The following is a 72089-nucleotide window of genomic DNA, read 5'->3' as shown; positions in this document are numbered from 1 at the left end:
CTAGCTGCCAAGAGCAAGCAGGGGGTTTTCTAGGGAAAAAGTAAGGTTAGTGGGATGGTGGCATTAGGTTATTGCTGTTTTGTTTTGTTTCTAACAGAGAACACATTGTTTGCCCTAGGGAAAGAAGTAGAAAAGAGGAAAAGGTTATAGACAAGGGATAGTCATGAAGTAGCATTGATTTAATTATTTCACAAATGTTAAGTATCTCTACTCACCAGTTACTGTGCCAGGCACTGCCATGGTGAGCCAGTAAACATTTTCTTGTTCAAAATTACTGAAAATTTCAAAATGACATGGAGCATTAAACCCCAAACCTGGGGCCCTTCTGAACTCGAGTCACCCACCCATGAAGGGGTCCTGATAGTGAGTGGGGCAGATGGGGCCACACTACGGGACTTATATCCTGGGGTTCAGCAGTCAAGATGGTGAGAAAGGAGTTATAACAAGCACCTTAACCAAGAGGCTAGGGAAAAGAGGAAATGAAGTTATATTTAAGGTTTAAACTTTGATCTTCGGGATTATACAGCCACACTAAAGGAAGGGAAAACTATTTAGATATAAAGATGTTCATACAGATCTGGAAGGAATCAAAAGGCTATGTGTGTCTGAAGAACATGATAAGGAGATTCTTCACAAAATCTTGAAGAATCTTATGGAACTTTGAGTGTTTTTATTCCCTCCTGCAGGCACTGGGAAGCCATGCATAGTTTTCCAGCAGAGAGTGGTAAGATCACACTTGATCCTTAGAAAGACCATTCTGCAGTGACGGGGAACACCAGAGTTGGATAGCCTGGCAGCAAAGAGAGGAGTTGGTGACCTGCTTTCCCCAGGTAGCAGTGTTGTCAGGGGATGAGAGATGGCTTGGCCTCCACGTTTGATTGCCTATTGAGGGTAAAGTACAAACTCCCAGTTTCCTGACTTGGCAGTTCTTGGGAGGTGGGGTGCAAAACTACCTGGACAGAAAGAGATGAATTCATTCAAGACCCTTTAAGTTTGACATCTTGTTGGAGTATAAGAAGGCAGTTTGAAAGGTGGTCTGGAAACCAAAAGTTCAGATGGAGGTATAAATTTTATTATAGTCATTGGCATATAGATTCTGAATATGAGTATCAATGGGATCATCCAAGAAGTGTATATGGCATCAGATCTGGTAGGATTATAGCCAATTCCCTACTGAGTGAGCACCTATATGTTCTCCTGCTTTCCTAGGATCTGAAGGGGTAGTGATGACCAAGGTCAGACAAATATCCCTGCCTTCATGGAGCTGACAGATTCTTAGGAAAGATGCAGAAGGAGCAACAGGAAATAGCAATGCTCTCCCTGCCTGCCTCTTCTTCTTTCATTTCCCAGCTAGGGCATTGCTGGAAGGTCCTCATCTTTCATCTTAAGTGAGAGGAACTTGCTTTCTGTCATTCTCCACGAGTGGAGAATGCATTTTCTCTTTCTATTTGAAAATGCAGTTCCCTCTTACTTGCTGGGCCTGAGATGCAGAAAACCAAAATTAATTCTGCTTTTCTTTTTCCTGAAATGCACATACAATTTCAGAGACCCACACTTTAAAATCAGGGTCCTCAACACAATAAATCATTGTAAATGCTAATGAAAACTGACCTTGCTGTGCTGCAGCCTGGAGAGACTCATTAGCTCTGTGCAGCAGGACGAGTCCTTGTCACATCCGTGTGTCAAACCAGCAAAGCCTACAAGTATTTTGTCACTTCTCTGGGGAGATGCTGTAATGAACAAAAACAAGGTTCCCTGCTTTGCATATACTTAAACCATTTCCACTGCCTTCACTAGAGTTTTTTCTTTCTCCAAGGCCAAAACTGGAATGTCATTTGTTTTGGGTTTGTTTATCTCATTCTTCTCTTGCAAAAAGAAGAGCATTTGTTTATCTGATTACTTCTTATGGTCACTAGTATAAAGTTACTCAGGCAGATTTTTTAAAAAATCCATTCTTAAGTTTTGAAAGAGAATAGATATGGTGACTGAAGTCAGATGGCATTTAAACAGGAACTCTTGAGTTTTCAGTTCACAGTCAGTGGAAATCATTTAACTCTGGTCTGTGATAAAGAAGAAATCATTTGAAGCATGGAAACAGTTTTACTGCTCATAATCACTTTATGAAAAGGGTCACATATATAATAGCAAAGTTATCTAAGTAGATCACTTGAAAGTACATTAAAATCAATCTTTGGATAATTTATTTCAAATAAAAGATTAAACTTCCAAAGAGGTTTCCCTTGCCACCTAGCATATAAATGAAAAAAAAATTAATGTTAATCTAAATCAAACTCAATTACTTAACTCTACTGGTAAAGATATTGTGGGGTAAGATGTACTGCGGGGTAGGAGATGCTATGCATGCAGAAGGTACCTCTACTTGAAGCTATCTGTTGTCTGGAATTATTCACAAAATTGACCACTTTGTTAATATAGTCACTGTGCTCTGCTAGTCAGTGCACAGAACTTCTGCACTAGATAAACCTTAAAATGAACCAAGCAGATGGTTGCTTTCCTTGGTGAAGATGTCAGGCTCCCTGGGTGCTCCCCCAAAATTCTGATAGCTTGGAGTTGAAGCTAGAAACTTTTCCCTTTGGTTTGTGGAGTTGGCCCTGTTCAAAGACAAATCCCTCAAGGAAAAGAAATATTCCCAATAAAAATTATCTTTTGTATGGTCCAACTTGAGAGAGTAGATAAAAGTCATCAATTGGGAATTCTCTATTCAGTACCAAACAGAGAAACCTACATGCAACACACTCAACGCTTCCCTCCCCTTGTCACAGCAAAGAGCTGTCCCTCCTTCCATTGAAGATAGGCCTTCTCTGTCCCTCTATCCCTACCCCACCTCTCTTCTCAGGACCCTCAGGGGCCTTCTGCCTCATTTAACCTCTCACTACTGTCACCACTTCATCTGGATTCTTTCCATTCAACACACTCAGCCTCCTCCCATTAAAATAGAAACTTCAATGTCTCCCTACCTCTAACTCCTATCCCCTTGGAAGCCAGGCTTATGAAAGAGTTCTTCATACTTTCTATGTTCTTTCTCTCACCTCTGTCCTCAGCCCACACCAGTCTGGCTCTTACCCCCACCACCTAAAGTCTCCAGGCAAGGGCATTTATAACCTCCCTGGTGCATTTTCTTTTTAAGATTTATTTTTATTTATACAAGAGCTGGGGTACAGGCCAGAGTCACGGGAGGGTGAGAGGATTCACCAGAGACAGAGCAGGGAGCAGAGCAGACAGATGGACCAAAGGCACTGCTGAGGGGAGCAGCGAGCAAAACAGGAGAGGTCTGCCTCGCCATGTGGGATTCTCCCTGGCCAGCTGGGAATCAAACCGGTGCTGCGGAGGCTGTGGACAACCTCACAGTGTGGCACTCAACCCACGGTGCCACCAGGGAGGGGCCTCCCTGGTGAATTTTTTCCAGCATCTTCTGACCTTTCTTCAGTGCTCAGCACTATTTGTTGGCCATGCCTGTCATCTTACCTTGCTTCTGCAATGTGACATTCTAGTTTTTCTCCTACCTCTATGAACCCTGTCTTTCCTCAGCTGAGCATTAGCATTGCTATTCTGTAAGACTCTACCCTAAACCCTTGCCTTCTGCCTTCCAAAGTCATCTTTATTAAAAACTAGTCACAAATTTCCATCATTGGCCTAGACCTATCCTCTCTACTGAGCTTATTAACATATCCCACTGCCAATTTGACATCACCATTTTGGTGCTGCCAAGGCATTCTGACCCAACAGATCCAAACTCATACTCATGGTTCCCTTCTCTCTTCCTTCATCCTTCACCAAAATCTCCCCTTCCCTTCAATGTTCCCCAACTCAATGGATGTCACTACCATCCAAAGAGTCGCAGTTATGAGACCTATCCTACTCATACAGCTCCTTTCTCCCCTCTGCCCTTAATCTGCAAGTCCACTATCATAGCCTGATCTTAGTGTCCACCATCTTCTTCCAGGCAGTAAAGGCCAAGGCTTCTACTCAAACTGCCACATGCCTCCCACAGTCCATTCTCTGTGCAAGAATCAGTGCAATCTGCAGTAATTGAAAGTGTTCATCCCAATAACACAGCAGTCACACACTAACATTTGAAATCTTCTGAGGCTTTGCATTGTTCCTTGAAAAAGTGTGAAAATCCTAAATACAGCCTACCTGACCCATAGGGCATGGCAGCAGCCTTACTTCCCGCGCTCCCCCTTCCCCCTGCTCTCTCCCCTCCAGCAAACTGGCTTCCTCCATCCTCCATCCTGGGAACATGTCACTTCCTTTGGGCAGCCTTTCCTGACTTCCTCGCTGGGTCAGATACTAGTATCACTGGCCCAGGTGTCTCACCACCGAAGCCCTTACATGCCATTTAAAAGGTTCTACAGATTCTTGTAGCATCTCAGCATGGCCATCAAGAAGGTCAGCTGAAAACAGGTCAGTAGGATGTGGAGGTAGGGCTGGTGGCTCTGTTTTTGCTCATCACTATACCCCAAAACCAGGCACAGATTAGCACTCAATAATTTGTCAAGTGAATGAATGTACTTGACTGTGGCTGAGGATAGAGCACCCACTTTTAAGAACAGGTCTTGACATTGGATGATGACATCAGTCTACGGAGAAAGGAAGAATCTAGTGGAAGAGTCATGACAGTTACCCCACAAAGTCTTCTGCCTTCACAATTTTGATAGGTGCCCAGTCCCATTTCCACATCCTACTGATGTGTCTTTAGCTGACCTTCTTGATGGCCATGCTGGGATGCTACAAGAATCTGCAGTACCTTTTAAATTGCATGGAAGTCTAAATCATGTCCAAATTGTTTACCATTTCAAGGCTGTTTTATTACAACCTAGCTCCTGAAAATCCTTGATCCAGTTTTAACATGGACATTTTAATCCATGCCTCCACTAACATGCACCTCTATCTACGTCATAAATTCCTTAGAAATTGTCACTGCTTTATCCTCAGGGAGCCTCTGTAGCCATGTTACTAGATTGGTGGATGAAAGAAGGGAAACACAAGACAGAACTCATAGGGTTTGATGAGCTCACCCAAGGGTCTCAAACTCAGAAGCCCATAGAAACCAGGAATGACTGGGAAGGAAGGAAAGAAAGAAGGAAGGAGGGAGGGAGGGAGGGAGGGAGGGAGGGAGGGAGGGAGGGAGGGAGGGAGGGAGGAAGGATGGAAGGAAGGAGGGAAGGAAGATGTCACCGGGCTCATGTGTATCACCCAAGTAAGTTCAAGGTACTGGCAAAATAGAACCCACACACCCTCTATAAAGACAGTCGGGTGGGCCTCCCCGGTGGCGCAGCAATTGAGTGTTCAGCTGCAAAGCTGCCCGCAGCCTCTGCAGCACCGGTTCGATCCCTGGCCCCCGGGCCAGGGTCCCACATGGCGCGCAGACCTCTCCTGCTGCCCGCCGCTCCCCTCAGCAGTGTACTTCGTCGGTGTGCCTGTTCTGTTCCCCACTCTGGCTCTGGTGAATTCTCTCACCCTCCCGCGCTTCTGACTGTACCCGGTGCTTGTATAAATAAATAAATCTTTAAAAAAAAAAAAGACAGGTAAAAAATAATTGTAATCCCTGGGCATTTCATAGAAAACTTTTAGAGTCAAATCCATCCATCAGTTTGCAACCTCTGACTAAGATGTCTGTGTCCTAATCCCCAAACCTTGAGATATATAACCTTTCCTGGCAAAAAGCACTTTACAGCTGCCATTAAGTTAAGGATCTTGAGAGAAGGAGATTATCCTGTGTTATTTGGGGGAGCCCTATGTGATCACAGGCTTTCTCACAAGAGGGAGACAAGAGGGTCAAAGCCTGAGAGAGATTGGAAGCTGCTGCACTGCTGACTTTGAAGAGGGAGGAAGGGGCACAGAAAGGGCGGCAGCCTCTAGACGAGGGAAAAGCCAAGGGTATAGATTCTCCTCTCCTTCCAGGAAGAATGCAGTGCTGGTGCCTTGAGTTTAGCCTGCTGCTATATATATTTCAGACTTCTGACCTCCAGAACTGTACGCTAATAAATTTGTATTACTTCAAGCCACTTTATGGTGATGTGCTGCGGCAGCATTAGTAAATGCATGGGCTGGTTAAGAGTATTCTGACTAGAGAGACAGTCTGGGTTTAGGTCTTGGCTCTGTCACTGGCAAGCTGGGTAACCTGGGCTAAGACATACCACTTTCTTTGCCTGTTTGTAAAATGGAAATGATGGTGGTGTTATATCTAAGAGGTGCTATAAATATTAAATGAATTATCACACATATAATTGCTAGAATCATACCTGCATATTATATATTAAATCAGCATTAGTTTATTAAATGACTATTTCTTATTTGCAGAGAAAAGAAATGCCCATCCAAGGTTCAGAGCAGATCTGAGCCAGAGCCCAGATCCCCCAACTCCAGTGCCTTGTCATTACAATTCCTTAATGTCAATTTCCTACCTACTTTCATTTTCAAAGTCAAAACAAGTAATTATGGCATACACCCATCCTGGGGAAGGGTGTCAGCTACATTTCATCACTATAATTATCCTTGATGTTCCCAGGCCCTTTCTAGAGAAATAAAACTTAACCAGAGAGTTTGACCCTCTGTTTGATCAGAAGGCTGCCAGGTGGTTAATAACAAAATTTTCTGTTTATAGTTCACTAATTTTTGTCCTCTCCAAATATGACCCATATGACAAACAACATAAAGGCCAACACAGAACCAGTCAACATGTCTGGTGCTGGAATCAAGGGCTACTAGACACCAGCCAGTGAGTAAGCATTCTGCAGACACTTCTGGACGTGAGACTTCAAAATCTGGCACTGTTTCTGAGGTTCAAACTCCCTTGCACCTGGAGGGCTTATTCAACGTCCTTCCAGGGCTCTAAGTTCATTTAATGTCTGGTTTTTACCAGATGGTCCCATGTGGGTGGCTGTGCATCTCTGTAACAGAAACAAGTATTCTTTGGGAAAATAAAGGGAAAGTTGAGGCAGAGCCTCTAAGAAACAGCTTCCAAATGGAGTAAGTAGCTGCATTCCAGACCAGTGACACCAGTGTGCTGCTTCATGTGACTTCAAGCCTCCTCCTATACTATGAGAATGCTGTTTTAGAGAGGATAAAAATACTGCTGAGCCCAAATGTAGAACCTCCAATATTGTGAATTTCCAAATACTAGCTGTCCCTTGTGAATCATGCCTTAATGAGATGTTTTGAGGGGATAATGAATATTAAATGTGAAAATGTTCTTATAAACTTAAGAACACTTTGGGATACAATTTCCAGTTTCCAGGATCCTATAGATTTTCCAGAACAGGTGTGACTGACCAAAAATCCTTTCTCTGTCCACAGCATGTAAGGTAATGATACAAACAGAATCAATCGTTTTTGCCCCAGGGCAATAAAGAGAAACACAAATGACATTCAGTTGAAAATATTTACACTTGGCAACTCCATGGACTTCTGTGTTCACTCTGGGTTCTCTCTTCAAATTCCATGATGCAGACATCTAGTTGCAGATATTTGGGGAGGGACTATAACTTTTACTGTCAGGAAAGCACCCCTTTCTACCCCTTAGATCCCCCACGGAGGACTTAAAAAGCCTAAAATGCCTTCCCTAATTTTCACACCTCACACACCTCATCCCAGTCACAGAAGGAGAACACTGAATAATTGCAGGGTTCTTTACTAATTTTCAAGAACTTCAAACATCTGTGTGAGGGCTGAGGCTGATCATTTCTGTGACTTTATGAGGCTGCTGTTTGGTGCCTTCTCATTCTCCACCACGATGCGGTGGCCACCTGTTGTCTGCCCCTGCCCTCTCCCGCTGTTGCATCATCTCAAGTTCATACCCTGCTCTGATGTTTCACCTCTTATGGCTGAATTATGTGCCCAGTGACAGGAGGGTCACTTCTGTTCCTGTTCGTTTGTCATTCCATGTCCAGTGAGGTCCTAGTGCTGACGGGTGAGGACAAGAAGAAGAGCAGCTATTGTTCTCCGTGGACAAGACATGCTCTCTCATGTACCCCAGGGCCATGAACCTCTTTATGTTCTGACTGGGTCTGCACCAACTGGGTCTTCAACCTCTAGCCTCAGGGTCAGGAGGGAAAGACAGAGGCCACAGTCCTGAAGTTAAGAGACCACAAGGAAAGAAAGAGACCTCTGTGAAGAGAAGATTCCTAACTATGTTTCTGTCCACTTGCCTGGAGGCACCGGAGGAGCAAGGCTAGGGAGGGGCCAGCAGAGGGAGGAAGGCGGAGGGGCAGCTCCCGTGACGTGTCGGCAGCTCCATGCTCTTCCTGGGGTTGAAATTGAGGAACTGAGGAGGCGGTGGTGGTGAGAGTCAGTCTTTTAAAGCACAGGATGGAGCAAGCACTCCAGCCCCTGACTCTGCCTCATGTCTCCACAAGGGCCAGGGAGATTAATGACCCCCGGAGGATATGAAATGGTCCAAAAACTTTTCCTGGATCTTTTCCGCAGGCGACTGAGCCAGAGGCCAACTGCAGAGGAATTGGAGCAGAGGAACATTTTGAAACGTAAGTGACTGAGCCAGTGGCAATCACTAATGTTTTGTGGTGGCTTTGGTTGTTATTTAATTGTAGGCCCCGGGGATTCTCACTGTGCCTAGGAGGAAATGTGTGGAAATGATTGTGAACCTCTCTGGTGTTGAGGCTTCATCCCTGTATGAGAAGATTCGTGCTAACCTTCCCATAGAGAAGGCAGGGTCTGATCCGCTGGGCTCACTGGAAGCGCACGGGCTGTAACCTTCCCTTTATTAGGTTGAGAGAAGCTGAAAAATTAGAGAGAAAGAACTTGGTATAAAATGATTTTGAGGAAAATTAAGGTCACCTTCAGACCACAATTAGCCTAAAACCTAAATACTTTATTAGTGGCTAAAGTAAGAGAAATAACTATTTGCAAACATGGACCAGAAAATATGCCTTTCTATTACAGCTGTCTGCTGTTGATAAAGTTCCCCCTCCCTTTGAACATTAAAGTGCAAAAGAGCATTTCTAAGTGAACATGTTTCATCTCAGGCCTCCAGCCCTGGCCAGAGGTATCCTGCCTAATGCTCTCATTCTAGAAAAGCTCGTGCCACTGTGGCCGGGACTGAAAAAACAAATGACACAGAGATTCAGAATATAAATATTTAAATAGATACAGCATTCACTTGATATTTACATACAAATATGTAAATATATATACACCCAGAAATCAAGCATCTCATGGACACCCACGTGCCTCAGTTTAGCGGGAGATATTAAATAATTAAGAGAGAGCAGCATTCTGCTCAATTCCCTACTACTGTTCTAACACTTTCCTTAAGATGATCAACGGATATTTTTGGCTTAATTCCTGACTCTTTCCCGACATGTGGACACACCCCTTCTAATTTCTCTCCACAAATGAGAAATGTATTCTCTGCAGAGGGTCATGGGGCTGCTAAGCAGGCATATGCACATCCACACACCGCACGCGCGTGCCTGTCATGTGAGGCCTCCCATTGAGTGACTGGGTATTTCCACTTTCTCTGAACTAACATGTTCTTCAGTTAACTTGTCTACCCCCCTGCTTGGGTTCTTGTGACTTGGTCATCACTAACTGGTTTGCTGGGAGAGGGAGGAGAGAGAGCACCTCCTGCTCACGCCAACTTGATGTTTGCCCACAGCTGCATCCAGTGTTGCTCCAGCCTCACCCCAGCTCTTAGTGCCTAGTATTTTCAGGATTGGCCTTACTCAGTCTTAAGTGACCTCACCTATTTCCTTGGTCTCTTGGAATTCGTGTATCTATTTTCTTCTAACCAAGGAGTGCCCTTATTTGTACTGCTTACTACACTAAGCAGAACTAAAACTTTTCCAGATGGTTGCCATGTTCAGAGAAACATGTGGCCTATATGATATCTCCCTTTCTGCACCAATCTGATACTTCATCCATCATACACTTTCCATTTTGGGAGGGGGGGAAAAAAAAGCAGAAAGCTATTTTCTAAAATCAGAAATTGGGAAACATGCTTCTCCTTGTCCCTCTTCACCCCCACACACATCCCTCACACTTGTGACCACCTACCTGACTTCCAAGCTGAAAGAAGCTAAAAATCTTGGGGTTCTTTCAGGTTTCAAAAAGAATACTCTCGACAAGGGCAAGGGCTCGGGAAAGAAAACACCTCCACTCCCCAGCTCACCTCTGCCTTCCTGAAGGACCTCTTCTTACTTCCCCCGAGCCTGGAAGGCTAGTGGCATCTTCCAGGTGTTGGGTTTTTATTGCCATCCAGCAAGAAACTCTGATCTCAGGGATAGTTACTTGTGCCTGGCAAGTTTGGAGGCTCAGATTCTAGGCATGAAAGTGGCTTTTGAAACTGGTCCCATGTTGCCGTTAGTCCTGTCCCCTTCCTTCTTGTCCTGTTCTAATACTGCAGGATAAAGAAGTGCTTGGCCAGAATAGAACAGCTTAATCATTTCCAGTTACAAAACTCTGTGGAAATAAACTTATTTTTCCCATTGGTTCTTATTTTATCCCTGCATTCTGGAACTTTGGTTTTCCTAAATACCTTTTTGTTCTTCTTCCTATTTTATTTTTTTTTTGGTCTGTTCAGATATTTAAACAAACAAAAAAAAAATGCTGAGGTGTATAAGAAACACCCTCAAACAATTTGTTCTAGAAATTATTTCCAGGCTAAATCATTAAAGGAACCATCTCTCTGGGAGTGCTGGAGACGGGGCGCAGACAGCCAGGCTCAGCCAGCTGTGAGCTTGGAGTCTGGGTCTGACTGCCCATCCCAGCCTGCCCAGCAGCCAGAGCAGCCCATGTGTCACTGTGCGCATCTGAGCACATAATAAGCACACTCTGACAGTGCAGCAGCTGATGACATCATGGTCCCTGCTGGCCTGTCTTCCCAGTTGCCTAGCAGGGTTGTCTTGGTACCCTCTGCCTGAGAAACCCAGGGTTTGTAAATGGCTTTGAACTAAAGGTATAGATTCTACCCCTTGTGGTCCTACCCCTCAGAGGGACCTAAGAGATGCACGTAGGAGATGAGGCTCCATGCTCTGTCCTAGAAAGCCAGCCTTAGCAGGTTGTGGGGGGTTGAAGAGGCCCCTACTAGAGTCTGAAGCCAGTAGTTGGGAATGAAGAGGGGGCTGGCACCAAACATGACAGGGGGAAGATGCAGCAAGTTATAACAAGAAAAAAGAATTTTTTTCTAAAGATTTATTTATTTTTATACAAGAACCGGGATACGGGCCGTATGTGTGGGAGGGTGAGAGGATTCACCAGAGACAGAGAGGGGAACAGAACAGGCAGACTGACTGAAATACGCTGCTGAGGGGAGCAGCGGGAGAGACAGGAGAGGTCTGCTCGCCATGTGGGAATCTCTCTGGCCAACCGGGAATCAAATCCATGCTGCAGAGGCTGCAGACAGCTTCACAGTGCTGTGCTCAACCTGCTGCACCACCAGGGAGGCCCAAGAAAAAAGAATTTATTAGTCATGTAGTGTGTGATCATTCACTTAACTCCCCTGGGCTTTTACATCCCTCACCCTTCATGGCCCTAATATTCTGTGACTCTGTTAACCCACGGTCTCTAGTGTTGCCTCTCAGGGAGGCAGCATTGGGGGCAGCGAGGGACAGAGGAAAAATAACTCATCCAAGTAGTGAGAGAGAGAGACACCTAGAAGGACTCACATCTCTGGAGATGCAGTGCCTTCCCCCATGAGAGTCTCACATTTACTTGGGGTCAGATACAGGGAAGGTGGGCAACTACAAAGAGGAATGTGTGGAGGACTGTGGGTGTTGGGGATGTGGATTGGGGATGCATAATTGTCTGGCACAAGCTGGGGGTGAAGTGAAGAGGGACTGTTGCCTGTGAGGACCCATTGTTGCTGCTGATCAAAACATCCTCCCTCGAGTCTTTGTTTACACTAAATTCCTGTCAAAGGTGGTCTAGCTGGTGATGCTAATCTGGCCATAATGTCTGCCTACTGTTTTCGGCAGATATCCTCATACCAAGACATTTGTCCTGATGAGAGGCTCCCTGACTGACTCTACATTTTAGCTAGACCAGCAGGAACTCTGGGTGCCAAGACTACATCCCGAGAACAGGGGGGTGGTGAATCCACACTCTAGATGCCTCCTGGGCGCTCACCACCAGACTTTCTTCCATCTTCCCTCATGCCGTTATGGGGGTTTCCCTTCCTCTGAGTCCTGCTGTCTGCCACCTATTTATCTCTGGTAGACTAGTTTAATGGGATTTTACTCATGATAAATTGACATCTTTTAAGGGAATTCAGGGAGGCAGATAGGATCTTTAAATCCAAAGGAAAATGCACTCTTGTGGGGTTTGGGGGAATGAGAGGGCAAGCTGGTGATCTTGACCCACTGCAGGTGTGAGCATTTCTTGTGCTGCCCCCACACAAGCTCCTGATCCCCACAGGCAGTCCTAATGGCCCATTTGTGCCCCTGGGAGTGTTGCTGAAGGACTTAAATTCTGCTGTAAATTGCCATTGTTCCTGATGTGGGAGGTGCTGAAACCTTCCAAGCGAGTTAGCTGTGTAATTGTGCTTGCTGCTATAGGACTGGCAAAGGGAACCCCACTTCTATGCAAGGGGCTTCCTTCCTTTAAAGATGTATCCTATACCTACCAAGATAACTGAAAGGCAAGTGTACACTAATATCATACGTTAATTAAGCTACAGAAATCTAATTTAACCACAGTGACTTAAAAATGAGAGAAAAAGTGCCTAGGTCCTCCCAAATCACCAGGTGCCAAGATCAGTTTGAAGCAGATTCCTTTTACCCATTCTAAATTCATCAAGTGAGAATCAGATGCCTTCTTTGACACAGGTTGTCTGTCATGATTTTCTGTGAGGTAGACATTATGCTTATACCCATGCTCCCATGCCCAGGTCTACAGGGGAAGTGATGTGCCCAGGTTCATTCATTTAGGTTAAGGAAAAGTTGGCCCAAATTCTCTGCCTTCCAAATCTCTGTTCCCTTCTCCAACCCTCTTCCCTGCAGTTCCTTAAACATCTGATGAGTAAGTCACCTCACATGTCACTTTGAGAACGTTTAGGCTCTGCAGTCTACTCTCCTAAGACACTCCTTAAAGGTCCAAATGCAGGCAATTGTATCCCACACTCTGGCCTCACACATACTCTCTGGACTTCTTGGAAGATTCAAAGAATTAATGGAAACAGGGCTTGCAAAAGGTGAGAATTTTAAACTTCCTCTTCACGCAGCCAGGCTTGCAGTTGGCCTCAGTTAGCTCCTTTTCTGCAGCAGGTACCAGGCACCCCCTTGGGCCTGTCTTCTGTTCCACCCCATAGCACATGTCACAATGAGCCTGCTTCAGTCACTGTGAGGCCCAAGGCTTGTCACTTCACCCAGATGCCCGAGTCACTGCTAATGGTACACCCACTCTTTTAGAACCTACCTGCTTGTCCTGTACCCACACTTCTCTGCCCATTATGTTTGCCTGGAGATTCAAAACCCGATGTGACAATGGCAGACAAAAAGGTCAACCTGCTCAGTTGAAACAGTGTAGGCAGTCTGGCACAAGGGCAGCCAGGGAAGGGAGAGGAGCTCACTGTCCCCCCTCCACAGACTGAGATTCCTGCACTGGGGTCTGCAAAGGTCCAGAGGCTGCACTTGTGCATGACACTGTTGAATAAAATCAGAAGCATCTTAAATGTTTCTTTCAGCTCGGAATGAACAAGAGGAGCAGGAGGAGAAAAGAGAAATCAAGAGGAGACTAACTCGAAAGGTGAGCCAGTGCTCCATGGAGGGGGCCTGGGTAGGGAGGTGGGCGGGCCTTCCCCGGGGGCTCTCTGGTAGCCTCAAGCTGTGTAGCTGCCTAACCCTCTTCTCTGGTGTCCAGGCTTGCACCCTTCCAGACTTTGCAGGACCTCACTAGGGGTGATCAACTCAGCTTCAGGGCCCTCCATCCTTTTGGATGGTCTTTGCTGCTTGATTTTGTGATACCTACCTGACCCCCAAGCAACTTGATGTCAGATCATTATATTTTCACTTACATTAATTATTTCATTTTTAAAAATTCACTATAACCCCATCAAACAATTGGAAACTCATTATCCAAATCAGTAGATCGAATATAATGGTTATTCACATGACCCCAGAAAAACATGAGTTTTCCTTACCTCCTCCATACTATTTCTTATCCATTAACGAAGAACCACTTGACTTTATTATGCTAAATCCAATTTGAATTACTGAATTAAGGAAAATTCCAGAAATACTGATAAATTTAATGAGAGTGTTTGAAAAGCACATTGATGCCTTTAAAGCTAAAATTTTTATAGATATATTTAACCCCCAAAATAGATAGTTAGCAATGCAACGTAGATCCAAGTGGATCTAATTTTTTATGAGTGGCCATTTTAATGATAAAATTATTTGAGGCTATTCTTGGATGATGTTGAGAAGTTTAATTAATTGATGACACATGGGAGATAATACTACCCCTGTGGGACTAGAGTGTTTTTAATCAGCCTCCTACAGTGACCATCCTGAATGATACTCATATCTTAATGACAGTTAAGACGTCCATTAAAATTAATTTTTAAAAAGTTTGTTAATGGATTTTTCTCCTTCAAAATATTGTGCAAAGAAAAAAAATCAGAGCTCCTGAAACATAGCAATTATTAAGGGGATGGTTTGTATTCCTAACTCTTTCTCTCCCTTAGAGCAGCCCAAACAGCTCCACAAGCCAAATGGCATCCCAAGGAAAAGCAGTAGGGTAAAGGAGTTCCCAAAAGGTCAGACAAGCCGGTGTCCATTGATGGAGAGACTAGAACAAGAAGTGGCTTTTCTTTATAAGGTCACCCTCCTCTTGGTCAAAGTCTGACTCCTGACTCTTACATGCTTAAGACCAACCAATGTTTGGATGCAGAACACACTCTTTCCTGAGACCCAGCAGTGCGGAAAACACAGGGAGATGGGTTAGCTGGTTCTAAGTGTGTCCTTAAAATTACGAGGGCATCAAAACTAGCTGGTGATCATTCCTCAAGGTCTAGACATTCAGAAAAAAATTAAATCAGATTCCCATAAAGTTCATTGGAATTGATTGCAGGGACCTAAATATTCTCCTAAATTTTAGGGTGTCTTACCAGAAACTAGTAATATGTCTCATTAAAATGTGTGGTGGTGGGATAAAGAAAGATTACTCTAAGTCCATGTGCAGGGCAATGAGAAGCCTAGAGGTACTGCACCAGGAAGGTGCAGCCCAGCTCCAAGGCAGTCTCATTTTTATTTAGAATCAAGCAGAAAATTAAAAAAAAAAAAATCAAATAAGCAAGCAGGCAAATGGGGAATGCACAAGTGTGTGGGGGATGCATAACCAGCTGGCCCCAACCAAGGCTGGGAAATCAGGGAGAGAGTCAAGGGAAGCTTCAGTGTTTTTGCTACTCTAAGCATAATATCTATTGCTGTTTTCAGCACATGCTGTTTTCAGCATGTATAGATCCTCATGCCAAGGCTTTTGCTCCGAGCGGTTCCTTATCTCAAACTTTCTCTGTTCGTATTCTGGGTGAAAGGCACAGAGTAATCAAGGCAAATACACAGAATAGTTGAGGTACAGAATAATCTAAATTCTCACAGTAATAGGGAAATATTTAGGCATGCATTTAATTCTTATCCTTAAAAAGAGTGTATGATTTTGCAGAGAAAAACTTGACTAATTGCATAATTTGGCAGGAGGGGGTGAGGGAGGAGGGTCCCCTTCCATACCCAACTCCCCTAGAATGGGTAACATTCGGGAGAGCCACCAACTGAGAACCCATTGTTTTTTCAGTTCTCCAAGATAAGAGAAATGCTTCCTCTCCTCCCGGTTACTACTTCTTCCTTTCCCTAGGAAAGCTGTCTTTTAATTTCAGCATTTACCCTCTGCTGTGACTAGCATGGGGAATTAGAAATAATGAGCTTGAATTTCCTTCCCCAACGCACCCGTGCACCATCACCACAGCCCCCTGTGCCCCTCCCTCCCTCTCAGCCTCTCCGGCCTCCTCCCCTGCAGGATGTCTCTGCTTTGTAATTGTCTGGTTTTGCTTTGTTGTGTTTTGTACACCTGAGAGGGTGGGGAGGAAGCAAATATTGTTTAAAAATGAACAATGATGTAAAAAAATTTTAAAAATTTAAAAAGATAAAAAGAAATAATGAGCTTGTGGAGGAATCATGTTTATGAAGGACAGACGGGCCCCTTTCCCGTCCGGTTTGAAATGGAAGTGGTTTGAGAGATGGAGCCTGCCAGCAGCTAGGGAGTGTGCAGGGGCTCCTGGCTCCCCGTAAGTCCTTTTCCTTGAGAACCTTTATCACACCAGGACCAGATGCTAATGATGTGGCTGCTTTTCAGCTCCTTACCCTCAGCCCCTGGATTTCCTCAATACAGTTCTATTTAGTTTCGATGTACTAGTGAAAGGAAGCAGCCACAGTGCCAATGCTGACAGAAAAACAGTCATTTTTTTTTTCAGCCAAACAGAGACTAACCTAAACATTATATGCTTTGCTTTTAAATAACGGACAAATGAGTAGAGTGGGAGGCAAGGAAGGGGAGAGAGAGGAGGACACCTGGGTCCGCGTGTATTAGTAGTAGCATTTGGGTCTTAATATACTTTTTTGTACAGTTTTGGTTGAAAACATCATTATTGATGCCACAGAGTGAAGTAATACTTCTCTCTTGTAGTGGCACACTTAGAAATACAACTTTTGCTCAACACCCCAGGGTAAACCTTGCTAGTAACTGAGACATACAAACTACAGATTTTTGAGTGGGAGTTCTTATTTATCTGGGGTAAATATAGCATATATTAAATTGGGGGATATAGGTTAATAATAGTGCAAAAGCGCCCCCTACTCACATTTTGATGAATATACTTTGAAGTCATGGTGGCTGCCATTTTTGCTCAAGCAACCCCAGCCATGGAGCCTGGGAGACCTGCATTGTCCTATAATAGGATAACTAGGAAAAGCATGTCCTGGGAAGAGCAGGACCATCTCTGGTCACGCTGGAGCCATTTTGAGAGGAAACTACATGCAGTTGAGGCCAGGGGACCAGTGCCACAATCCTCTAAACCTCAGATCCCCAGATCTTTCCCCCATTGGCCAAGAGGGACCTCAGGCTGCCTGCCTTACCCTGTGCAGAGCCTAGCAGTACCCACCACACCCAAAAGATTTAATACCAGCCAGGTTGTCATCTGACCATGTTCTTCCATTATAGGCCAGGTGGTAGCAAGTTGGAGCATTCTGGCACCAGCCAAAGGTGTATGGCAGCTCTATGATAGAGGATCTAAACAGCCAGGGTGGTTTGGATTCACTTGTATATATTTGTGTTGTAGACCTTTGTGGTAAGAGTCTGTCTAACTGCATTTACTATTAATGGAATTAAATGCAGTATATATCTAGGGCTGACAGGAAAATTTGCTTTTAAATAATATCAGTTAAATATGAATTGACAGCATCTTAAAGAGAGAGCAACTGTGTTGCTCCAGAAGAAATAAACCTATTGATGGGCAGAAATAATTGAAACATCAGTCTTATGTTGTCAAAATACAAAGGAAGGGTGCTAGTGGGAACCCCCAGGAGAAGGTTAGGTAAATAGGAGTCTTCTTTTGCTTATTTCATTCTTCACTACAGACCCATCCAAAGGGCCTGTCCTGAGTCATCCTAGCATATGCTCAACCTAGTTCTGCATTTGTGGACTGACCTTTTCATTTGAACTTCTTGGGGAGCAGGGTCCCCTGACCTCGTAAATCCATGTATTCCCATTCCTGCATACTCCAGAGTTTGTGTACTAGTTTGCATTTACCACTTCTTGTGTTTCTAAAATGCACACACATGTTCACAACATATATAAGTATTGCCAACCCATTTTGCAGAGAGCATTAAATCTGACACATGGATATGGATTCACACATCCAAAATAAGGTGAAATCATTATATAAGTTTCCTGTCACCTGATGGGTAGGACAAATGTGGGAAAATACACAACAAATACCCACACCCACCCAGAGATACAGCTGCTAGTAGAGACCAGGCATTGCAATATTGTTAAGAAAGACAGCCTGGCTCTCTCATCAGCCCAGGGGTGACTTGAGGGTGATCAGTGTTCACTGTCTTAGAGTCCTGGAAGAGTCGCAGGTCCAGTAGTCAGGAACCCTGGGCTCCTTCCCAGCCCTACCCCTCGCTCTGGGTGTGATATGCCTCTGGACCTCATTCCATAACTATAAATCTATGGGTGGACCAAGTGACCTCTGGTTGACTGGGTCCATCACTCTCCTCCCTACAGCTCAGCCAGAGACCCACGGTGGAAGAACTTCGAGAAAGGAAGATCCTTATCCGCTTCAGCGACTATGTGGAGGTGGCCGATGCTCAGGACTATGACCGCAGGGCTGACAAGCCGTGGACCCGCCTCACCGCTGCCGACAAAGTGAGCAGAGGGCTGAGAAGGGGGCAGCCATCCTTGGGCTGTTTTGGCCTGTATGGACTTTCTCTTGTGACTCGGGAGCTGGTACTAAGACCAGCGGCCAGGCCGTGCTGCAGTCTCACTAGTGGGGTGCCATGTGCCCCTGAGCAGCCTCCCCAACACCTTTCCACAAGTCTCCAGATAATCCTCAGAAAGGTCACTGAAGTCATCCTTCACTACTGCAGAGAAGGCACAAGACAGACACAGTTTTTGCCTGTTTTTCAAAAGGAAGAATGGCAGCCAGGGGTGACTATGCCCAGAAAAACAGAATAGCTCTCTTCAGGCACCTGCGGGTTAGGGCTCCAGGTGCCATGCCTACCACAGACCCTCTGGGTAAAGGCCTTGTCCTTGATACCGAGGAGGGATCTGCAAAGCCAAAGCAAACAAAATCATTGTTTGTGGATCTTGTAATCCTGATGGGATAAATAGGACACAAATCACAGAGACTGCAAATCACAGCTCCTTACACTGAACCCACATTGATTTGGAAAGAGTAACAATAATCTGAAGTTGCATTTGCTTTATAAGAAATGCAATGATACAAATGATAAAAAAAAAAAATTTGTATCCATCCTTTGGACCATGTATCTAAATGAACTTCTACTTAATAATCTTTTATGATTCCAGTCTAGTCTCCATGAGGACCTGGAGGAATAATTGCCATTTTTTAAAAAAATCTAAAATAATGACTATGTCCAATGTGCAAGTGCCAATGGGGAGACCCTGGGACCTACCAGGGATCTTTGCCCCATCCCTCCCCAGAGCCGGTGGCTTCCTATATTTGATCCAGGAGAAGGTCATGGACAGCCCAGACTTTGCTTGTATCCAGGAGTGGTGAACAGGAGGGTAGAATGGACTGATGTGACCAGAGTGGCTAGAGCTCCCAGAAATGCCTCCACATGTTGGGGTGACCCTGCCGATCCTAAATGAACATCTCCACCCTCTTCAACATAGCACCCCTCTTTTCTCCATGTAGGAATTGGTGGCGAGCGACCCCCCTACACAAGACAGCAAAGACCCACCCAGTGCCCCAGGCAGCTGTTTCCTCTAAACTCAACCAAGAAAGGAGCCTGGCCCTTGTTCTTTTTTTTTTTTTTTCTGGCATATTTTTATTTTATTATTTTTTTAATTTTATATATATTTTTACATCATTCTTCATTTTTATACAATGTATGCTTTCTCATCTCAGTTATAGTCCTGTGAAATTCCCACCACCCATTCACCCGTGAGCCAGAAAGAAAAAGAAAAACACTGGCCCAGCTCTTTTGTGATCACAATTTCACTGCCATTGCTGGTTTCTAATCATCAGCAAATGCGGAGTGAGAGCACAAGCTGTCTCTACCAGCACTCCTGGGTTCTGAGCAGCGTGGGGCAGGGGGCATACCCAGTTCCTCAAAAGCTGCTGGGACAGAACAGGAAGCAGCCCCCTCCCCGCCCACGCTGATAACCAGGCATTTAAACCCCAGTGCACTTTCCTTCCTTGGGGGAGGGGAGGGGCTCTGGTCCTGCCTATAAACCTTTCCTCAGACTCAGCGCCTTGATATGCCATCAAAGCAAATATTTATAAAAAGGACTGTGCAAAAGGGCACATGTTTAAATTTTCAGCCTCTGAGGATGAAAGGAGGTTGTCTGGAAACCCTAATACTCTTTGGTGTCAACCCCTCCTTACCTCTCTTTGTAATCTCATTACACAGCCCATCCCCAAATGCGCCCCCCAGGCAGCCCCATCTGTGGGCAATGCTGGAGGAGTGAGGTTATTGGGATCTCAGAGTATTTGCAGTTATCCAAAGCATATACCATACCATTGATCACTGAGTCGTTATAGTTGCAAAAGAGTGAAGACTTTATAAATCAAAGGAAAGCAGCGAGGTGGCCATCACCTATTCCCTTAATTTGATTGGGGAATATGCTCCACCTCTCTGGAAGTATCCGTTCTGAGGCATCACTGTCCATGATGAGCTTAGACTGTTGACCTGAGTGAGATGAGAGGTTGGCTTTTAAATGCTAGCTTGGGACCACAGGCGTGTCCGGCAGGTGCCCCTGGCCACCTGTGCTCAGAGGGAACAGCTCTGAGGGGATACAGGCAAGAAGATCTGGGAAGTATCCCAAATAGAATTATTTGCAATTTAGATAATTTAGATCTAAGAGAAAGGGGGACTCTTAGTAGGCGCTAAAGGATATATCTCAACTGATTGCTTTTTCTTCCAGTGAAAGAATTCATTACCTGTGTGATTTTGTTGAAGAAAATATATATTGTTAGATATTAAACAAAATGTCGACTCCTTTCTTTCTTCCTCCTTTTTAATATTCATGAGCTTCTTTCCTTTTCAGGCTGCCATTCGAAAGGAACTCAATGAATTTAAAAGCACTGAAATGGAAGTTCATGAATTGAGTAGACATTTAACAAGGTTAGTATTGACTTTTTATTTTCCCTTCTCCCCCCCACTGAAGTTGTGCTATTTGCAAACTATCTGCAAACTATCAGGATCACAAACAAGTAGTGTGGTGGGAGCAAAACCAACTTGAAGTTTGTTCTACTATGGCCACTAAAATTTGGGGAAGGAACTTTACTGACCCACTGGGTTTGCACGCCCTTCTGCAGACTAGTTTTTAATTCAAGCTAAAGATCTGAAAAGTGCCCAAACACCAGTGACCACAAAGTAGTTTTCCATGAAAACTAAAGCTGAAGACAAAATTTATAGACAGCCAGCAGAGGCCAAACCTAGGGAAAATCCCAATCCACTTGGGATCTGCCACATGGATTCACGCCTAAGATTCCATATGGCTCTCACTGGCTGTCCAGTGTGATGGTAATTGGGGACAGTGAAGCAGGGAGAGCCTTAAGGGCCACCTGACTTATTCATGACAGAGCCTTTGATCCATCCTAAATTTGTCCTCTGCTCTGGTGGGCATTTAGGAAAGAGAACAGTTAAGGATCTAGTGCCTGGCCTCAGACATGCGGCTAGGTTCTCCATGGAGCTGCCGAGGCCAGGCTGAGACATGGGTCCCTAGAGCTGTCTAGTGAGGCCCAGGAAGGAGCTCAGGGCTCAGCTACTCCCAAAGCAAAGGTAGAGCTGCTGGGGCTCAAGTACTTGACGTTATTTTGAGAACTTCAGCCTCTGGTGAGAGATGGAAGCCTCCCTGTCGCTGCCAGAAATAGGGAATCTGAAGACAGAAGGTTTGGATTGTTGAATTCTGCACTTATGGCAGTGCCTTGATCTTGATTTAATTATTTGTTTTCCTAGGTTTCACCGACCTTAACAGTCAAATTCCTCCTGAGTGCTATGCTGTCTTCAAAACATAAATTTCTAAGAACCATAAGTGCTGGTATTTATTCACTTCCCCATTACGATTTAAATCTTTGGAACTGCCTTTTTTTTTTTTTTAAAGAAGAAGAGAAATTAAAGGAAACACAATCAGGATTCTATTTTCGAAAATGTAATGGTTACTACTCAGTGGACAGAGCTGCTGGCAACACCACTGATAATGAATCGTGTCCCACCGAGCAGGACTGAGGCACCAGCCGCGCTTCCCTGAAGACTCCGGCACTCGGGGCGTCCTAGGCCTTGCAGGCCAGGCCCGCAGTCACCACATGCATTTAGACTCCAGTGAACTTCTTGAAAGCATCTGTCACCAGAGTCCAAAGAAAGCAGAGGTGGTGGGTTTGGCCCAGGGATGACCATGCAAAAGTCTGGTTGGCCTTTTAGATTTGGCCAAACACTCTGGCTCCAGACTTGTCATCTGGTTTGGGGGCCCCTGAGGAGGAGGCAGCAGAGAGGGAACACTGTTCTCAGTTGCCCTGACCTTTCTCTCCCTTCTCTGTGTTGTAAACAGAAGGGAAGGGCCTTTTCTGGGGAGTCTGGTGTTGGCTGTTGGTCCTGAGAGTATGTTTGCTCCAGGCTCTGTGGCACTGAGCACCATCCTGTCCCCTCAATCCAAGATGAGCTGCCTTTTGGGAAGCTCTGGTTTAGAAGGGGAACGTTGTCATCTGCTCAGTTCAAATTTATTACCCTATCCATGTTAAAAAAAAAAAAAAAAAGCCAAATGTCACCAACTGCAAAGGTCCTCTTTGGTATTTGAATTCATGCATTTGAGTGTAAGGACCTCCTGAGGTGGAAAGCAGGGTGACAGCTCTGTTAGGCTAATGCTCGCTTTCTCCCCCTGCCCCAGGACCAGGGACGGTTTGGCCTGGAGGTAAATGACCTCTGAGTATAGCAGGCCAGAGACCATCCCTGTCAGACTGGCTTCCCGGTCACTGAGGCTCTGGCACCCCAGATCTGCTGGGCTGGCCTCCTCATCTCCTTTCTTTGCACTGAGGAGTTACTCTGAATAGCCCGAATTCGGCCTGTGCCAGAATGGGCACACGCCCACCAGTCCTGCCTGTGCTCGACCTCACCAGGCCTGTTTATCCACAGGGATCCTTCCTCTCCCTCTTGATGCTGTGAGGGTGACTGGAGATGTCTCTGTAACTGTCCTACTCACTTGGGGCCACAGGAAAACAGTGCTCGGTTGATATACGGCTCTCCCTACGAGGCCCACTGCCACCACTTCTGCTTTCCTTCCTGACAGAGTTCACAGGCCCTCAGTCACCAGGCTCTGCCTGAACTTCTGGAGTGGTCCCATAGTTAGCACCATTGCTCCCCACCACACATGCCCAGGATTTAGAGATGCCAACTTGGCCTTCACAAAAAGAGAGTTAACAGTCCCCACCTGAACCATGTGGGAAGCAAGTCACTCTTGGGATGCACACCATCCGTGAGGCCGTTTAATTTTCTGTGGGCATTCACGCTCCTGTGGCCAGCATCACCCAGGAGCTGTGTGTATCTGAGGGGAAGCTCAGGGCAGTCCCGGCCATGCCCAGCAGCCACTGCAAAGCTGCCCTATGCTTTCCTCATACCACCTGGAGCGAGCATGCCCTGCCCGGCCCCAGGAGGACACCATCACCAGTTCCTTTTTACTTTGAATGTTGAATCTGCATAGTTACTGCCGTGAGTAGAGGTTTTGTTCAGGGAAAATGTGGTCGGGACTTTAGTGTGGCTGTAAACACTTACTTCCCGAAAGGCTTACTGACGTTTGAATGTGCAAATGGTATGACGAAAGATTAGGCTTCTTTCGTTTGACATCTTGATGGTGGCCACGTGTTCCAGGCCATGGTGCCTGCCTAGCCAGGAGTGGAGTCTTAACTTCCTCCAGCTTGCAGCTGGGCTTCGGGCAGCTTGCAGTATCCTGGCCCAAGAGCCAGCCTTTAAGGAAACACATTCCATTGCCTGGCTACTTCCACAAAGGCCAGTGGCTCTCTGCAGACCTTGGTTCTGGGCCTTTCAGATTCCCTGGGAACTTGACACCCAACTCAGCTTCCCTGCAGCCAGTCAGCCAGCAGCCCAGGTTTTCTGCCCCAAGTGCCCTATTGTTTCAGCCCACTTCATGCATGGAAGAAATTGAACAGTTTCCACCTGTCTTCCTGCAGGGCACCCTTCTCCAGAAGCCACTTGCATAGAGTTAGAGGTGCAACTCCTAGCCACCAGAAGCTCACCCACCCTCAAGATGGGCTCTTTCAAGCCCATTTTTCTTGGCTCAGCTGACACAGTGGCCCTAGGGTGGACCCTCTGCTGTCTCTTCCCCTTCTTGAAATGCTGAAGTTTTGATAGAAATCAATCCAAATTTCTTTTTTGGCCACATTGTTATAACAACTGAAAAATGTGACTTTCCAAGGTGACAATTTGACATTAATTAGGAAAAAAAAAATAACAAAGAGATGGGCCGGGTGCATTATAATGTGTCCCTTTTCTGCAGTTTTCAAGAAAAGGCTTATTTGTGGGTATAAATTTCCAATTGAACCTTCTTTCATTTGAATTAGCATGAAAGGAAAAGTGTGAAATTTCTCAAATTGAAATGTTTCCCTCTTGAAATTAGACATCGCCCCAACCTCCCCTCTCAGATGGTGGAAGGAAGAGACTGCCGCTGGCCTACCTGCTATCTGGACTTGCTGATCTACCCCTCTCCAAAGGCCCTCAAAGCCTTGTAAAACCTTTACAACGTTAGCCTTTATGTCAGATTAGAGAAACCAAACGTGACAGTAGATGTGATGAAAACCTCTGAGTTTATTTTTCTCCTGCTTCTGAACGTGTATTTATATTTGCAGAATGAAAATCGTGACGTGTGCTTCGATGACTGGAATTTCAGGCTCTCCCTGTGCACAGCTAGTGGGTGAAGGTCACCTTAAATGACTTTTTCTTCCCATTTGTCTGTTGATTCCCCACACCGGTTGCTTTTCCCAGTTGCTTCCCGGGTGTCTGTACATAGTTTGTGTTTGTATAGGAGCGCTCTCGTGTTCTAACTTAACAAATGATGGCTGTATGAGGAAGACAATGTACATAGACTACAAAGTAAACTGAATCTCTATGGCCTAGGTTTTGTACATACAGAAACTGCATGGTATTTAAATTATTGTTTGTCTCTGATGATGTATGCAGTTTCTTTAAAAACAAACCAAAAAAAAAAAATCACTTCCTCGACTCCTGTGTGTTTTGTCAACCACAGGAACCACCAAAAACAGTCTGGCTAAGGAGGAGGGTTGGAGGGAAAGGGGTAGGTCAGCTTGTCAGCAAAACAGTAAGCGTTAAGGAGCTACAGGAGACCTTCTTGTATCTGGCAGCATTTGGGGAAGGAAGGCAGAGCTGTTACACACAAGTTCACTTTCTAGATGACTTTTGTATGTGAGTACTTTTTTTCTTCCTAACATTTTAATTAATATGTATTGCCCAACCTACTGTCCTTTGAATAATCTGGAATAATGAATATAAATGGTTAAATCACCCGGTCATCCAGTTACTATCCAATTTGAGACAGCCTGAGGTGGGGGCTCGAGGGGATCTTTGGGGTGGCACTGCCTCTAAGCTAGAACCCCAGACTACCTTGCTTCATGAATATTTTGGTCTGTCTCCTTCCTTAAGAATCCTGGACATTTTTCCTGTGAAACAAAAAACTTTATTGCTTAACTTTCTGGTCCTGACTTGTCTTTGGGGGAGAAGCAAGAGAGGACTACAGTGCTTGCTGACTGCATTTCAGGACGGTGAAGTAACTGGTTCTGCTCCCTCACACCATCCCAGGAATCATCTGGGAGCCTTGATAAAGTGCAGTAGATCTCGGTTGGACCTGAGATATTGGTCCAGGAATCACACTTCTAAGTAGCAAGGGCTTCAGGTAACAAAGGGAGCTGCTTTTCCTTTGCCTGGGAATCTGCAGCCTCAGAAAGTCGAAGTAACCACATGCACTGCTTATTATTTCTTGCCAAGCAACAACAAAGCCTCATTGGCTCAGTATCCTTCTGCATCGCATCAGGGTCTGTGGCAAGGTCTCACCTCCGCAGTCCCAGGGACACCGGAGCTGGAGTGGCCACAGCGAAAGGGCACTGGTTTACCAAAAGGCTTTCAAGTCTCAGGCTGTTTTTCTTTCATTCTGACCCTTGCACCTCCAGAAACCTATGACCTTAGAAAGGCTGCTCTGCAGAGCTTGACTGCCATTATCTATGGGAGGAAAAGGGCAGGGAGAGCCACTTTGGTGTTATCACCCCTCCCTCCCCACCCCAGTCCCCACAGGTTCTGCCATGCAAGAGGGTTGGAAACACCATCCTCCTAAGAGGAAGCCCTTCCCCAAGTGAACGAGGGTTTGATGACACATTCTGCACAGTCAAAGGCTGCCGAGTACACACACCTTGGGCAGTTCTTGCCAAGATATTGTTCTTGGCCTCTATATTCTAATCTGGAAAGTGGGGACATGGAATTAGATATCCTCTAATGTCTTCAGGACATCCTCATTCTCTGATTGGGTATATCTGAATTTTCTAAACACTGCGGTTAGGTCCTGGGGGTAGGGCCTCAGCTACAAGCTTGTGTGGTTCTCGATGGCGGCAGATGAGAATGCAGGTCAGAAGCCCACATGTGGGGAGCAGGAACCAGTCTTTATCACAGCAACAGGAGACCCACAGGTAGCAACAGCATAATCTGTTCCAGCTGGCCTGGCGGGAGCAGCCCGACCCAATGTCTCGGCGTCAGTAGCCCCATACCAGCTCTGGTGGAGGCAGGCTCCTTGGGCAGCTGGGGATCCCTTAACCCCCTGGGTTCCCCTGGAGTCCCTCAGGCTGGCAGCAGCAGTAGCAGCAAAGGCAGCAATAGCAGCAGCAGTGGCAGTAGTGGTAGCAGCAGTAGCAACAGCAGCGGCATCCAGCAGCGGCAGCCCCCAGGGCTTCGACCACAGCAGTGGCCCTGTGAGTGGCCCGTGAGAAGTCAGTGAGAGGCTCCCCTAGAGGAACCCCATTAATTTTTATAAACAAAGCTGGCACAGGGCAAGTTTAGGCCTAGTTGACATAAGTATGTTTCCCACATGTGAGCTATACATGAAGGTTACATACTATTTATCTTTCCCCATACATGCAGACTATGTCTCAAGGCTACATATTATCTACTAGGCTACCTGTGATGGCAGGTTAAGGCGAAAAACAGTCAGAAAACTGTTTTCCCGTGGGCTCTATACTGGGGAAGAGCAAGCTTTAGTGTTTCTGGAATGTCTCAGGGAGAAGGTTCAGATCCCTCCAGACCACCTGCAAGTCTGACATGTGCTACCTGTACCCTCCTGACAGGGATGGGCCCCTGGGGAGCTTGTTGGCACTGGGACCTGCCCTCTCCCGAGATGTGAGGGATTGCCCCAAGCTGCTGTCAACGAGATTACTCTGTGTCCCCCGACCCCTGCTCTTCTGGACAAAGTACCCAGTGGGCCTTGAGCAGAGATACTGAAGACCATCTCTTGTCCTCTGCAGCACCCAAGGCTAGCACAGTAAACAATCCCATCAAGCTCTCCATGGCACCTAAGCATGCCCCTGGCTCAGAAGACTCCATATCCACAACATTGCTCAGCTTGGCTCTGAGTTCCTGACCTGGATTTCCAAATGTCACAAAGCAGCAGCATAGTGTGGGTATTAAGAGCTCTGGCACTGAGCCCAGATGCCCTGTACTCAAACCTGCTCCTACTTTTACTAGCTGTGTAACTTTGGGCAAGTTACTTAAATCTCACTGTACCTCACCTTCCTCATCTGTAAAATGGGACTAATTGCACCTACTTTACAAGACTCTTGTGAGAAAGTAGCACAGATATAAAGTGCTTCTGACAGTGTCCGCCATAGTCAAGCTTCACACAATGTTGGCTCTGATGCTTAGCACACGCATCATACAGAGCACACTCAGGATGTTCCAGGCTTGTTTTCTTATTTTCAAACCCTCTGCCCCAATCTTGCTCCTCCTCTCTTGTTTTTTCAGTGAATGACATTACTTCTTTCCACTTCCATCAGATGATGAACACCTGCCAGTTAGTGTTCTAGAAGAAGCTATTTCACTGTTCTTTCATTAAGGTCTCTCCTCCTACCTGGGTGATTACAGTCATGGTCTCCTCTGCCCAATCTTCTGCCAGAGTCATCCACCCAGAGACCTACTCTTGCCATTCTCCTGCCCCATGTCAGAGGCCCTCACTGTCCCAACTGTAAGACTCCAATCTGCAGGGCGCCAGTCTTATGGCCAATGGGGCCCACCCCCTGCTTAGAGGTCCCAGAGCAGACCTGTGGCGTGCACATGACCCCGAAGCCCTGCAGGCAGCTGCTGATGTGGCCATGCCTCGGGGACAGCCAGGGCAAACATGGGGTTTTGGACACTGAGCACCTAAGCTTCCCTGGCCAGACAGAACTCTACTGAGGAGCCAGAGTCCTGCATGCAAAGAACACAGACAGGATGAACAAGTTTGTTCCCCTATGGTGCCTGATATGTGGCGCCCCTAACTTCTAATTCCAGTCGTGTAGGGCCTTCACTCTCGTTGATGCCACCACTCGTGGCTCCCAGATATGCAACTCTCATACTGCTCCGCTCAGTCCAGCATTTTTATTCCCCACGTGTCTATGGCTTCCAAACTCTGGACTGTTTTTTTCTAAAGCATTGCTCTTAACTCCCTGCTAGACCAATCCCTGCAACACTTGGGCTTTCTTGAGTTCGTACTCTCTCAGCTTCCACCCAACGTTCCCAGTTGCCCATCTTAAGTGATAACACCATCTTCTGACAACAAGAACTACAGGGCAGGACAGATCACCCCACCTACACATGGGGAGAAGCAGTTTCCTTAACCCAGCATCCCCTGGTCCTGTCCTTGCACTGCGACCTGTGGGCAGGCTGTCTCTCACCCTGGGGACCACTCACAACCAAGACAGCCAGCCAATATTTGTAACTCCCTGGAGAGAAATTAGTGTTGAACAAGGCGTTGGCAAGACATGGGTCCCACCAAGAGGCGTGGTAAAGGCCAGGAGAGAAGAGCCCAGCACCAGCAAGGAAGACGCAGCTGACATGTGGGCAGAGGCCAGTCCCTTACCTAAGTGCTATTTTGGTAAAAAGGGGTTCTGCTCTTTACGTACCATCTATCAAAAAAAGTTCTCTTTATTTCAAAAGTAGAATCTAAATGATTCTTCCAGGTTGTGACAAGCAGCTTTAATGCTTGTCCCCGATTTCTCTTGTCCTCCACAACAGAGACTCGTGATCTCTGGATCTCAGCCTCAGTGTCCCCTTCATGGCAATATCAGAGCGAGACACATCTGGCATGCTCCTTAATTACCATCCTGGAGGGGAACGGCTGTTGCCGACACATTATCTGATAGGTATGTCGGGGTCCATGGGAGGCTGCATCTTTACAGGGCCTGTGATTTCAGAGCCCCCAAGTGGAAGAGGGCCAACCAGTCTTCATTTACACAGGTTAAAATACTTTTCCCTGCAGTCAGTTTATTACCTCAGAAGCCCCCCTACCCCCACCCCACAACATGCCATGGGCAGAATCAGGGTAAAGAGTGGTTCCTGAATCCCAATACCTGCCCATCTGGGCAGCAAGGTGTGAGATCTCTTCTGGGGCTTCCTGCCTCACCACCTGAGCCTCCCAAGAGGCAACCGCAAAGTGCTGGCTCTACGAGGCCCTGTGGTCAAAATAGCGTGTCATCTGGCAAGAGGCTAGCCTGTCCATACCCTGTGCTGCCCAGCTGCCGGGGTGGCAGGGGAACTTTTCCAAGCCAACCTTAAAATGCTTACTGTCACCTCCATCAACCCAGCCTCACCCCATTGCTCAACACTCATCCTGCCTTGGCAACAAGAAGCCCCTGTTGCAATTTAACTATGTGTTGGGTTTTCCTTGATTCTGTCTCAATGACTGGGTTACGCCAGCCCGGAAGCTGGCGGACAAACGCCTGCGTTGTCCCATGTTTCTTTCTTCCTAGAAAAGCACACACAATACTGTATACCGCAGTGGCTGAGCAGAAGCTTCCGCTTTTGAGCAGAGGCCCTTGGGAGCCCTGTTCACTCATACCCTGCATCCTGGTTACCTTTTAATTAATGTAGTTACAATGATTTTTTTTAAAGCAAGCATTGTAAGAAAACTTAACTACTTATTTTACTTTACATGTTTACTGGGACAGCTCTTATTTTAATCCTATCAAATATTTAAAAATCTAGGAACAATCCACAATAAGGAAATGCAGGCATTTTTCAGACCATGAAGCAGCTGGTCAGGAAATCAGAGCCCCACGGAGCCAAGCAGGAAGTGGTACAGTGAGTCCCCCAGCCTGGCTCTTCCTCCCACCCTCTGGCGAAGAGATAAGCGATGCTCCAGATATTTTCAGTTCGGTGTAAAGACGTGGATTTTGCTCTCCAGCAGCCAGCTGGCTCTGCCCGACGGGAGACAGTGCAGGTGCCGAACATTAAGTGGAGAGAGGGTGGGGGAAGAACAAAAAGGGGCAGTTCCAGATATGGAGGATGGCTAAAAGCAATGGGAAGCAAAAATTGTCTTTGGTTTGAACCGTAGAGGTGTGACCGGTTCTACTGCAGTTAAAAACACCTGCCAGTGGCTCTGGTCGGTAGGGGAGGGAACAGTAATAGTTGGCCACTCCATTCGGTCAGCTCAGAGCAAGGACTGGGGAAGAACATGTAGGTTTCAGGAGCAACGCAGTGAAGGGAGCGTTGCCTGGGTCACCTCCAGGGCCTCAGTTTTCAGCTTACCAGCTGGTGGAGGGAAAACACTAAGGTAGTTTTCTTGAGGACCAGCACTTTTGAAATCCTCTCATGCTGTCTCTGATTCCTCTCAACAAATCCACATTCAGGACATTAATGGTAACAGGGGACATAATTCAATCCATTCTGGTGACAAGAGGCAGTGGTGCCACCTAGGGTGGGCACTGACACTGGGGGAACTGGAAGGTGCAGCACTGCAACCTGAACTTTACCAATGCACCCCTCACTGCTCACATAGAGCTGCCACTGCTGCCAGGCCAGCTTGTATCCTCACACCAGTCTGGGACTTACCTTAATACCAGTGCAATGAGTTCTGCACCCAGCACTATGCTGTACACATTCACTCATCACCCCCATTTTAAGGTGAAGGAGCTGAGGCTTAAAAGGAACAACTGCACACAACTAGGAAATGGCAGAGCTGGCCTGAATATCCCAGGTTTCTGTCTATCAAGCTCCATTCTGTCATATCAAGTTTGAATTTTAATCTCAAAAAGGCAAACCTCTAAGCTAAATTCAAATAATCACATTATGATTCATTGGGGGAAATTCACATTACAATATCACATTACAATATCAGCAATTCAATTGGCAGCTGAAGGAAGGAGATTAACAACCTCTGGATTAGGACCGGGGAAACTAGAGATTCAGAGCCACTGGGGCTCAACGGGAGAGGTCCTGGCAGCCACCCTCTGCAGGGAGGGGAAGGCCACTACTTCGAGCAAACATTCCCACAGCTCTCATCCAAACCTGGAGAAGGCTTCAGGACTGCAGGCACCGAGTCCATAAGTAACTCAAATTGACTCAAATTCAGTGCCTATATATATACATACATACATAGATATATATATATATATATTAAGATTTATTTTTATTTATGCACACAAGAACTGGGGTTCAGGCCAGAGGTGTGGGGGTGAGAGACAGAGTGGGGAGCAGAACAGGCAGACTGAAATACACTGCTGAGGGGAGCAGCAGGCGAGACAGGAGAGCTCTGCTGCACTATGTGCATTAGCTCGCTGGCTGGGGTTCAAAATCATGCTGCAGTGGCTGCAGATAGCTTGATAGTGCTGAGACTTAACCCCTTGCACCACCAGGGAGGCCCCTCAGTCCCTATATTTATACCACTTTTCAGAAGCATATTATCAGAACCACCCGTTATAATTAAGTTTAGGTAGGGCCTCAACTCAGCCAGGTTTTATCTGTCTTTGCCTTTCCTATTGTCTGTTTAACTATGTCATCATAAACAAGTGGTTACTTTTTAATCCATAACTTAAATCACTATCTCAACTGTCCACACCTCTCAATCAGCCTGGGTCATTACAATGACAATACCTATGTTACTTTGCGCCTACAGGACTAGAAAATCCCTCAAAAGGTGCTCAAATGTATGACTGTCTTAGATACAGATTTTTTTATTTATATATTTTTTACATCATTCTTCATTTTTGTACAATGTATGCTTTCTCATCCTGGTTATAGTCCCTGTGAAATTCCTACCACCCATTCACCCGTGAACCATCACCACAGTCCCTTGTGCTCTTCCCACCCCTGTTTTGCTCCTACTCCCTTCTCCCCACCTGTAGAATGTCTCAGGTTTAGAGCTGCCTGTTGATTTTGATATTTGCTTTATTATAATTACTTTTTTTTCTGATCCCTTATTTGGATCTTCTACATTCCTCCTATAAGTGAAACCATCTGGTATTTTAGATACAGATTTAAACCTGCGTCTGCCCAATTAAACTGCATCTGTTGCAGTGGTGTCAGCATTAGGTTCTGTGGTCTTCACATAACCAAAAACCCAAATAGTATAAAGTCTACAGTTAAGAAGGGAAGGATTCATGACACCATAAATGTGCCACAGCTGATTTTCCACCCCACCTTCCTTATTTACGTGGCTTTTATCCTCAAGGATGCCTCATGTTCCAAGATGGCTGCTGGAGCTCCCAGTCACTATGCATGTGTTCCAGGCAGGAAGTAAAAGGAAAGGTAAAAAATAAATAAAAGGAATGGTTGCCTACCAGCTTAGTAAATCCTCTATAAGACTTTTCTGAAAGTCCTACCCAAACACTCAAACTCCCTTCTTCCCATCTATTTGTAAAACAGAACAGAATGAAGATCTATTAACACAAGAAGGGAAGGATAGTTACTGGATAGGTGATTGATTAGCTGCCACAGAACTATCCTTGGTAATGAGGTGTCTTGTGATAAGGATATAGAAGGTATGAAACTACTTCCAGTGATCCTGCAGGGAGAGGGAACAATTCATCAAAAACATCCATGTCTCAGTACTAAGATGATATTCAGGCTTTGACGAAGTGTTTTACCACATCTAGCAGTATCCCCACCATCACTTAAAAATGAAATCGGAATGATATAAAATGAGAAACTGAGCACAGACAGGTGGCATTCTCTCTAGCATATTTATTTAGCAGTGAGGGTTAAACTTTGTACTGAGTGAATTCTACATACCCTAGGTCCTTGCTTCTCAAACTGCAGTCCCCAGGGATCAGCAACATTGGCATCTTCAAAGGAACATATTAGAAATACAGAACCCCAGACCCACCCCAGAGTCTCAATCTGTATTTTAACAATAGCCCCAGGGGATTCCCATGCACTTTAAAGTTTAAGAAGCCCTGTTCAAATGCAGTGACCTAATGAATCCACAGTGAGTCTCTAATCTCCTAAAATACCTCTTCTCAGAAAGCAACCTACTAAACGATATTTATTCTATCATGAGACTATAACTACAACAAGAACAACTCTCCCAGGAGAAGGTGCATTTTTAATGTTATCACATGTGAGGCATTACTACCTACTACTCACTGCCTGCTTATTCTCCACCAGGCACTGCACTTGATCCCCTAACAGTTCTGGGAGGTGGCTGCTATCACTACGCAACACTCCCATTTTATAGATGAGGATATACTGCAGGTTATCCCTCCAGAGCGATGACTCAGTTTTCTTGTCTAGAAATTTTTTAGACTCAGAGAACAGACAGGGACAGTGTTTCAGGATGAGGGAGTAGCTTGGTGAAGTTTGCTCTAGACAGGGAATCTAGACGCCTGGATTCTAGAGCCTCCTTGTCACCAACAATTCCCTTGCATATTCTACTTTACCACTCCCTATCTTATCTTTCTAAACTATATGATGAGAGGGTGCAGGGTGACCTCCACACTCTTGAATTAGAATTGACTGGAAATGTTCACCTGGCCATGTGAGTCACCATCTGCCAAAGCTGCCAGTGGGGTATTTCTACTCTGCCTGCCTCCATTTGAAAGGGCTGGTCATCCCACCCTCAAGACTGGTTGACAGAACACAGAAAGCAGTGGTGATGGAAAAGCCACTCAGAAGGCAGAAGTGCCTTGTTGCCCTCCTGCCACCTTTGCAGGGCACACAGCCAACTGGCAGATGTGCTAAATGGAGTGGAGAGCCTTTGAGAGCATTTCCCCAGGTCACCACAGACCCTTTCACACTACCCCTCCCTGACCACTCCTGCACTGCCATGGACATGTCTGTTGCATGACCCCTTGCTCCATGTCTACCAATGATGGCACCATGGGCCATGCCAGGACCAAGCTGGCCACAGCCTCTTTCCCACAGATTTAGGATCTTGGGGTAAGAGACTCTTGTCTCCAGAGGTTTAACCTGTAATATATGTGCTTAGGCTCTGGGGTAAATCTTTTCCACCAAAGCAATCCAGACCACGGAGAGAAGAATGCAGGAGACACAAAGAGTAGACCAACAATAATAGGAGGGAGTTCAGTTTAGTAGACCTACCCTCTCAGTTTCTGAGCCTCAACCCTACATCCTTAATAAAATCTCTTTCCAGCACGCTAGTTCAGGAACAATTCTATTTGATCACTAGAGGAGTCTTCATCAACACAGAGCCAGGCATTCACTAATTCAAGAATACATATGGGTGGCCCAGGAGGGCTCGGAAAGGTGCCTGTCACTGAGGGAAAGAAAAACAGAGTAAGACAAAATTTCTACTCCCAAGGATCTAGTATGGAAAAGAAATAGGTCATTCTAAACCAAATAGTTAATGTGATAGAAAGGATACAGAGCACCCTGAATGGAAAGAAGCCTGGGGGAGAAAAGTCTGAGAGCCAGGAGAGCTTCCTGGAGGAGGTGATACTTGAGCAGAATCTTAGAGACAAGAAGATGTAGTCCCACATCAGGGAGAGGATGTTTCTGGCAAAGAGGGTAGCCTGGCTTCCAAGTAAAGCGGAATGTGCAAAAGAAACCAGACAGACCCTGGCCACTGAAGCTTGCATTTTAGAGAAAAACCTCATAGAAAGGTCAACAGAAATTCAAGATGATCAAAGAATGATATCTGAACGATTATTGCTAAATAAATGGCGCCTGAAATGTCACAGATGCTCCAAGGAAGGGGGATGCCCTTCCATCTTGGGAGTTGACTAGACTTTTGAGAGTGGGCCAAGCCAACCCTAAGCATAACACAAACCCAAATACCTGGCCAGACAGTGGCAAACCATGCTTTTTAAAACTCAATGACCCATAGAGTTCCACGCTTCCTAATATGATTTCACATTAAGCTCACTGATGCTCACAAGCATGATGCTCACTCTATTTGAGGGGTAAAGAGTGTAAGAGATTTTGGGCTTCCCTGGTGGCACAAGGGGTTAAGACGCAACCTATGAAGTTGCCTGTAGCCACTGCAGCATGAGTTTAATCCCCAGCCAGGGAGCTACCCACATGGCGCAGCAGACCTCTCCTGACTCGCCTGCTGCTCCCCTCAGCAGTGTAGACTTCAGTCAATCTGCCTGTTCTGTTCCCCAGTCTCTGGTGAATTCTCTCATGCTTCACACCTCTGGCCTGTGCCTCAGTTCTTGTATAAATTTTTTAAAAAAAAAAAAAAGAGTATAACAGAACTCCTGTCTGACATTGGAACAACTAAGACATACACAGAGTGATCCCCTGGGGTCACAGAACTAGTGAGAGAGGCAGAGACTCAGCCCCATCCCCACACCTCATCCCTGTAAGCCCCATAGCCACAATCCCTCTGCTATCTCTTCCATTAATAAAAGCAGCAAAGAACCATGCATCTCAGAGTATTTCTAACCTGCCTCTGAATCATCTGCCAACCCAAGTCACCCTGTCCCTATAGAAGCTCAGGTGTTGAAAGGTGCCCTTAAAGACTGATAACAAGGGCCTCCCTGGTGGCGCAAGGGGTTAAGCACCACACTATGAAGCAATCCACAGCCTCTGCAGCACGAGTTCCATCCCCGGCCAGCCAGAGAGCACCCCACATGGCGAAGCAGATCTCTCCTGTCTCGCCCACTGCTCCCGTCATCAATGCTTTTCAGTCAGTCTGCCTGTTCTGTTCCCCACTCTGTCTCTGGTGAATCCTCTCACCCCCTGCATCTCTGGCCTGTACCCCAGATCTTGTATGCATAAATAAATAAATCTTTAAAAAAAAAAAAAAGACTGATAACAAAATACCCAGCTGTTTACCACTGGTCTTCCCTGCATGATTACAAGCTCCAAGAAGGCAGACACCATAAGACTTGCTCAGCAATTAAGTCAGTACCTGGTAAATTAGGCATGCATTCAAATCTATTTCATGATGAAAGACGAATGAACAAAAGACTAAGTGATTCAGAGTGGAAAGTTTAACAGCATCTCCTCATGACTGACTCTCATGAAACTTTAGAGCAACACATCCAGAGGGCAGGCAGAGGGGAGTAGAGAGGCAAAACTGACCCACAAGACAGGGCTGCTACTTGTTAGCACCTGAGGAAAAGAAGGGCTAAGGGGGGAAGACCAGAAAGAGGTTAAGCAGGTGACTCAGAGGTCAGTGAGTGTCAGCAGGGCCAAGTACTCATGTGTCTAAGTTACTGATAAACTCTACAGTACAGTATCACCTACATTTTAGGATGACTTTGAGGTCTGAACTAAGCACTTCTGTGATACTCTATTTGAAGTTCTCCTCAGTCAGGACAGCTTCCTGAAGGTTTTTTCCCACATCCTTTCCTGATCAAGTCTCCTATCCCCTCACCCCATCCTCATGGCTTGGTTAACCTGCAATAAAACCAACCCTAAGAGTAAGGTGGGGAATGTCACTTCCATAAGGTGAGGCTGAAAGACCTGAAAGAAAAGGGAGGTGCTGGTCAGGAAAGCAGAACAGCAACCCTACCTCATCCTGTGATCCTCCAGAAAAATGCCCACCTCTCTGTTCTTACCACCCCTCTTTCTTCACTCACCCTCCCTTCTACTCAAACTGGCACCAACTCTGGGTAAGCAACAACTGATGGTGAGAGGAGCGGCTTGTGCCAAGAGCCACAAGCAGTTTCATTTGGCACAGAGTCTACAGGAGAAACAGCTCTTTGTTTCTTCTACAAGAGGAAATGCCAGTAACTCCTGCTACAAGATTCCCACACTCCCCTCTTGGTCAAGAAGTGTCCTCTAGCTCTTCCCAACCAGAACACACAGCTAAAGACAAAGTAAGTGACAACTGGCAGTTGCAAACTGCAGAGCCAGACGGTGAGGCAACTGCCCTCCCAAGGCTGCCAGGTCTGGAGTACGACACTCTTGCTTGAACTTTAATAGCACGGGCAGCAGCCGTCACTGGGGGCAAGAGTCTTGTCTTCAGATCCAATCCTGGGCACATATGCTCTATTTTTATCCTACCTGGTCCCAGGCTTCATGCAAATTCTTCACTTTCAGGGAGGAAAACTAAAGCTCAAGTTATGGTGGGGAGGTGATGACCACATGACAGGTGACAGGTTGGGGCCAAAGAAGGATTTGTTGGTTTTTTTTAATGCATTATTTTTTTTAATTTTTATATTCCCCATACAATTGCACCCCCCTTATATTTTGACCCCAATTTCTCCTTTCCCCGCCCCCCCCACCCCCCATAATGTGTCTCTGGTTCATAGTTGTTTGTTGATTTTGATTTTTTCTTTCTTATAGTTATTCTTTTTCCTGGTCCCTTATTTAGGTTTTCTAGATTCCTGCTATGAGTGAGACCAACCGGTACTTTTCTTTTTCTTTCTGGCTTATTTCGCTGAGCATGATCCCTTCCAGCTCCATCCATGTTGCTGCAAATTGTATATGTTTACCTTTTTTGATTGCCAAGTAATATTCCATTGTGTATATGTACCACATCTTCAAAGAAGGATTCTTAAGAATTCAAGATAGGTGAGCAAATCTCACACCCGAGGACCAGAGGACAATGGCCTTCAGAGTTTTCTCACATCATGTGCTTTGAGTATGGTCCCACGATTTCCAGGCAAACTTTCCATTAACCAAAAAACCTACTTCCTTCATTCTGCCTATGTTTTCTGAAGCATCCTCAGACACACCCACACACCTGCATGTACAGTGTTACAATTTGCGCTTCTGATTTGTCATCGGGTAAAAGCCACTCCCACCCACCTTGGCCCCCAACAGCTCCTACAGAGCATATTTAGAACCATTCTCACCAGGACTTATGAAGACACTGTAGAAGAAAAGAACTAGAAACTAAGTTTAGTCATGTCAAGTCCCAGTTTTCCAAGGGAGAAGGAGAACCCCACACATTAGCTATGACCATGTGGACAGAACAGAATCCCGGCAGGGCTTTAACATCAAGGAAAAATTCTGCAGCATCCTGAAAAAACTGTTTGAGTAAAGAGAACATGCAGATATTTTCATCAGGGGTTGTGCTTTCCTTTCCCAAAGGCAGTGGGCAAAAACATTTTCAAAATACTTGGCCCACAGCAAAATATAATTCTAGTATTAAGATGAAATTGAATCTTCACCTACACCACCACTGTCCTTACAGTGGACCTTAAAAAATCCGTGTGCTAAATAGATCCCTTAGTTTTCTAATAAGGAAAACTCTTGATGGTATCAGATTGACTCACTTAAAAAATAAAGCCTTGCCCCACTGCCTATAGCCAGAAAGGGTCTACCAAACTGGGTCTGACAGAACACACTCGCAAAACAAGTGTTTTTCATTTTCACAGCACAGTAGTAATAGTGCTCCCTCGAAGGTCATCTTGTTCCCCTCAAAACTGTGAAAAGGAACTTCGATTCCCTAAGTCTCCCTCCTTTCCAAGAGTTCAAGGGCCCCTGTCACTCACCCCTCCCCAGGGGTGCTGGGGAGGATGCTCTCAGCTACATCTCCTCCCAGCATTTAAGAGGTAAGTAAAGAGGAGCAAGTACCATGAAACTACCCCTTGTTGAGAGACTGCTAATCCTTTTTTCTCCTTATTCTGGAGTTGGAATTCAATAACATCACTCTATTTTATGGGAAAGACTCAATTTATGTGACTCATAAATTGAAATAAAATTATTTTTGTTTCAAGACTTCTCACGAATTTCACATACCTCCTAAGATCACAAGATAGCAGACAAATGGAGCAGAAATTCCTTCTCGTGGGTTTTTCTTATACCCCCAAGCAGACTTAAAATTTCTCAGGGGCAGAAGTGATACTCAAAGGATGGCTAGCCACAAATCATTTTTTTAAAGTATTATCTGTAACCAGCTTTAAGAAATTTTCTTCTGACTATATTTCATTTTAAAAAATTAAATACTCTTGGATATGTTACTGTTCAGAACAGCTAGTTTCAGCAACTCAGTTTGCTCTGCACTTTTTCTCAATAGACTCTTTCCACATTAGGGAGGGACTGAATTCTCAGAATTGTAATTCCATAATTTCATTGTCTCCTTCATCTCTTGGGGGTGTGGTAGAGAATCCAACTTGCCACTCAGGCTCCTGCAGGTCTCATAGCTGAGTCAGTCGTCCATAAGGGTCCTGTCTCACCAGTCTCCAAGGCTGCAAGTGTCCAATGAACAATGACAATTACAGACACAGTATGGCCCGGGGGATCATCCACTACTAACCTTACCTTGCCATTCCTCCCACTCCTATTCTGGGTGGCAGAGTGTTCCCTGAAGTCCACCCAACATTTAATGACCCATCAGAAAAAAACGAGTCCAGAAAAATGCAACAAGAACTCTTTCTCCTGGTAGGAAAATTTAGATATTTTGTTCAATAACTGTTCCATTCTGACTGGCATAGAGAAGGAAAAAATATCTAAGGCCTTTCTATAAACCTATTTAGCAGGGCGAGCCCTCAGAAAGCAGTCAGCTTAGATTTAAACAAGCACTGCATCAACAAAAGATGAATCTGAGTTGTCAACAAAAGGAAGTTGTTCGGTATTCCAGAAATAAACCTTAGAAAAGTAACTAGCTTGGTACTAATTAGAGAGAAGCAGAGCAGGCTTGGTTATGCACTGCTTCTCACAGCACCCACCCACCCTGACAGAACTGATTCAAAAATGGGAAGCTATTTTCAAACAACTCTTAAAATGCTATTCAGAGAAGAACATTGTACTTCTGTGTGGCAAGAAAATGTTGCTCCAGAACACAGCAACAACAGGTAGCTTAATTCAATAATTTTACTGGCAATAAAAAATATACACTTTGAGCACCAAAGCAAGAACCCTATTTTCAACCAGTTTAGGATATGTTCCACTAACAAAATGCTCAGGGCAGGCCTCTGACTGACCACAACCATCAGGTATGTTCAGGATGAATGTACTGGAGTCCCACAGTGTTTGTGCCATAAGTCAATAGCCTTGCTCACAATCGCATCTGAGCTGTCTTGAGGAATCTGAAAAGCAAACCAGATTTCATGAAATTTCCACATTACTATTTTACTATCTCCCTCACTCACTACAGGATAAAATGTATTTCCACTATAGTCTTCACTGTTTTTCAGAAGTTGATCACATCTTTTCTTTATACGCTACTTGATAAGCTCTGGGGTCAGACTGCCTAGATTAAAATTTTGCACTTCTCACTAACTGTATGTGCCCCAGGGAAGGTTACCTAGGTTCAGATCCCACTTCTACAACAAAGCAAATGATAATCCTGCTTCATAGGGCTATTTATAGGACAGCATGAGCTCATTCATGAAAAATATACTTAGCACAGATTCTAGCACTATTAGCCACTAATTATTACAATGATGATTTATCATTGTAATACACATTCACTTACTGCTTTTTATTTATCAGGCCACTGGTTAAAATAAAAAAGACTAAACTTTGGAGTCCAGTGAAATTCCTTAAGGAATAGATCTCTTCTACCTCTCTTTTGTTTAAGAATATTCTAAGATATATAGAGAAGGAAAAGCTAATTTGTTTAGACCTCTTTCAACATGCACAAAAGTTACACTTAGCACATTAATAAAACCAACTGGGACTCTATCAGAGACAGTAACAGAAATGAAAGGGCTTACAAAAATCTCCCAAAACACCAGGCTTCATTTTCCACTAACAAAGATTACTGATCCTAAAGTGATAGAGTTTACCTCTTTCTTTTCTTGTAGTTACATGGGGGGATTAAATCCTGATCCTAAATGCACATAGTCTCCCTGTTCAAACCCCCAAACAGAGGATGCCAACTATAACCTATCAACCAACTTTAAGTTAAACACTTCAAAGGAAAAAAATGTTTGCTATAATGTAAAAACACATTATTTCTCTGAAATAACATAATGCAAGAGGAAAATCTGGCTTGCTAGGCTGATTTTTTTCCTAGATTCAAAATCAAATCAAATAAAGAATACTTACATTTTCCAGAAACTTTGTTATCTTCTCTGCACTGTTCAATGCCATTACTTTTATCTTAAAGGTTAATAAAATTTCCACAGCTACAAAAACTAGAATCTTACAGGATCCACTTACAACTTTATCCCAAACTCTGCAAAAAATGGAGACATAATCAAATTACATGAGTTTGAAATCAGTTTACCAAGATATCTCAAATCACTAAAGAATCTATTACCCCTTACATTTTAATTACAAGCTTCAGGAAAGAACTATAAAGAAATAATACTCTCCCCTCCCTGCCAAAAAAAAAGGTCATCCATCTAAAATCTATTCCAACACAACACTGGCAAGAAGAATGGAATGATTACTAAAACATGATCTCTGCAGTGGACACTATATAATGATTAAGGGATCAATACATCAAATATTGATATTACATCATTAGTACATACACACCAAATGAAGGAGTTCATAATATATAAGGCAAAGATTATCATATCTGAAATCAGACATGCACAATAGTAGTAGGAGATTTCAACAACTTTCACCAATGGAACTATCAATAATACACAAAGTCAACAGGGAAACAATAGACTGAAACATGGGTTTAATAGACAGTTATAGGTTACTGCACCCCCAAAAAGCTGAGAACACATCTCTCTCAAGTAACCATGGAATATTCTCTGTTTTGGGTCACAAAACAGTATCAATAAATTAATGAAGATTCAAATTATATCAAATATATTACCTTATCACAATAGTATCAAAGTAGAAATTAACCATCCACCAAAAAAAACAGTAAAAAAAACCTCTAAAAGATGGAAAGTGAACCATACACTACCGAATGACCACTGGATAAATGAGGACATCAAAGATGAAATTAATAATACATGAAGAAGAATTCAAATGAAGACACGATCTATGAGAATCTATGGGACACAGCAAAAGCAGTACTAAGAGTTAAGTATATAGCAATATAGGCATACATCAAGAAACAAGAAAGAGCTTAAATAAACAACTTTACCTCTCATCTTAAGGTACTAAACAAAAAACCAATATCCAGCAGAAGGAAAGAAGCAATAAAAATTAGAACAGAAATAAACAAACTAGAAATAAAAAAAAAAAAAAAACAGTCCAAAAGAATCGGTGAGACCAAAAGCTGGGTCTTTAAAAAAAAAAAATCAACAAGAGAGACAGACATGGAGTTAGACTATGAAAAAAGGGAGAAATTTCTAATAAGTAGAATCAGAAGCAAAAGAGAAGTCACAACAGAGATTTCAGAAATTCAGAGTATCAGAAATAACTACTACAAACATCTATATGCTAGCAAATTGAAAACCTAGATGAAATGAACAATTTTTCTTAGACATTTACAACCTTCCAAGACTGAATCAGGAAAAAATAGAAAATCTGAACAGGCCACTCACAAGCTGGACACTGAAACAGGAATCAAGTCTTCCCAAAGCAAAATCTCAGGCACAGGTTTCACTCGTGAATTACACCAAACCTTCAAGGACTAAAGCTATCCTTCTCAAATGCTTTCAAAAAAATGAAAAAGAGGAAATGTTTCTAATCACATTCTATGAGGCCAACATCACTCTGATATGAAAACCAGACAAAGACAGGACCAAAAAAAGTAAACTACAGGCCAATTAGAGGCAAAAATCCTCAACAAAATCATAGCCAACTTATTTCAAAAGGATAATATATTATGACCAAGTAGAAACTATTCCAGGGACACAGGGATGGTTCAGTATAAAAAGACAATCAATGTAATTCACTACATTAACTAAAGGACTCATAAAAGTCCTATGATCACATCAATAGATGCAGAGAAAGCATTTGATAAGATTTACCATCCAAAAACTGGGATATACCTTAACACAAAATATGACAAACCCATAGCTAACATCATACTCAATGATGAAGGATTGAAAGTTTTTCCTCTAAAATATGGTACAAGACAAGGATGTCCACTTTCACCACTACCATTCAACATAGTATTGGAAGACCTAGTTAAGAGTAATAATGCAAGAGAAAGACATAAAAGGAATTCAAATTGGAAAGGAGTAAGTAGAACTAACACTTCTTGCAGATGACAAGACAATATATATAGAAAACCCTGAAGACTATACTAAAATATTAACAAAATAATAAATCAACACAGTAAAGGGACAGGCTACAAAATCAGTTTATAAATATCAGTCATATTTCTATATACAAATAATGAGCTAGAAGACAAAAAAAAATCAAGAAAAAAATTTCATTCACATTTGGATCAAAAATAATTACATAACTGGGCCTCCCTGGTAGCCAAGGGATTAAGTGGCAATCTATGACACTATCCACAGCCACTGAGGCACCAGTTTGATCCCTGGCCAGGGAGCTACCCACATAGCACAGCAGACCTCTCCTGACTTGCTCACTTTCCCCCTTGGCAGTGTATTTCAGTCAATCTGCCTGTTCTATTCCCCATTCTGTCTCTGGTGAATCCTCTCACCACCCGCCTACCTCTGGCCTGTATCCCAGTTCTTATATGCATAAATAAATAAATCTTTAAAAAAAATAATTACATAACTGGGAGTAAACTTAGCAAAGGAGGTGAAGGACCTATACAGTGAAAACTCTAAGACAGTGAAACAGAAAAGACCAAAAAATGGAAAGCTATTCCCTGCCCATGAATGGGAAAAAGTAACATTATAAAAATGGACATCTTACACAAAGCAATACATAGGTTTAAGCATTCCCTATCAAGGCTCCAAAGCATTCTTCAAAGAAACAAAATGAGCATTATTGAAATTCACATGTAAACACAAAATTAGCCAAAGTAATCCTGAACAACCAAAACAATCCTGACAAAAAGAGAAAGTGATGATGTGCAAAAAAATATGTAAAATAAAAAATAATAAAATGGCAGAAGTATAATATATTGTAATAAGGGAAAAAAAGAGTGATATTATCACACTTCAACACTATACCACAAAGCCAAAGTAATCAAAACAGTACAGTACTAAACCAAAACCGACACAAAAACCAACAAAATAGAGCGCCCAGAATAAATCCACACATCTATGGACAATAAATTTGCAACAAAGGAGTCAAAAGTATATGATGGAGAAAGGAGAGTCTCTTCCACAAATGGTGTTGGAAAAACTAGACAGCAACATGCAAAAGAATGAAACTAGATCACCATCTCACAAAATGGATAAACACAAAATGTATTAAATATATGAATGCATGAAATATGTGAAATTCATGGAAGAAAACACTGGCATAACACTCCATAACTGGCTTCAGTAATTTCTTGTGGAATAATTTCTAACAGGAAGAGAAACAATAGTGAATATAAAAATGGGACTACAACAAACAAAAATGCTCTTGCACAGTGAAAGAAACTACCAGTAAAACAAAGACACCTTACTAAATGGGAGAAAAGTATTTACATAGCATACATCTGACAAAGGGCTGATATCCAATGTAAATAAAGAACTCATTCAACTTAACATAAAGAAAACAAATAGTCCAATCAAAAGATGGACAGAAAAGCTAAATAGACCCTTCTCCAAATAAGACATGCAGATGGTCAACACGCACATGAAAAAATGCTCATAATCACTTATTATTAAGGAATGATATGAGAATGGCCCATATCATAAGGACCAAAAACAAGTGTTGGCAAGGATACAGGGAAAAAGGAAGTCTTGCACGCGCTCAGTAAGAATGTAGACTGGCCCAGCCTCTATGAAAAACAGTATTGGGGTGGGGGGCCTCCCCTCGTGGCGCAGCGGTTGAGCGCTGGGCTGCAAAGCTGCCCCCAGCCTCTGCTGCGCTGGTTCGATCCCCAGCCACCAGCGAGGGTCCCACATGGCGCGCAGACCTCTCCTGCTGCCCGCTGCTCCCCTCAGCAGTGTATTTCGTCAGTCTGCCTGTTCTGTTCCCCACTCTGGCTCTGGTGAATCCTCTCACCCTCCCGCACTTCTGACTGTACCCAGTGCTTGTATAAATAAATAAATAAATCTTGAAAAAAAGAAACATATTAATAATCTATAAAAAAAAAAAACAGTATGGGGGTTTCTCAAAATATTAAAAATAGATGTACCATATAATCCAGCAATTCTACTCCTAGGTATCTACATGAAGAATGCAAAAACATGAATTTGAAGGGATATATGTAGTCCTGTGTTCACTTGACTATTATGGAAACAACCTAAGTGTCCAAAGACAGAGGAGCAGATTAGGAAAATGTGATATGTGTGTGTATGCATATATACATACATCATACACACAATGTATACACAGTGGAATACCACACAGCTGTAAAAAAGATGACCTCTTGCAATTTGCAACAACATAAATGGAACTGTAGTGGGTAACACTACAGTGAAATAAGTTGGAAAGAGAAACAAAATACCAGACGGTTCCACCTATATGTGGAATACAGAGAAGCAAAAAGCAAAACAAAGTATCAGACAAAACCAAACCAGTAACTGGGCCTCCCTGGTGGTGCAAGGGGTTAAGATGCAACCTATGAAGCTATCCACAGCCATTGCAGCATGAGTTCGATCCCCAACCAGGGAGATACCCACATGGCACAGCAGACCTCTCCTAATTCGCCTGCTGCTCCCCTCAGCAGTGTACTTCAGTCAATTCACCTGTTCTGTTCCCCACTCTGTCTCTGGTGACTCCTCTCACCCCCCACACCTCTGGCCTGTACCCCAGTTCTTATATGCATAAATAAATCTTGAAAAAAAAAACAGTAACAAACCATAAAAATCTGACTATGAAACTATCAGGGCTACAAGGATGGAAGGAGGGGAAGAAAAAAGAGGGAGAAGGGGGCACAGTACACTATGGTAGAGGAATGTGGGTGCCTTTGTGTAGGTGTGGTATGGTGACAAGAATCTGAGTAGGTGTGAGCCTATGCCTTTGAATTACATAGAGTTATAAACCAATGTTATCTCAATTATAAAAATAATCTTCCAACTATAAAAATAAAAATGAATAAGCTCTAAAAACCTAATGTACACCATGTATCTAAAATTAGTAAAACTTAAGTTGTCTAACATATATGCAATTTTTTTTTAAAGATTTATTTATTTATTTATACAAGCACTGGGTACAGTCAGAAGCACAGGAGGGTGAGAGAATTCACCAGAGCCAGAGCAGGGAGCAGAGCAGGCAGAAGGACCGAAGTACACTGCTGAGGGGAGCAGCGGGAGGCAGGAGAGGTCTGCGCACCATGTGGGACCCTCCTCTGGTGGCCGGGGAGCAGCCGGGGATTTGAACCGGCGCTGCAGAGGCCGCGGGCAGCTTCACAACCCAGCACTCAACCGCTGTGCCACCGGGGCGGCCCAATATATAGGCAATTTTTAATTTCTCAAAATTAAATAAAATTTTTAAAAGGTCATCTCTGCTAGATACCCACCAAAATGCCCATCCCTACTTACTATTTTATACCTGACATTTTGGGGAATAAAAGGAAAGTTCTAAACCAAAGTTTAGATTTTACTAATATTTTATAATGCTAATGTAATCATCATATACTAAGGAACAACAAAAAAATACATGAAATGATATTTACTCACTTTCAAATTTCTTAAACTCTTCCAAGAATTTAAGAGAGCTAGTTCCTTATTTGTAATCATTCTAAAATAATTATTCTGATAATTCCTATAACTCTTTAAGTTAGTATTACGCTCTATGTACTTAGTATGATTTCATGTAATGTTTGTTGTCTGTCCTTCTCAACTGCATCTTCAAGTCTTAGGGGGAAGGGTTAGGATTCGAAAATACTCACCACACTGTCTGAAATTAATGAAAAGGCTGAGTTTGAGTTTTCAATCTTTAAGGCCTTCATAAACTTTAAAGATGTTATTATGACAACTAAGAAATAAGATTTTTTTTTTTTGGGGGGGGGGCCTCCCTGGTGGCACAAGGGGTTAAGCACTGCACTATGAAGCAATCCTCTGCAGCATGAGTTCGATCCCTGGCCAGCCAGGGAGCAAGCCACATGGTGCAGCAGACCTCTCCTGACTCGCCCACTGCTCCTCCCAGCAGTGTATTTCAGTCAGTCTGCCTGTTATGTTCCCCACTCTGGTGAATTCTCTCACACACCCCCTCCCCACATCTCTGGCCTGTACCCCAGCTCTTGTATGCATAAATAAATAAATCTTTAAAAAAAAAAAAGAAAAAGAAATAAGATTTTTTTTCTAGATTAAGATCTATTATATTTCTAGAAAATAAAAGCCCATGTCTATACAGCTCTTGGAGATCATTTCAGATTTGAATACTGAGCAACAGTTAATATACTGATGGCTTTCAAATTGGTGTAACTGTACATTCAGTATTTCCAGTATTAATATAACTTAACATCAAATTAATATTTATAATATTTTTGTTTCTATAGTGGCAGAATCATGTGTTATGTTAGCTACTAAAATAAGTTAGTTTCTAGCCACTGTATATTGTCCTAAAGCAAAATGATATTCTAGAAGATGGTCCCATGATAAACCAGGATTCTTCTCCAACTCCAAGCCTTCAGTATGTCTTTGAAAGAAATACTTGCCTTTGTAAACTGGATTCAGGCAAGCATCCAGCAAAGCACCTCTTAAACCAGAGATCATAGGGAAGCTTGGACAGTGCAGAACACGTCTTCAGATGACTCAGCAATCTGCTATCTTCCAAATTCAAGTATTGTTCAAACACCTTTGGCTGTTGGTTAAACAGGAAGAGAGATTACTCATTTCCTGTGACATAACATTACCTGACCTTACAGCCTATGATGAAAAAAAAAAAAAAAGTACATGCTGAATGCAAAGAAATATTAAAGAACAAAACCTGAGAATCATTCAAGTCACTGCTGGCACAGCAATTTCCCAGGTCAGCACTAAGCAGAACAACCAAAAGCCTGAAGCAAAACTGTTGTTCTAGGATGCCAAGACCCATGCTATTCCTGGCTGCTTTAGATAGAGCAGGAACAAAGGGTAAGACCAAAGAAACAGTAGGACTAAAGTGGAGGAAGGAAGCTAGGAAGAATAAGACAAACAGTTGGATTAAAGGAACCAAAAGACACTGACCAAGCAAATGCTGATCACATTGAGTCAACTGTGCACCATGCCAGGGAGCTTCACATGAGAGGGATGTCCATAGGAGGAGCTCCATCATCCCCAAAATGTACAGAAGGAAAAAAGTACCTGGATTCCATCTGTACAGAAGATGAGGCAGCAGTCAACTGGGAAAGTTAACACTGCCAGTTCCACGGACCATGCCAAATATACCACACAGAGGATGCACTGGCTAAGGTGAGCTCCAAGGCTCAAGCCCTAAAGTCTATATTCCCTATCCAGAAGAGACAACCAGATCCCATGTCACCTAAAAAATTCAAATTTTTATTTGACTAAATATCTGCACCTCTGTGTTTTTGTCAATGAGCTAATTCATAATCCTTACAATGTCCACTATGATCAATACTACGCTACATGCAGGGAATAAAGTGAAAGATAAAGTCCCCAACTTCAAGGAACTTACAGTCTATCTGAGACAAAGCAGTAAAGAGGTAATTATAATAAACTATAATAAAGTGATGATGGGGACAGCCATCAGATGCTGGGGATATCCAGGTGGGAATCCTTACCCAGGTTTAGAAGTCAGAAACATTTCCCAGAAGAGGTGGAATTTCTGAGCAGGCACCCAAAGAACCGACAGGAGTTAGCCAAGCAAAAAGGGGTCCACATATTAATATCTGGTTCAGTTTTACCCCCTCTCAGGGGATCATGAATATCTTTCTGTCTATTCAACTTTCCTATAACACATAACAATTCCTAGAGTTTCCTAAGAACTGTACACACCACAATCCAAATCAGGAACTTTTCTTCGAAGTACAAGTTGCCAAAGAGTTCCTACCCTGGCCTTTCACCTCTAAAACCTTATTCTAGAATTTTGGTTGATTGCATCAATGGAAAATTTTTTCACAAAGTGACATGGATGAAAATATACCTTCACACATTAATGTATTATGTATTATACATTAATATATTATGTCTGACAACAAAGAAATTTTCACCCAAAATTCAGTACAAATAACAAGATTCAAATGAATGAAAATTTTAATTTATTGTTCTTTTCCTTTTTCAGACTCAGTGAGGGCAATGACTGAATTTATTTTGTTCACTGCTAGTTATCCATCACCTGGAACATTCCCTGACATAGTAAATACTCAATATATAACTGCTGAGTGGCTAAATGAGTAGTGAATAATTAAATGAAACTTTTAAATACATTAATCAGCACCTTGATAGTCATTTAACATACACCTTTCTTGCCAGTCTTAATATTTTCTATTTTCCTTTCTTTATAATATGCTTAACATAAGATCTTTAAAATACAGAAAAAAATAACATAAATATCACTTATAATCACACTACCCAAAGACAACTAATGATAACATTTAGGTTGTATAGAAGCCATTTATCTTTCTATATACATTTCACACAAACTTTTCTTTTATTAGTTGAACACTAATATATACTGAATATACAACTTAGTATTCTGCTCTTTGCCATCAACATTTTCTGGGTATTTTCCCAAGTTAATGAACAACCTTAAAGAGGAAATATCCCTAAATAGAAAGATCTTCTACAAGTAGAGAAGAAAATAAAAAGACCTTCTACAAGTAGAGAAAAGCCCAAAATTCTACAGAAAAAAAAAATGCAAGTAGTTCTTTTCCATATGAAAAGATATTTAACATCACTTATAACAGAAGAAATGCTACAAGCCTGGAAACAACCCAAATGCCCAAAAATAGATGACTGGATCAAGAAGATGTGGTATATATACACAATAGAATATTATTCAGCAATCAAAAAAAAAAGAAAAACTCATGCCATTTGCAGCAATGTGGATGGAGCTAGAAGGAATTATGCTCAGAGAAATAAGTCAGAAGGAAAAAGAAAAATATCGGATGGTTTCACTTATAGCAGGAATATTGGGGACCCAAATAAGACATCAGTGTAAAAAAGTAGTAACAATACAAAATACAACACAAAAACAAATTATAAACCAAAGACATCCTGCAGGGGAGGAAGAGAGAGAATGATCAGAGGGAGGGAGGGTTGAGCACAGGGGACTGTGGTGATGGTGCATGGGTCACTGGTGAAGGAAATTCTATGGAGGCTACACCTGAGTGTTGGGGGGAAGCAAATATTGTTTAAAAATGAACAATGATGTAAAAAATAAAAAAAAAAAGAAATGCAATATAAAACAACAATGGGTTGTGATTTCTCACCCATTAGACTTGGAAGAATGACATACCATGTTGGCAAGGCTGCATGTAGGGAAACAGGATCTCATGTACTGGATGTGAGGATGCAAAAGAGTATGAGTTCTACGAAGGGAAATTTGTAAATATCTTGCAAAATAACATACCCTTTGTTTTTTGTTTGTTTTTTTTTTTTAAAGATTTATTTATTTATTTATACAAGCACTGGGTACAGTCAGAAGCACAGGAGGGTGAGAGAATTCACCAGAGCCAGAGTGGGGAACAGAGCAGGCAGACTGACAAAGAAATACACTGCTGAGGGGAGCAGCTGTCGCAGCAGGAGAGGTCTGTTGCGCCATGTGGGACCCTCGTCGGCAGCCGGGGATCAAACCAGTACTGCAGAGGCTGCAGGCAGCTTCACAGCCCAGCACTCAACCGCTGAGCCACCAGGGGAGGCCCTGCATTTACCCTTTGATCCTTAAATTCATTCTAGGGAATCTTTCCCAAAAATATACTGACAAACATATAAAAAGATGGATGCACAAAGCAATTTCCTTGAAACACTGAGTATATCAGCAAAGACTGGACTATTCCAAATGGCCAATAGAAAAAGGAACAAGGAATGTCTTTATATGGCATGTTCTCCAACACAATTGAGATAAAGAGAGCAGCATGGAGAAAATTATGTATCATATGCTACTACAAAATCTAAGGAAGACAACGAATACAAAAACATGACTTTTTTTTAGTGGAAGGAGATAACATTTATATTGCCTGAAATTTTTAGTATACAACAAATGATAGAAATGTTAGGTGTGATTATTGTAACTATGGTTTACTGCAAAACATATGTTATTTCCAATATTTCTAAGCTTACCTCATCAGGAGAAAGCAAAATCCGATGAAAAGGAGACCTAACCACTGAGAAGATTTTATATTAAACTTAGGAAGAGGCTGCTAGTAGTATTTATCTATAAACAACCAAAAACCCTTTCTTTAGGAAAACTTTTAAAAACCATAGTAGTAGCAATGAAAGAAAGCTGACTTGCTTTAGTGAGTAAGTACAATTAAGTCTGAGATGGCTTAAGGATAAAATGCTCAAAAGAGATTAACAACATATGTAGTCCATGTCATACCACTGGTTGGCCTCTAATCTCTTTAGCAATGAGGACTCACCAAAGAATAGAATTTCCAAAAGTTTGTAAGAGAAGATGTGATATAATCCTATAAATCAGACTACAACATAGTAAACACACCATCTCCAGATACATTCTATTTTCTTTACACACCCATTGTCGCCCATGACATACACACCTCCCTGTGACTGTAACACAATCTATCCTTTGTGATAATAAATGTATTTGGTAAATGCAGAAAAATTTAAAAAGCTGAAAAGATCATAAAAACAACAAGAAGTTAGGAAGGAGAGACTCTTATAAAACAGTAAGAGACAGTTTAATTTAAGAGAAAAGTTGAAGTAAATCATTTGTCTAAATCAACCAACACAAAGGAAATCTAACTTAGAGATTCTGAAGAATTAAAAAATAATTCTTCACTACTTACAATTATGTGGTAGGCACTACTAACAGGCATATCAAACCCCTTTCTAGAAAATGAAATTAATGCTTACAGACTATATGTCCATTAAGTACCTTGCTGATTCTAATAGCCATTTCTAAAAATAAAGTCCAATGCACTTTTGAAAAGAACAATAAAAGGGACCTTTCCCTACCAGCTACTGAAATAGTCAGGAAATTATTTTAGATAAGTCATGTAGCATTGGCCCAAGAATAGACAGAAAAAATAGGAATCCAAATAGAGATACAAATATATATGAAAATCTAATACATGATAGTGATATTTCAAATCAGTGGCAAAAAACGATAAAATGACCAGTAATGTAGGTGGTAGTTCTACTGCTACATATGTAACCTTGGGACCTTACTTAACTGTTCTGTGCTTCAGTTTCCTCATCTGTGAAAACAGAAAATATGTTTAAGTCATGTGATTCATTAATAAAACAAATTTGTCACTGCCTGGCATGAAATATTGTTCTCAATATTGTTGACCAAAGGTAAACAGGAGGAGGAGCAGTAATGTGCTGGCTGAAGTCTTGTTGGTAACCTTACAAAGCATGAGTTAAATCTGTGTCAGATGCCAATCACAAAGACAAATAAAGAACTCAATTTTAAAATGTTTTAAAAATTTAGAAGACAGGGCCTCTCCTGGTGGCGTAGGCGGTTGAGCGCAGTGCTGTGAAGCTGTCCACCGCCTCTGCAGCACTGGTTCAATCCCGGCCAGCCAGCAAGGGTCTCACAAGGCACGGCAGACTTCTCCTATCTCGCCCGCTGCTCCCCACAGCAGTGTATTTCATCAGTCTGCCTTTTCTGTTCCCCGTTCTATCTCTGGTGTATCCTCTCACCCTCCCATGCATCTGGCCTGTACCCCAGTTCTTGTATAAATAAATAAATAAATCTTTTTTAAATAAATAAATAAATATTTAGAAAACAGTTCCTTGAAAACATGTGTTTTTTTTTAAATCTTGGAGTTACAGAGCCTCCCTGGTGGCGAAGCGGTTGAGTGCTGGGTTGCAAAGCTGCCTGCAGCTTCTGCAGTGCTGGTTCGATCCCCGGCTGCTCCCCGGCCACCAAAGGAGGGTCACACATGGCGCGCAGACCTCTACTGCCGCCTGCTGCTCCCCTCAGCAGTGTACTTCGGTCCTTCTGCCTGCTCTGCTCCCCACTCTGGCTCTGGTGAATTCTCTCACCCTCCCGCGCTTCTGACTGTACCCAGTACTTGTATAAATAAATAAATAAATCTTTTAAAAAAAAATAATATCTTGGCGTTAGAAAGAGCTTTCTAAACAAAGTATGGGAAAAAGCAAAAGAAAAATATCAACAAATCCAATTGCATCAAAACTTAAAATCTTTACAGGGAGAAAACATTTTAAAACATACAGGGAGAAAATATTTTCAACATATGTAACAGATGAAGGATAAGTAATGTATATTGATAACTCTTAAAAATATAAGAGGAGCAAACAAAATAATAGAAAGATGGACAAACAAATCATCAATAAATATGCAAAGTTGCTCAACTTCACTGGAAAGTGAGGATATGTAAACTAAAATGAAAAACCATTCTTACTATCAGATGAACAAAAATGTGAGTGACCGATACAATCAAGTATTGACAATGGGGTGAAAAACAGAAATTCTCATCATCTATGGGGTGAAGTATAAAATGGGTATGCTTAGGTAAGCAAAAATTGTTGTTAAAAAATTTAAATCTTGGGCCTCCCCAGTGGCGCAGTGGGTTGAGCACAGCACTGTGAAGTTGTCTGCAGCCTCTAGAGCGCGGGTTTGATTCCCGGCCAGCCAGGGAGATTCCCACGTGGCGGCAGACCTCTCCTGCCGCGCCTGCTGCTCCCCTCAGCAGTGCTTTAGGTCTGTCTGCCTGTTCTGTTCCCCACTCTGTCTCTGGTGAATCCTCTCAACCTCCTGCGCCTCTGGCCTGTTCCCCAGCTATTGTATAAAAAATAAATAAATAAATAAATAAATAATCTTTTAAAAAGGAGATAGTTTAAAATAAAAAAAAGTTTAAATCTCTCTCCCCTTCAAACATGCACTCACTTCATAGATACTCATTGTAGAGAAACATCCATTTACACAAAAGAGCATATAATATACAAGGACAAGTTGTCTGTCTGTATGGACCTGTTATATTAAAACTCAGCAAATTCTGAACAGGAACAAGAGAGGTGATTCCAAATGAGTGGAACCACTTAACTGCATTTCAAAATCACCTAAAGCTTTTTAAAATTAGAATTTTGGAGGCTTACTTCCAGAGATTTTGACTTACTTAATCTGGGTAGAGGACAGTCACTGGTAATTTTTTAAATCTCCCAAGTGGTGTTAATAGAAAGTTAGGGCTGAAAACTACTGATTTATCTCTATTGACTTTGAAAGCTCTCCAAAACATTAAGCTAAAAAAATAAATAAATAAAACAAAACTATAGGACAGTAGGAACATTGTGGTAATATTTGTGTTTTTTAAAAAATAATTATGTGTTCATAAACTGCATGTGAAATCATGAAGTATATATGGATATGCCCGTACATGCAAACACCCATAAACATATCCACGTACACACCCACCCATCCATCCTAACACCAGGAAATAGTCCAGAACAACACATACAGCTGATAACAATGTCTACTTCTTAGAAAGTAGGGGTTGGGAGGTATTAGTACAGATCTAGGAGAACACTGTATTCATCTGTATTAATACATTAAGAATATATCTAGGGGGGAAAAAAAAAGAATATCTCTACTGTGTTATCAAAAATATATTAATTTTTAGGGTCTCCCCTGGTGGCGCAGCAGCTGAGCACTGGGCTGCAAAGCTGCCCACAGCCTCTGCAGCACCGGTTGGATCCCAGGCCACCAGCGAGGGTCCCACATGGTGCGCGCAGACCTCTCCTACCGCGCCCGCTGCTCCCCTCAGCAGTGTATTTCGTCAGTCTGCCTGTTCTGTTCCCCACTCTGGCTCTGGTGAATTCTCTCACCCTCCCGCGCTTCTGACTGTACCCAGTGCTTGTATAAATAAATAAATAAATCTTTAAAAATAGAAAAGAAAACTAATTAAATTATAAAATAATTTAGACCTTTTAAGGAAACTTAACATTATATTTACATATGCCATAATGCCATGCTTAAAATTATTTTTATTAAAATCAACTAAGTGCACTAAATTTTTAAATTCTAAAACTAAAGTTTATATATGTACATATAACACTCTTGCAGTATTCTATGAAGCTGGAGGATCCTGCCAACTGTGCTAACTGATATAGTCAGAGCAGTGATCCTCAGGGATCCTCCAGCCTTCACCGGGGCGGTGCATGTGGCCCTGAGCCCTGTAACACACTTACTGCTTTCAACAGAACTTTCAAATGAAAAGACTCAATGATTTAAGGAAAAAAGACAAATTCATTTTATAAATGAGAGAAATTAGGAAAAAACTAAAAAAAAAAGAGAAGGGCAAAAGACCCTGGATGTGCTGACAAAGCAAGTACCATTGGGTTCTCTGTATTCCAAGTCAGAGCATGACAGGCAACAGCTGCCTCCCTCGTATCCAGTCTCATTTCCTTTTTTGGTAACAGAATCCTATTTTGATGGAAGATCACAATGTGTCTGTCTTTTTAAAAAACACACTTCCAGCTTCCCCTGCACTAACAGCTATGCAGAAGGAAAATCTGTTACAATGAGGTTGCTGGACTGGCTTGTCCCTTCCACTATTCCCCTGGCAATGGGACAAAAAGGCAATGCTTGCTTGGAAAGGCATTCTAGACAGACTGAGTTTGCCTGCCTATAACAGGGATGTCATACTTCCACCCCAGTATCCATCTTGTGAGCATTAGAGAAAGAAGCACATCAAAGAATACAGCAGGAAAGAGCCAAGAGAAGCCTGGATCTCTTTCACTAACATGGATTGTGACATCAGCTCTGTACTGCCTTACCTCAGGACTTCTGGTTATGTGAGAGGAAATAATTAAGCTTGTGTTATTTGAGCTGCCCATTAGATCAGTCACACTTGAATCTCATCTAATACAAAGGGATATTCTAGATAAAGCCAGTGGATTCTAGATCAGGATAAGGAGTATTACAAAGAAGAGGTTGGTAACTATGGGCTTGACTTTATTTTATGTATTGTTGATGGCAGCTCTATTTGTCTTTGTAGAGACATCTGGTCCACCAAGCTGGAAAAAGTTACTATCTGACCTTTCACAGAAAGCACTTACAGCTCCTACTACAGAGGGTCCACGCAGAATTATAGCAGAACCAAGAGAATTCGCTGGGCACCTCCACGACTATTGCTCATTCCCACCACCCAGCAGCCAAAAAAGCATCCCTCACCAGTTGGGGTAAAGCTTCCCGGTACTTGTTATTTAATTGGTTCACAAAGCATCGGATGATCCAGTAACAGTCAACACTATCTTCCACCATCTCTTCCATGGCTTTAGCAATGGCAAGAAATACTTCATCTTCTGTCTCCTGAAAGATTAATAATAAATCTCATGAGAGAGGTAGCAGAAGGGAGAAAAACATACTTTTTTTTTAATAAAAATGAAAACTTGGACCCTAAATATTGAAGAAGCTACAATAATAAATCAAAATGGACCAAAAGGCACAAAGTTCACCACAGACGAGAAGACCCTGGGGAGATAAAAATGAGCAACCAGAGAAATCAACTGGAGTGAGTATTGCTTATGAATGCCTAGGCTCCTGGTTGAACACTCTATCACTGAGGCCATGAGAGATTCAGCATGTTATCACAAGCGCGATGTTGAATCTCTCCACCCAAAAGAAAATTTCTTTGACACGGATGTGATAAATGGCACAAATAATACTTGGGAGACATTTGTCAATACAGTAAATTTGCAAAAGTTAAATGACTCCATGAGAACTAATAGTCTTCTTTATTTCAAAGCACTCATAAATACCTTTTGAACCTTGTTCTATCTCCACATACCTAAAATGCTAAAATGTCCTTAAAACCAGAAGAATGGCATTTCTCAACCACGTGTCATTACTCAGAACTTGCAAGCAAACCCTCAAATAAATTTCAAGACATTGTTATAACATCTAAAATCTATTTTATTTTAGGGCCTCCCTGGTGGCGCAGCAGTTGAGTGCCATGTTGCAGAGCTGTCCGCAGCTTCTGCAGTGCCAGTTCAATTCCCTGCCGGCCAAGAAGAACCCCACATGGCTTGGCAGACCTCTCCTACCTCGCCCGCTGCTCCCTTCAGCAGTGTCTTCAGTCTGTCTGCCTGTTCTGCTCCCCGCTCTGGCTCTGGTGAATTCTCTCACCCTCCCGCGCTTCTGATCTGTACCCCAGTTCTTGTATAAAATAAATAAATAAATTTTTAAAATCTATTTTGTTTTAAAACACCATTATCTTACATAAACAGCTTTACACTTTCACTTTCACCTAGAATTTAACAGCTAAAGAATTTTTAAAATGTTAAAAGGAAAGTAAAAAGTATCTTTCTACTTCAGCTAAGTTGCAAGTTAAATCAAAATTGCTATCTTAATAAACAAGTAAAAAGTATTTCATTTTAGGCCTCCTTTCAACTTAATACTTTATAAATTGCCAAGAGTAACAAAGTCAGAATAAAAGAAAACAAATTTCTCTAAGAATGTATAAATGTGGCTGAGGAAGGAAGCAAAGAAGGAGAAAGAGAAAGGAAGCTTACCATCTCACCCCTGCCCCCAACCACTCGAACAGCCAAGAAGCAGACCAACATCCCCAGAAGACTACATTCCTGGGCCTATGCTGAGCACCATCACAGTCTTACAAACAGATAAGACAAAGATGCTAAGTGGGGCTCCGTGACTGGGGTCACACAAGGTGACAGAGGCCAGACCTAACACTTGACAGTAGTTCTGCCACAGCCTGCTGTACTATCTGGGCTTATGCCTGCACAAGCTGAGCTGGAATGGAATGGAAATTTTAATCTATTATTCAGATTTCTTGAACTAAAAGATAATCTAACCTAATTTAATGTATAGTTCAAGAATTTGTTTAGGACAACCAACTTCACTTTGTAGAACTTATTATTTTTTAAAAGATTTATTTATTCATGCATACAAGAACTGGGGTACAGGTCAGAGGTGTGGGGGGTGAGAGGACTCACCAGAGACAGAGTGGGGAACAAAACAGGCAGACTGACTGAAATACACTGCTGAGGGGAGCAGTGCGTAAGTCAGGAGAGGTCTACTGTGCCATGTGGGTCACCTCCCTGGCTGGGGATCGAACTCATGCTGCAGTAGCTGCGGATAGCTTCATGGTGTTGCATCTTAACCCCTTGCACCATCAGGGAGGCTCCAGATAAGTAAAACTTAAAGAAGTGTGTGAAGAGTTATTTTTTGGATTACTCTCTCTTGGTAAATTTTTTGAAGTATATGAGCCTAAGGTCTGTGGGAATCACATGATTAACTTCGAAAGAAAAAATTTGAAGCTCAAACTGCTACACTGAGAGGCTGCAATCTGCAATTAAAAAATAATTTCACAGAACAGCCCAGCTTGCAGGCAAGTCCCGCTTTTGAACAATTCATTGTTTCAATTTAAAAAAGTTAAAATGCCTATAATGAATTACAAATTGTATTAAAATTACCAACTCCTAGGCATCACATTCCCAGGCTTCAAACTATACTACAAAGCCATAATCATCAAAACTGCATGGTATTGGAACAAGAACAGACACACAGACCAATGGAATCGAATACAAAATCCAGAAATAAACCCACAGATTTATGGTCAACTAATCAACAAAGGAGCAAAGAATATGCATTGGAGCAAAGAAAGTTTGTTCAATAAATGGTGCTGGGAAAACGGGTCGCTACATGCAAAAGAATGAAGCTTGACCACTACCTCACACCATACACAAAAATCAACTCAAAATGGATTAAAGAACTAGACATAAGACCTGAAACCATAAAATACATAGAAGGAAATATAGGCGAAACACTATGTGATATGCACATCAATGACATCTTTACAGACATATAACCCAAAGCAGTGATAGTGAAGGCAAAGATAAACAGCTGGGACTACATCAAATTAAAGAGCTTCTGCACAGCAAAAGAGACAATAACAAAAACAAAGAGAAACCCCACCGACTGGGAGAACATTTTTTGCACACAACACTAATGATAAAGGACTGATCACAAAAATCTGCAAAGAGCTGATGAGACTCAACAACAACAAAGAAAATTATCCTGTCAAAAAATGGGCAGAAGAGCTAAAAAGAAACTTCTCTGAAGAGGAAATGCAAATGGCCAACAGGCATATGAAAAGATGTTCAACATCACTTGTAATCAGGAAAATGCAAATCAAAACTACCATGTGATACCATCTTACACCAGTGAGAATGGCACATATTAAAAAAACTAGCAACAACAAATGTTGGCGAGGGTGTGGAGAAAAAGGAACTCTCCTGCACTGTTGCTGGGAGTGCAAACTGGTCCAACCACTATGGAGAGCTGTGTGGAGATTTCTGGACCTACTAAACATAGAGCTTCCATATGATCCAGCAATTCCACTCCTAGGTATTTACCCAAAGCACACAGAAACATCAATTCCAAAGAGCACCTGCATGCCTATGGTTATAGCAGCATTGTTTACAATAGCTAAGCTTTGGAAACAACCCAAATGCCCAAAAATAGATGACTGGATCAAGAAGATGTGGTACATATACACCAGTATTCAAAAAAGATAAACACATGCAATTTGCAGTAACATGGATGGCGCTGGAAGGGATCATGCTGAGCGAAATAAGCCAGAAAGAAAAAGAAAAATACCGGATGGTCTCACTCATAGCAGGAATCCAGAAAACTTAAATAAGGGACCAGGAAAATGAGTAACTATAAGAAAGTGAAAATCACAATCAACAAAAAACTATGAACCAGAGACACTCTATGGGGGGGAGGAGGGGGGGGGAGGGATTGGGGTCAAAATAAGGGGATTGCAATTGTATGGGAAATATAAAAATGAAATTTATTTTAAAAAGAAAAAATAAAATAAAATAAAATAAAATTACCAACTGCTAGAACTATAAGCATCTCTTTGCTTGCCCTCATCCCCTTTCCCTCTTTTCCCTTTATGAACAATAGGTAAAAGGACCAGAGACTGTAAGGCCTGCAGGCCAGGGACAAAGATGTAATTAGCAGTGTTAGTTATATACAGAGGAAGGAACAAAGATGTTAGCATACTGAACATAACGGAAGCTTTTTCATATTTGCAACTGTCAAAGAAGCAAGTTGCAGATATAAAACAGATGAGGCCTGAAAGAACTTGCAATACTGAATTGGAATTGGAGATATAAGTGTGAACTCAGGTCTTTAACACATAAACAGATACATAAAAATATATAAGCATGTGAGTGTATGTCTAAACATACATATATTTCTTAGCTCTGTCTGCTGAGAGGGCCTAGAAGCAATGACACACCAGAAACAATGTACCCTATTCTTGGTTTCTAAATACCACATCCCATTTAAAAAAAAAAAAAATATATATATATACACATATATATATATATGTAATATGTATGTGTGTGTGTATGGCTTATTATAGCCCAGTGTCTAGTCTGGGTAGGAGTCCAAGAAAGAAGGGCTTCCTTTTCCTTTTCTTTTCTCCCCTCCTCAGCCACATTTATACATTCTTAGAGAACTCTGTTTTCTACAATTCTAACTTTTTTTTTTTTTTTTTAAAATAGAGGCATGTTTTTATTTATTTATTTGTTTGTTTGTTTGCTTGTTTATACATGCACTGGGTACAGTCAGAAGCGCGGGAGGGCGAGAGAATTCACCAGAGCCAGAGCGGGGAGCAGAGCAGGCAGAAGGACCGAAGTACACTGCTGAGGGGAGCAGCGGGTGGCAGGAGAGGTCTGCACGCCATGTGGGACCCTCCTCCAGTGGCCGGGGAGCAGCCGGGGATCGAACCGGCGCCGCAGAGGCTGCGGGCAGCCTCGCAACCCAGCGCTCAACCGCTGCGCCACCGGGGAGGCCCTACAATTCTAACTTTGTTACTCTGGCAATTTATAAAGTATTAAGTTGAAAGAAGGCCTAAAATGAAATGTGTTTTACTTATTTATTAAGATAGCAATTAATTCCAAGTCTGGAAATTAGGAAAACAGAAGATGAGCCTGGAATACATTTTTGTGCCAGGAAGTAAGGAAATACTCAAAATGATGGAAAATTATCTAAATGACAGAAATCAACTGGCGAAATGTGGGGCAACTTCAACTTCGAAATAAATAACGGTAGTTATGAATTTTAGGCCATTGCGTAAGAGTAATTCACAAATTCCCACTGATATGAATAAATAAATGTGGGAGAAGGGAAAGTTCTTCTTTATAAAAGAATGCCAACTAGCTAACTAAAGCAGAAGGAAAGAAGCAGTTTGAAAATCACCTTATGGCAATCAGCACAGTAAACTGTTCCAGGTAAAAAGCATCAGTGGATGGATTATCTATAGTTTCAGAGCATCTCCTCACAAAATACTAAACTACAAAGGGAAAAATGGTAATCTTCTGTTGGAAAAACCTGGCCAACACCACCTTAACTAAGGATCAAAATCAGTACCAACAGTAGTATCATACCTCTACCGAATAAATGGCAAAATTACCAGATTTTAACCATGAGCAGACCTCACACAAACCCAAACAGAGAAACTCTGCTGGCCAGTTCTTTTCCAAAATATCAAGCTCATGGAAGACAAAAGAAGACAGGAACTGTTCCAGATTAGAGACAACTAACACATGGCAATAAATGTAATACTGGATCCTAGACCAGAAAATGGACAACAGTGGGACAATCAGCAAAATTTCAATCAGGTCTATCGGTTAATTCATAGTATTGTCTCAATGCAAATTTTCTGGCATTGATAATTACTCTATAGTTATGCAATATGCAATATTTGAGGATGCCAGGTGAACACTACACATAGGGAGCACTGTAACATTTTTGCAATTTTTTCTATGTCTACAATGATATTAGAGGAAGAGTTAAAACATTTCAAAAAATTTAAATAATCAATGAACACTATAACTAGTGTGGAAAGAAGTAAAAGAAAATTTAGTAAGTTATGAACCAACTTTTTTATTGTTTCTCTGTTTACTGGGACAACTGGTCAAATCTGAACGGAGTCTGTAGATAAAAAAAGGTACTACTGTATCTATATCAACTTTTGATTTCTATAATTATAATATGGTTACCTAGAAAAGTGTTCTTACTTTTAGGAAATGCATTGAAGGAATATGAGATAAGGGAATATAGCCTTTGCATCTTATTTTCAAAGTATTTAGGGAAACTATGTGTGTGTGTGTGTGTGTGTGTGTGTGTGTGTGTGTATGTGTGTGTAAGGAAAAATTAAATAAAATGTATTTTAAAAATTAGGAAAATAGGTCAAAATGTACAGGGTCATAAATGTCAGAAAAAGATGTACTACTTTTATTCTATAGACAAAGGGAGTCACTGAATGTTTCCTAGTCAATACTGACACAATCAAGGCTGGGAAAAAGGGACAGTCTAGAGTTAAATGTTAAACAAACGTCTGACTAACCAGTGGAAAGGAGGGACTTCGAGGCAACTTCCCAGATTCCAGCTGATACATGCGGAGATAGACTTCAACCTGAGGTGTGGCATCACTGACAAAGCGAACGATATTCAGGGCATGAAGGACATCAGAGTACTGCTCCTTACGGTACATCATCACCTGGGCATGGGACTCATGATGTGGAGGTAGGATCCCTACGTAAACACCATGAGAAAAAAGCAAAATACTGAGGTAGCAATCTAAAACCCCCTTTATTAAAGAGAATTATGTGAGAAGCGGCCCTTCACAATTAAAGTAGAACTCACACAAATATCTAATTACCATGCAGATTCTCTTTTAGAAATTCTCACATAAGCAATCTTAAATTTAACATTATCGATACTTGAATAGCAAGTGCATCATTAATAACCTCCACCAAACTACCTGTGCCCATATTCATCTGCCTCCCTCCCCCATACCCATCTCCCTCCCCTCTGGTGACCATTACATTCTTTCTTCTGAGTACAAGATTTATTCCCACTATTCTTTGCATATGAATGTTTTTGTGTATTTACATTCCACGGATGAGTGAAACCATGTTATTCTCTGACTTATTTCATTCAACACAATCATCTCAAGGTCCATCCATTTGGTCCCAAATGACATTTCATTTTTTCTTCACAGCTATATAGTACCCCACTATGTATATATTATTTAATTCCTCTTTTTTTAATACTTTATATTCTTTACTTTATATTTTTTAATGAAATACCATTGTTTTACATCCTTGGTAATTTTCTGACAGTATATGATTTCTCCCCTCAGATATAAAGCTCTCCCACCACCAAAGCACCACAGGTGGTTTGGTTGAGGGTACAAAAAAATTCTTTTTAAAAAAGTGTTAAACGTTAAGCTGTTCCTGAAATACAAAGTTAAAATTATATCATTAAAATAATCATTTAACTATATTTTAAAAATCTGATTTAAAAAGTTTGAATAAGTGTGCCACATAAATTCAAGATACCAGCATCAACTATTATGATTTAATTCAACTTAAGTTTGTCAGTCTAGGACATCCACAACTGTTAGAAGCCTATCTCCCGACTTCGCATTTGGCCCTTGCTATGAACTGAATTAGTTCTCCCCAAATATCATATGTGGAAGGCCTAACTCCCAATGTGAATAAGAAGGTAATTAAGGTTAATGTTGTCATAAGTGTGGGACTCTAATACAAAAGGGCTGATGCCCTCAAAAGAAAAGAAGGAGGGCCTCCCCGGTGGCACAGCAGTTGAGCGCTGGGTTGCGTAGCTGCCCGCGGCCTCTGCGGCGCCAGTTCGACCCCCGGCTGCTCCCAGGCCACCAGAGGAGGGTCCCACATGGCGCGCAGACCTCTCCTGCCGCCTGCTGCTCCCCTCAGCAGTGTACTTCAGTCCTTCTGCCTGCTCTGCTCCCTGCTCTGGCTCTGGTGAATTCTCTCACCCTCCCGCGCTTCTGACTGTACCCAGTGCATGTATAAACCAAACAAACAAACAAACTAAATAAAACATGCCTCTATTAAAAAAATAAATAAATAAATAAAAAGAAAAAAGAAAAGAACGAGACCCCAGAGTTCATTCTCTGCCATGTGAGGCCACAGTGAGAAGATAAAGTTGTTGTTTTTAGGCCACCCCATACGGTATTTGCTATGGCAGCCCTTGCTGACAAAACCACCCTCTCATCCTGTCAGAATACCAGCTCACTAAAGACTTCTCTTCTCCAACAATATAATCTGCTCACAAAGTATCCTACCTTTAAGACAACAGAAATCTCTAATCTTCACCTTATATTCTGGTAACATTTGATGCTCATTAACCCATTAAACATGTCTAACCACTAGATTCACATCTTTTCTTACAAATGACATGGAGAAAACATAATGGAAAGAGCATTGGACAGGCCTTCAGCAAGCCTAGATTCTAGTCCCTGATTTGATAACACCAGGACTCACACAAATGTCTTTCTGGGTACTTGTTTCCTCATCTGAGAGAAGCAGGAAATAAGATGGACAAGCATTTTACCAAATATTCTCTACAGAACACAAGTCTCAAAGTTTTTCCTGACAAAAAGGTCAAACAGACTTGGGAAATGGTGACAATGAGTTTTGATGGCTCTAAGTTTTGTGATAAAGAAAAACATTTTATTCCAGCCTCATTAGAGTTAACAAGACTCTATAGCAGTCCAGACTGAAGTGAAAGTTCCTTGGTTTGAATTAACTGGCTAAGTCACTTTCAACAACTGACCTCCCTATGCCTTAAGCTTTTTCATCTGAAAAATGGGAATAAAAATATTCATCCCTACAGCTGCTGTGATGAATAAAAAAATTAATATACATAAAGTGATTACAAGAGTATCAGGCATATACTAAGCTTGTATACATGTTAGCAAGTACATTTGACTATGGGGATCCCTTTTTGGTGCAAAACACCAGAAATCCAGTATTCTAAAGAACATTCTAGGAAACAAAAGTTGGATAAGCTCAAAGACTCCACTAATATGACGCCATGCTAATGCAAGAAACAAACTTGCTTAAATGTTCTTTCTTCGGACATCAATCTTTATTTTTCCTAAGTTATGGGGTTCTATGCCAGGCCTTCAGAAAAACCAAGGGAACACAATCAAGATTCCTTTAAATCTGGACTGGTAGATGAAACAGTTACAGGTCAATCCTCATCACACTATTACAGACAATACACTGCTTCCCATGTTAAACGTCAAACTTGCTTTCTAAGAGCTAATTCTAAAAAGTCTCTTTCTGGTGTTTACCTAAAGTAGTATGAGCTAGCTAGCTTGTCAAGGTTCCCAGGTAATCAACAACCTGTGCTAGGAAGTCAGCCTGTCTCCTATATAACAGAACAGCTCTAATTCTCTACTGTCTATACTGCAAAACAAAGAGATTTACTTGATAAAGGCAGAAATAACAGAAGTAATGAGTACACCAGACAGACCTTGGCACTCAGGAAGGGTCACACTGTACCAATGTACATCTCCCGCTGATTCACTGGCACTATTAATAAGACATGTAGTATTTCCCAGCAGAAATAGAAATATTAACAATATTCCCACCTGAAAGGTCTCCCTGGAGGGCTTTTATTTTGATGGCCACTGTAAACATTAAGATGTAAGAAAAAATGCACAGAGGAAAAACTAAAATAGTTGTTTCCCATCTTTTAGATTGTAACTTCTCAGTAACCTAGAAATAAGAGCATACAAAAACTGCCGAGATGCACAAAGAAAAGTCATTGTGCAGGGCTGCCTAGTGCAGCTGGTATTCCCTTGCTGTCTCTACATTACATAATCACAACTGTACCGTGGCTATTGCAAGTCCTAAAAAAAAAAAAAAAAAAAAAAAAAAAAAAATTTCTGGGAGGAAAACAAAAAAAAAAGAGGTCCACAATTTGTCTTTCCTTCATGGGAGCTCTACAATCCTGAGCTCAAATCCTATTCTGCCACTTACAGGCTATAAAGGCTTCAGCAAGTTAATTAGCCTCTCAGTCGCCATCTGCAAAACCAGGAGAATAACACCTACCTGGCAAGAGCATTCCTGGCTTACTCCGATTTTTTTTAGAAACAAAGAAAAGAAAAGTGGTAATGGTTGAGTTAGGCATCAGCAAGCTCAACAATGATTTAAAAAAAAATCCTCAGCTCCAAAGAGATGCTGCCGGTCACTTGTGGCACCTACTACACTTTTCACAGTAACTGAGTAACAGGTTTTTCCCTTCTTCAGCCACTCACACCTGGAATTCATTCAGTTGTGCTTTGAAGAAGTAAAAAATCTCCAATTTCTTTTTGACTTGTTAGGAATTTATACCTCCATACTTCCAAATCACAGAATCTAACAAAATGAAAGCTAAAATCTAGGAGTCAACTTAACTCAAAGCCTCATTTTACAGATGCAAAATGTGAGGCCCAGAGAGTATTCCTTGAGGTTACTCAGCTGGCAGCAAAACCTAGACTAGTTCTTTCTCCCAGTCCAATGCTCTTCCCACACCTTGTCTCAGCAACACCCATTACTTTCTCTTCTTTTAAAGTGATACTTATTACCACCACTGAAGTCACCTTCTGAAAGGTGCAGTAATTTAGTCTCCTAAAGGTAGACATTACATTCATTAAGGTCCTACACGAATCCATCTTTTCTGACTGATAAGAAGATCCCATCATTCAACATTTTGAAGATAAATCTTCCAACTCCCAGTGTCATACCTAGAAGCACCTTCCATACCAACGCACGGTACATGGACGGGAGAGGGAATCTCTGACTAAAAGTACAGAGTTTCTCAATATCTAGAGGAAGAAAAAAACAGAAACTTTTCATGTTGATCACAAAATTTAAAAATGCATTCATTTTTTTAAATTGAAAGTATAAAAAAAATTTCTTCAAAGGAAGTCTCTGAAAACCGGAAAAGGCAACAAAGGTCAGATTTCTAGTCCAGGTGTTCCACCAACTCACTAACAACTCATATTTTACAGCATAGGAGGTACTTTTGCACATATTATTACATTCCCTATAACATTAGCAGTAGCTATTATTTATAGAGTTTATCTCATTTACTCCGCAATGCAAGCTCCTTGGGCAAGTATTGTTTTAAAGACTCAGACATTAAAACTCAAAGCAGTTACTTCATGAGTGACATAGTCCTCAAATCCCCAGCTTTCCCAGTAACTCACACTCAACCATCCTGGATCCCAAGACACTGCTTTGCAAATGAGAAAAATACAAGACATGCTAAAAATATAGTCTGTCTAATGAGGATCAAAGATCAGGTGGGAAATGTTTTTGAAACTTTAAAAGTATTCTACTAATATAAGCACTATTTTTAACTGTGGTTCTGTTTACTTTACTTTAGTTCGCAACAGTACAGATCTTATTAGTACTGACTTAAAAGACACTAAAATGTCAAAACATAATGCAATCTCAGTATTTCTATAAAACAAAACCATGGCAAGAGCTGTTGCAAATTTACCAGAAGCTTATGATAACCTATCTAAAAATTGAAAAAAGGAAATATGTGGGTCTAATAATAGGGAAAATATTACTGATTTCTAAGAGGCCCTCCAAAACCATTGGGCTCTGTCTCAATTAAATATAAACTCAAATATTTTTCTCAGAATATACTGTTCTGTTGTCAGCCTACCACTAAAATATACAGCACGCAAGCAATATTTTTGAATGTCTGTTAAGCTAACATTGATTTCAGAACACCTAGGACAGATGAAAACCACTAAGCTCAATTTAACTTGCAAAACTCACCCAGACGATCATCTTTTAGGAGGATTTCTAATGATTTCTTTTCTTCAACTCCACGAAACCCCACTTTCTCATAATATACTGAACGAAAGTTCCTCTGAGAATCCTCAGTCATGTTGCATTCTTGAAGAAAAGACAGCAAGAAGCGATAAAGTGAGCCTAGAAACAAAGATTGAAGAATTGGATTTTTTTTCAGTGATTTTCTCAAACTTTTTCATTAGTCTGACATATTATAAACTGTCTGCCCTTACATAAAACTCAGTATTAAATCTTTCCTTTTACACAACTCTAACCCCAGCTTACCTAAGCATGCTGGCCAGAAAAGAAGATACAAAAATCCTCTGAACTGCTAAAATAGATGGCACAAGATTCATACGGTAAGACTCCTACTTATGAGAACACTGGCCCATTACACATGCAAACAGAAAAATATATATAGTGGAACAGGAATACCGACAAAATGTCATGCAAAGGTGGTTACCTAGCAGTGTACCATGATTTTCTTTCCAGATAACATGAAAACTTAGACTATATTCTCAAATGTTAGCAATGGTTTTCTTTAGATAGGATTCCAGGTGATTTTAATTTCCTTCCTTTTGTCTGTCTGTGCTTTCTAAAATGGGCAATTTGTAAGACACAAAATTGGTGTAAAAAAAAATAAAGCCACAAGTTCCTCACTGTCTTTTCCTTTTAACACAACCCTATCAACTACAATTATCAAAACTAAAAACCCACAATAGAGTAACAGCATGAAAACATCAATCAGAAAAGAAACAGAAACGTAGTTGATTGACAAGGGATACAAGAGTCAGGAGAAATGACTTGAAATCTGGTATCAAGTTCAGTGGTCTCAGCTTCTTTCACAATAACCTTCGTTAAGACTGACAAGTCGTTAGGAAAAGGTCGTGCTAAGATGGTGTTTTAAGAATAGAATGGATGTGATGCAATTTCTAAAAACTACTTCACCGCCTGACCCAAATGCTTAAAGAGTCGTGCAAAAATAGCTCCTCCGATTTTACAAATCCTAGAATGTCCCCAGTGACCAGGGGATGTTGAGCTCCAGACAGCCTACGTCCTTTCTTATTGAAAGGACCGCCCCTGCGTTTACTCAAGTTTATTCACAGGAAAGGTTAGGATTCTTTTAAAATGAAAAATCCCAAAAGTTCTGACCAATTCGGGCCCAATTATTTTTAAAAAGAAAATTCGAAAGCATTAAAGGACAACTGAGTTCGATGGTTTATTTAAAAGCAGCATCTGATACGGTGCCTGTTGTCTAAGAACAACTTTCCCAGATTGCACTGCAACCGCAAACGCGTCCTCTTGGAATAAAAAAAACAAACAAAAAAAATACTGCACATTACATTCCCGCCAGGAAAGGTAAACACGCCGAGGTCCAAGACCCCAGGTCCCGCTCTCCCTGTGGTGCTTCACCTCTAGTACTGGAAACAACACGGAGGTTGAGACTAAGTGGTCCGAGGGAGGCAGCAGAAAAAGCCCGGGCGCTGGCCGGCCGGGGGGGGCAGTCGGCCGCCGTGAGGCCCCCCAGGGCCAGAGGCCGAGCGCCGGAGAGGCGGGCGGGGCGACCGGATGGAGACGGCGGGGCACCGGCTCGCAGCAAAGCGCCCCGGGACCCGGACGCCGGACACTTGCGCAGCCGCCAACGCCGCCGCCGCCGCCAACGCCGGACGTGACGTCGGCTCCAGCCCGACGCGTGGTGCCGAGAGTGCGCGTGCGCCGAGAGCGTGCGCAAGCGCTCCACGCACGCAGCGGGGCTTGGATGCTCAGAGGCCGGGACCTTAAATCTGCAAGAGAGTGGTTGCCGCGGTTGCGTGTTTGCGCTCGCGTTTCTCCGTGCTCCCCACCGGTGGCCCCTGTGTCCTCGCTCCCACGACCCGATCCTAGTCCGGAACCTCTCGACCTCCTTACCCCCGCTGTCCCGGTGGCGCGTCCTGGCAACCTCTGTGCACACAGGAAGCCCTCGGCCCCGAAATAGTGCTTGGAGGACTGCGTGGGGGTCCCCTGCTTGGACTTTAGTGTTTTCATTTTTCTCCCGGTGTGTTGAAATATGGGAAGACCAGCCAAATGAGAAAAACAGAAGCTATAACAAGGAAATAAGCGTTGAATTTTGGCAGAAACTCAAAGGCAAGCAAAGGCGTGGGAAAGATTGATAGTGGGAAATAGGGGTAGTTTTCAGGTGTGCCCAGATTGGAAGTTGTCGGCCTGGGAAGCAGTCGGAAGGTTATACTTAGAAGTGGGGCATCCTGGGTGATCCCTTAAGTCATTGATTACCCTTGCAGTCAATGATTGAAAAGGGGCCGTGATTAGGCTTTCTCTGGTTGAGCGGGTGGTGGAAGGAGACAAATATTAGGGTAACTTGACAGCTATTAATCATGTCGTGGCCATCTGGGGCCAAATGTTAACAGTAACCGTTGTTTGCTTCCTGGGTTGTTACTAAAGCTAGCAATCTAGCTTCCTGCAGATCTGATTTATAGCGGGCGGGCTTACTAGTGATTCCTGGGGCAAGTTAGGGTTAAGTAGGCAGCTTCAGGGATAGTACAGACAGGGACTTTGGGAGAGATAAAGAGGCTTCTGAGATAAGGACAGTAAGTTCTAGGAGGGGCTAAGCAAACATACTCCAGATGATACCAAACTCCGGTCTCTGTTTCCCTCAGCCAATGAAAGGAAACAGAGTTTGAGGAAAAGGAAAGTGGTTTAATTTGTCCACAAATGAGGAGGGCAGCAGACTCATGTCTGAAAGACAAGCGTCCTGCCCTTTGGCAGAGGGCAGGGGTATTTATACAAAGGGAAAAAAAAAGTGGAGATGGACAAGGGTCTGCAAAGGGGAGGGGAGAAGGGCTCGGCACTGAGAAAGGTGGGCACCAGCTTGTTTTTCTTCAATAGCTGACATTTAACTTTCTTGAAATTTGAAATGCAGGAGTGCTCATCTGTGAGACGCTCATAAAGATAAATCTATCAAACAAGGGAGAAATTGCAACAAATGGGGGAAAGATAAACACTCAATCTTGTTAATGCCCATCAAAGACAAACCTGTCAGGAAATACGAGAAAGACAAATTTGTTAATGCCTATCTAAGAGGCTGGTCATTTGTGACTGTATCACAGAGATGAGGTTAGAAATCCAGGAGGGCTAATGAAGGCAGTAAATTTTAAGGCTAAATTTTAAGCTAATGAGGACTGTAAAGAGATTGGATAGGGCAGGTAAAGGAGAAACTCTAAAATAAGAGCTGGGAAAATGGGCACATCTGCCTGGAGGAATGTGGTCACAGAGAGAGAGAGAGAGAGAGAGAGAGAGAGAGAGAGTCACAAAGTAGGATGAGATTCTAGAGTAGAGGAAAAAGTTTAAATACCCCTAGACATGGACCCATAATGGCTTTTTTACCCATCCCAGGTACAGCACACCGGGGAATTCTTGCTTTCCTCCTTTAAATAAACTGTTCTGTACTTTCTTGAATAAAGTATGCTTCTCTTTGCTTACTTGCCTAAAAAGTCTGTGAATTCCTTTTCATAGCTTTTTGGGACAAGAACCTGTGGTCTTTCAAGGCCTAAATTAACAGCACACACCAGCTTCTCTAGCCTGGGGTTTTCTAGGCAGGTTGCTCAGTTTGTGAGTCAAAATTACATTTTTATATATAATCCTAAGAGTATCTATTAATATGTTCAGCATCTGAGGTAAAACACTATAAAAATGTAAGAAAAATGGGCCTCCCTGGTGGCGTAGGGGTTAAGACACAACCTATGAAGCTATCTGCAGCCACTGCAGCACGAGTTCAATCCCTGGCCAGGGAGCTACCCACATGGCGCAGCAGACCTCTCATGTTGTAGAAATGAATTCTAGCCTTTTACCCAGGCAGAGGAAGAATAAGCAATACTTCAGGAATGGCGAGGTCAGGAGCAGCTTTATTACTTTATGCATGAAGTCCCAGACCTGGGTAGCCCCATAAGGTCTGAACACCCGTTTAAAGACCAAGGGTTCCTTTTACACACAACTGTGACCATATCTGTTACATTGATAACATTGTTTTTCAGCAGGCACAACCATTTTCAGCAAAGTCCCCAGACAAGGGGGGAAAGATGCAGGCATTTGGGGATGGCCTTGGAGAGACCAGCTTGGCCGGCTGCCCAACCTTGTAGGTAAGAGTGCTGAGGCCCTGACCATGAGTCTTGAAAGGGAAGGAGCTGTAAGTAAGCAAACTTGTTGATTATGCCTGCATTGGAGTGTTCATTGCACCTGGGCTGGAAGTACTACTGGAATCTTTATTTTAATTCATTTGCTCAATATATTTTCTCATTATTACCCCCTTTGATGCCCTTGTGAGTTATTTTTCTCACAGGGCATCACCTATATT

General features: G+C 42.5%; 2 protein-coding genes across 10 annotated transcripts in view; one reads left to right on the top strand and one right to left on the bottom strand.

Annotated features, from left to right (window-relative positions):
• PHACTR1 (phosphatase and actin regulator 1) overlaps positions 1-25909 on the top strand; it is a 329151-nt gene extending 303242 nt beyond the window's left edge. For all 4 annotated transcript variants that reach the window (XM_054698439.1, XM_037519209.2, XM_054698438.1 and 1 more), the window contains 5 exons: positions 8449-8504; positions 13661-13722; positions 18259-18399; positions 20767-20843; positions 21681-25909. In XM_054698439.1, the coding sequence (XP_054554414.1) occupies positions 8449-8504; positions 13661-13722; positions 18259-18399; positions 20767-20843; positions 21681-21696 (352 nt within the window). In that variant the 3' untranslated portion in view covers positions 21697-25909. The remainder of the gene's footprint in view (positions 1-8448; positions 8505-13660; positions 13723-18258; positions 18400-20766; positions 20844-21680) is intronic.
• An 11499-nt stretch (positions 25910-37408) lies between these two features.
• On the bottom strand, positions 37409-69271 carry TBC1D7 (TBC1 domain family member 7). 6 transcript variants are annotated; one of them, XM_037519204.2, is made up of 10 exons: positions 69155-69271; positions 67727-67882; positions 66679-66759; positions 62467-62654; positions 56256-56393; positions 52291-52314; positions 47650-47795; positions 41106-41235; positions 40037-40141; positions 37409-39301 (listed from the first exon to the last, which is right to left on the bottom strand). In XM_037519204.2, the coding sequence occupies exons 2-9, from the start codon at positions 67836-67838 to the stop codon at positions 40055-40057; spliced, it is 906 nt and encodes a 301-aa protein (XP_037375101.1). In that variant the 5' UTR covers positions 67839-67882; positions 69155-69271; the 3' UTR covers positions 37409-39301; positions 40037-40054. The 6 variants fall into 6 exon arrangements, with proteins under 6 accessions (XP_037375101.1, XP_054554412.1, XP_037375102.1 ...); XM_054698437.1 differs by lacking the exon at positions 37409-39301 and having other exon boundaries at positions 39913-40141; XM_037519205.2 differs by lacking the exon at positions 37409-39301 and having other exon boundaries at positions 39913-40141; positions 67727-67846.
• Between the last annotated feature and the right edge of the window lie 2818 nt (positions 69272-72089).

This window comes from Talpa occidentalis, unplaced genomic scaffold, assembly GCF_014898055.3.
Source record: "Talpa occidentalis isolate TD23 unplaced genomic scaffold, MPIMG_talOcc4v2.1 talOcc4.2, whole genome shotgun sequence".
Classification (NCBI taxonomy): Eukaryota; Metazoa; Chordata; class Mammalia; order Eulipotyphla; family Talpidae; genus Talpa; species Talpa occidentalis.
Note: the sequence above shows the minus strand (reverse complement) of the source record. Positions and strands in the feature narration are given on the sequence as shown.

Excerpts from the sequence above, each read along its gene's own strand:
- TBC1D7 (XM_037519204.2), bottom strand. The coding sequence starts at position 67,838 with ATGACTGAGGATTCTCAGAGGAACTTTCGTTCAGTATATTATGAGAAA. Across the intron at positions 66,760-67,726 it reads CCTAAAAGATGATCGTCTGG|ATATTGAGAAACTCTGTACT; the intron begins GTGAGTTTTGCA and ends TTCTTCCTCTAG. Across the intron at positions 56,394-62,466 it reads GAAGTCCCTCCTTTCCACTG|GAGACAGAAGATGAAGTATT; the intron begins GTTAGTCAGACG and ends TTAATCTTTCAG.